The sequence below is a fragment of the Syzygium oleosum genome, unplaced genomic scaffold (assembly GCF_021117445.2).
Source record: "Syzygium oleosum isolate NSW1041296 unplaced genomic scaffold, Sole_v2.1 Sole_v2.09, whole genome shotgun sequence".
NCBI classification, from domain to species: domain Eukaryota; kingdom Viridiplantae; phylum Streptophyta; class Magnoliopsida; order Myrtales; family Myrtaceae; genus Syzygium; species Syzygium oleosum.
In genome coordinates, this window is record NW_026607493.1 from 11,739,186 (window position 1) to 11,800,133 (window position 60,948).

At 39.2% G+C, this 60,948-nt stretch overlaps 5 protein-coding genes and 1 long non-coding RNA gene across 7 annotated transcripts; 3 read left to right on the top strand and 3 right to left on the bottom strand.

The window, feature by feature from the left end:
• Positions 1-11,055: 11,055 nt before the first annotated feature.
• LOC130139015 (uncharacterized) lies at positions 11,056-13,952 on the bottom strand. Its single transcript, XR_008817259.1, has 3 exons — positions 13,812-13,952; positions 12,843-12,911; positions 11,056-11,378 (listed from the first exon to the last, which is right to left on the bottom strand). It is a non-coding gene; the product is annotated as an uncharacterized LOC130139015 (long non-coding RNA).
• A 5,075-nt stretch (positions 13,953-19,027) lies between these two features.
• Positions 19,028-22,960, bottom strand: LOC115662535 (ras-related protein RABC2a-like). Its single transcript, XM_030584678.2, has 6 exons — positions 22,669-22,960; positions 22,485-22,553; positions 21,772-21,837; positions 20,315-20,436; positions 19,539-19,667; positions 19,028-19,345 (listed from the first exon to the last, which is right to left on the bottom strand). Exons 1-6 carry the CDS (start codon positions 22,805-22,807, stop codon positions 19,241-19,243), a joined length of 630 nt encoding a protein of 209 aa, XP_030440538.1. The 5' UTR covers positions 22,808-22,960; the 3' UTR covers positions 19,028-19,240.
• Positions 22,961-29,499: 6,539 nt separating this feature from the next.
• Positions 29,500-33,334, top strand: LOC115691641 (uncharacterized). Its single transcript, XM_030618348.2, has 7 exons — positions 29,500-29,755; positions 29,861-30,030; positions 31,705-31,781; positions 31,906-31,971; positions 32,171-32,245; positions 32,330-32,404; positions 32,841-33,334. The coding sequence occupies exons 1-7, from the start codon at positions 29,604-29,606 to the stop codon at positions 33,201-33,203; spliced, it is 978 nt and encodes a 325-aa protein (XP_030474208.2). The 5' UTR covers positions 29,500-29,603; the 3' UTR covers positions 33,204-33,334.
• Positions 33,335-36,340: 3,006 nt separating this feature from the next.
• Positions 36,341-45,902, top strand: LOC115691632 (uncharacterized). The gene is made up of 12 exons (XM_030618337.2): positions 36,341-36,636; positions 37,320-37,535; positions 37,703-38,803; positions 39,496-39,618; positions 39,906-40,087; positions 40,168-40,399; positions 40,509-40,718; positions 41,979-42,107; positions 43,470-43,538; positions 44,754-44,876; positions 45,330-45,380; positions 45,462-45,902. Exons 1-12 carry the CDS (start codon positions 36,403-36,405, stop codon positions 45,627-45,629), a joined length of 2,838 nt encoding a protein of 945 aa, XP_030474197.2. The 5' UTR covers positions 36,341-36,402; the 3' UTR covers positions 45,630-45,902.
• An 88-nt stretch (positions 45,903-45,990) lies between these two features.
• On the bottom strand, positions 45,991-47,970 carry LOC115691838 (expansin-A4-like). Its single transcript, XM_030618575.2, has 3 exons — positions 47,539-47,970; positions 46,689-47,010; positions 45,991-46,571 (listed from the first exon to the last, which is right to left on the bottom strand). The coding sequence occupies exons 1-3, from the start codon at positions 47,843-47,845 to the stop codon at positions 46,265-46,267; spliced, it is 936 nt and encodes a 311-aa protein (XP_030474435.1). The 5' UTR covers positions 47,846-47,970; the 3' UTR covers positions 45,991-46,264.
• A 7,053-nt stretch (positions 47,971-55,023) lies between these two features.
• Positions 55,024-60,044, top strand: LOC115662065 (uncharacterized). 2 transcript variants are annotated; one of them, XM_056314978.1, is made up of 7 exons: positions 55,024-55,141; positions 55,313-55,508; positions 56,468-56,594; positions 56,884-56,995; positions 58,252-58,345; positions 59,478-59,572; positions 59,664-60,044. In XM_056314978.1, exons 2-7 carry the CDS (start codon positions 55,319-55,321, stop codon positions 59,772-59,774), a joined length of 729 nt encoding a protein of 242 aa, XP_056170953.1. In that variant the 5' UTR covers positions 55,024-55,141; positions 55,313-55,318; the 3' UTR covers positions 59,775-60,044. The 2 variants fall into 2 exon arrangements, with proteins under 2 accessions (XP_056170953.1, XP_030440109.1); XM_030584249.2 differs by lacking the exon at positions 55,024-55,141 and having other exon boundaries at positions 55,162-55,508.
• The last annotated feature ends 904 nt before the right edge of the window (positions 60,045-60,948 follow it).

The following is a 60,948-nucleotide window of genomic DNA, read 5'->3' on the forward strand; positions in this document are numbered from 1 at the left end:
AATTCTGTCACTCATATTGTTGTTATCTCCCTTATATTGGTTTATGGTAACAGAGGATTGCAATGTCAATCACTTCTTTCACTCTTTTACTATAAAAATAATACATTTTCAGTTTTCAACAAATCGTCCTTCGTGGATTTTTTTTTTAATATTTTAGTTTTTTTTTAATTTTCTAATAATTTTTTTCTTTATTTTTTTTCCTAGGCCGGCGAGGTTGCAAAGGCCCTCACCCAAAGGCCATGGTGGCCTCACCGACCGTGGGCAAGGTTGCCTTGCTCGTGGCCGGTGGGGCCGTAAAGGCCCTTGCCTGTAGCCGGGCTAGGGCCTTCGTGGCCCCATTGGCTGCGGGCCACTCCGAACGAGGCCTTTGCGGCTAGGGAAAAATAAAAGTTATAGAATTCAAATGAGCATGATATGAAAATTACGACACTTATGCTATTATTATCCCCCTTATATTGGTTTATGGTATCAGAGGATTGTAATGTCTGGAACTTCTTTCACTCTTTCAACTATAAAAATAATAAATTTTCAGTTTCCCTCAAAATACAAGTAATATTTGACCAATAAAAATTGCAAGAAAATGCGGCGTCTTGTATACTCGTATTCATACGTTTCAAACATTTAAAAATTATTATTGTAAATTTACCGGAGTTTGACGTTAAAAGTAAAATAAAAGTTAGAAACCAAATCAAACATATTGGTTCTCTAGAATGGAAATCTCACTCGATCTAGGCTGTCTCCGAAAATGCTAGATGACCTTATTTTTTAGATTTAGGAACGAACAACCGGAACAACCCATGTGGGGCGCGTGAATACTCCTTTTTGAGCCTCAATTCACGTGAAAGTGGCTGGACTAGTTAGGATATACCTCATCATATTCTTTTAACCTTCGAGAAGCTAGGCTAAAGAGAACAAAAATGCTCAATTTGGAAGCAAAATATTTCACGCTCAAATCACATCTCCCACTTAGAAAAACATTATGTAATAGGTTCACCCTTCGATGTACATGAACGAGGCTCGTAGTAACTAGTCAAGTCTATAGGTTCAAATATCCATACCATTTAAATAAATATAATGAAAGCTACTGTCAATGAAGCAATATTAACATGAGGCAATTGCAACGCAAATCCTAAACCTTGTAATGATAATTCACTTAAATCCTAAAAACTTTTGCGACTTCCATTTATTTTCTCTACTTTTCGCTTACGTGGTGCTGATGTGGTGCCAAATGTGTGCCACACCGGACATAGCATCAAAATCTAGAAAAAGAAAACAGAAATAATTTGAGGAAAAAAAAGTGAAAGAGGTGTGAGTTTGGTAAAAAGGTTGTATTTGGTATTTATATTCAGGCTCTATATGTTTCTTGGAAAATGAACGATTTAGAATATATTTTCCTAAAACTAATTACGTATATCGCTTACAAAGCTAAATAGATGAAAAATATTTTCCCCTTCCATGAAAATATTTAGACATAAATTGCTGTCAATAATGAAAATATTTTTTATTAACTAATTATTTCAAGCGATACAAATAATCATTTTTAAAAAAAATATTTTTAAAATTATTCATTTTTCGCAAAATAAACAAAGCCTCGATCTCGATTTGTTTCTTTTCAAGATTGGCCGACCCAATTGCAAGATACTGCTCCAATATGGAAAGCAACCATTCTTTCCATCTTCTTCGAGTTAGAAGCGTAGTGCGCATCTCTAAGATTGTAGATGATAGGGGAGGGGGGCTTTAGAGGGTGAATCAGAAATGGGGACGGGACGAATGTACCGGAAGGGTACAAGGGCAGGCGAGAGCCTTGCGCATGTTAAAAGGCTGGCGCTCTGACCACTCTTCCCACCCAAATCCACTTTCCACGATCCGCTCAGGGCCCCCGTCACATGCGATGCGACCACTTTCCGTCGGTTCACTTTTGTGTTTTCTTTTCGATTCGAGGGTAGGTTTGTTTGTTTCGTGATACTTTTTGCTTTCCCGTTTAGGAAATAAAACATCATCTAAAATTTTTGAAATATAGTGAAATAATTATAGATTGTGGATAATGTAAGATTTTAAGTATTATGGACCCGAGCAAGTCCTTAAAAATGCTTCATCTTGATCCTTGTCCGGATCTCGAGATCACCGAGATGCACAACTTGCAAAGGATATTCTTTCTTCCTTGAGAAGACAAAGATACGCAGAGAAGTGAAGGGCGAAGACGCTGACGATAATCTAAGGAACGGTTTCATGTGGGACCGCTGAATTGGAACGACGTCAGGAACCTTCCATGATGTGTTACCCTTTTAACAATAAAAAGGGATTTGTTCTACCGACGAAAGTAGAATCATGATAATGAAAATTGTGAAATAATGATAGATTTTGCATAATGTAAAATTTTAAGTGTTAACAAACAAAAAATTAAAAATAAAAACTATTCAGACACGCTCTTATTTAAAATGTTTCTCATCCGTCGATTCTAAAATTTAGTTCCATTCATTGAACATTTCCCTTATACTAAAAGTTTATGGATGACATTGAACAAATTAAATTTTTATGGACCACATTGCACATTGGGTTAAAGTAGTCATGGCCACGGTTCGGAACCGACCGGTTGGTCGAACCGGCAATTCGGTTCGTGGCCAAGTATGAGCCGAACCGCCGGTTCGGGCGGTTCGGTTCGGGTTCGGACGAGTCGGTTCGGAAGCTGGTTCGGGCCGGTTCATAATTTTTCTTTTGTTTTTTCTTTTCCTTTTCTTTTTTTTTTTCTTTTCTTCCTCCGCCGGCCATAGCCGGGCCGTGCGAGGTCGAGGCCTCGGCGGCGAGGCCGCCCTCGTCGGCGTCGGGCGAGGGCCGCTCTCGCTGGGGGGGCGAGGCCGGCCTCGCTAGATCGGGCGAGGGCTCGACCTCGCCGGCGTCGGGCGAGGCCAACCTCGCTCGCAGGCCGGGCGAGGCTCGCCCGCCCGATGCGGCGAGGCTCGACCTTGCCGCAACCGGCGAGGCCGGCCTCCCCCGAGGCCGACGAGGTCGAATCCTCGCCCGATCTGGCGAGGCTCGACCTCGCCGGCTCGGGAGAGGTCGACCTCGCCGCAAGCGGGCGAGGGCCTCGCCCGACGAGCGAGGTCGAACCTCGCCGGATCGGCGAGGCTCGACCTTGCGGCCTCGCCCGCCGAGGCGGCCCTCACCCGACGCCGGTGAGGGCGGCCTCGCCCGAGGCCGGCGACCTCCGCGCCGGCCTCGGCTATGGCCGGCGGAGGAAGAAAAGAAAAAAAGAAAAGGAAATGGAAAAGAAAAAAACAGAAAAGAAAATAATAAAAAATTAAAATTAATTCTTCGGTGACGGAACATTATTCAATATAAATTGTAATTAAAATGTAAATTGTAATCAAATTTGGGGACAAAAAGACAAGAGAGAAAGAGAGGGCTTGAACTTAATAAATTATCATTAAGCATATTACAATTCGTTACAACGATCTATAAAAAAAGGAGCACAATATATATGCCCTAAAATGATCCCAAAACCTAAGCATTCCGTGCGCAAGGGACCAGAGGTCACATGTCGTCGGATTATACTTCGGTTTCCCTAAGCTCACGTGGGCATACCCGATATGAGAAACAAGGGTTCCCGAAATATTTGCCAACTCCAATAGTTCTTTTACCCTCAATCGTCACTACCCGTTCCAGCACCGGTACCGGTAGCGGTAGTATCTCCGTCGTTAAAGAATTCGGATTCATTATTCCGATTTATCTTTTGTTGCCGGTATTGAGCCTTCGTCCAATCAGCAACACAAGCTTGAATCTCTACTGATTCTGGAGCTAATCTTGAACGATGTTCGTCCAAAATATTACCTCCGGCACTAAATGCTTGTTCGACCGCAACGTGGAACAAGGGGTTGAAAAAATCTGTTTTGCAATAAGAGAAAGGATTGGGTATTGGCTTGCGTGCCTCTTCCACCAATCCAAAATTAAAAAATCTGTACCACCTTCGGATTCGGTAAACTTAAATGAAACGGTTAGATAAATCTCTAATTCAGAAATATTTCCTATTACTCCCTTTTGTTTTTTTGTCTATGTAATAAAAGTTGGTACCCTCTACTAATTTTACTGTATTGTCATTTTGTATCTCCGTAGATTGAGAAGATCCAATATCACCTAAATTATATTTAGTATAAAATTCATTATATAATTCTATTACTACGTTTTTAACCTCACGTACTATGGTTGTAACATTTATCGCATCATAATGTAAACATTGATAATACGTACGCAAAAAATCATTTAAGCCATCAAATTTGCAACGCGGATAAAAACACAAGCAACTAAATAAATAATGGGAATTTCGCTATAATAATGTAGCCACTTCATTTTCATTGCAACTATAGTATGTTGTAATTCAACATCATTTTCATATTCATCAAAAATTCCGACAATATTAGTACACTCTACTAAAAATAAATGTGTAGTAGGATAATAAACACCGGACAAAGTATAAGTTGCATCATTAAAAACCTTTAAAACATCTAAATTTTTTTGGCAAATATCCCACTCTTGTGGGTATAAATTAATCTGAGGTATATTATTAGAAATGAATGCACATAATAAATCTTTATATGCTAAAGATTTACTAAGCAAGTGGAAAGTAGAATTCCAACAAGTTGGAACATCTCTTGGAAATCTTTTTGGCTTTTTGCCATTTTCTCTATAAAATCTACCCCATTCTTTCATTTTTTGGGGATGTTTCCATAAAAATTGAATCGCCGTTTTTATTGGTTGAAGAAAATTATCAAGAGTTTTCAAACTATCTTGTACACATAAATTTAAAACATGATAAGCACATCTAACTTGAAAAAATTTTCCGCCAAAAGCGGGTTTACAAATATTTTCTAAATCGGCAATTGAAGCGGTATTTGCTGCGGCATTATCAAAACCAATTGAAAAAATTTTGTTAAGCAAATAATATTCTTCTAAAACTTGCTTAATTATTCTATAAATATTATTTGCCGTATGCTTATCATCGAAAACTCTAAATGCAATAACTCTTTTTTGAATACTCCACTCGTCATCTATCCAATGACATGTTATGCCCATGTAAGAATGATTTTGCCAATGATCACTCCAAATATCACTACCTATATGCACACATCCATTAAATTGCATAAAAAAAGTTTTCTAAATCTTTTTTTCCATTTTTGTAAAGATCTTTAATTACTCGTTTAGTTGAATTTCTAGGAACACGTTTTGCTTGTGGAGCACATGCTTTTTGTACAAATTCATTAAAACCAAATCTTTCTCCAAAATTAAATGCTAAATGCTCAACGGAAATAAATTTTCCTAATTCTTCCTTATAAGTTTTTTCATTAAAACGAAATAAAGGGAAGTGTTAGGATTGACGTACCCGAAATTTGTTGTTGCCCGATATCGATTCCCGTTTCGGTTGGATGTTTGCTCCTAAGATGTCGTTTAAATGTTCCATATCCTTGTCCACCTTGTATATTTATATATTTTCCCACAATATTTACAAATTATATCATACCTTTTTTTATCAATATCAAACCTTTCCATTTTCGTGAAGTGATTCCAAATGTCGATGTAAATTCCCGTTCCGCTTCCTTTGTTGTAGTTATTTCGGCGGAGGATGAAAACTTTCTTGCGTCGGGACGCGCTCCACATCGGGAAAAATGTTGATTTCATCATCTTGAAAATTTGCATATTCACGAGGATCAAAAGAATGATGGGATTCCGTCATGATATTCTTACCTTTGCCAATTGGCACTCGACTTCCACTTGCCATTTTTTGAGTGGATTGAGAGAATTGAGCGGATTAATTGGGAGAATTAAGAAAGAATTGCATGGATTGAGAAAATTGAGAGAATTTAAGAGAATTTGAGAGAATTTCGAGTATTGAGAAAATTTGAGACTTGAGAGAAGAGAATTTCAGAGAATTTGAGAGAATTTATAAGAAAAAATGAGAAGAAAATTTAGGATTAAAAAAAGAAAAGATAACCGTTGCAATTTTGCAACTTATTTTTTTTTTTTTATAAATTTTTGCCCATTTAGGCGTTAGCCTTGGCAACGGCCGCAAGGCGCAAGCCCCGCTGCCAGCAGGCGCGGGCATGCACAACTTGCAGGGTTTTTTTTTAAAAAAATTTGCCGCAAGATAGGGCTGCAGAGCGTGCGAGCCTGTTGCTAGTCATGGCCACGGTTCGGAACCGACCCGTTTGGTTCAGAACCGGACGGTTCGAGCCAGTTCGGGTTCGGAACCGGTTCCGGCCGGTTCATAATTTTTCTTTTTTTTTTTTCTTTTTCTTTTCCTTTTTTTTTTTCTTTTCTCCCTCCGCCGGCCATAGCCGGGCCGGGCGGAGGTCGCCGGCGTCGAGGCGAGCCGCCCTCGCCGGCGTCGGGCAAGGGCTCGACCTCGCGGCGTCGGGCGAGGACGGCCTCGCCACAACGGCGAGGCCGTCCTCGCCCGAACACCAAAGGCTCTCCGGCGAGGCGGCGAGGTCGAACCTCGCGGATCTGCAGCTTCTTCTTCTTCTTTTTTTTTTTTTTTTTTTGAACCGGGCCGGAACCGCCGGTTTTCGGCCATAATGCAAAATTTTAAGTGTTAACAAACAAAAAAGTAAAAATAAAAACTATTCAGACACGCTCTTATTTAAAATGTTTCTCATCCGTCGATTCTAAAATTTACGCCGTTCGTGGCATGCGCACAGCTTTCTTTCTTCTTCTTCTTCTCTCTTTTTTTTTTTTGGAATCGGGCCGGGCCGGCGGTTGGGCCGGTTCGATTCCAAACCGCGGCCCGGTCAACGGGCCGGGCCTGGGTTTGACCGGGCGTTCGGGCCGAAACCGGCCCGTGGCCATGACTGGGTTAAAGTTCATGGATTACATTGAAAAAATTAAAAGTCCAGAGACTATAATGCACATTAAGCCAAAGTTCAGAGATTGTTTGTGTCATTTTCCCTCCGATCAACAATCGTTATGGCAGAGACAAGGCAATGCCAGAAAAAGGTTCCATGATTGTTGTAGGTTTGATAGCCTAGGATGCTGCAGTTTCTTCAAATGAATCGATCCAAAAATACTAGATAAAGTAAAGGACCTTATAGTGGAGCAAATTGACAGGAATCAAGCACTTGGCGTTTGAAACCGGTCACGCAGAAGTGGATGTGAGCTCTCTGAAGCTGAAAAGCGAAGTTTGCAAAAAGCGAAGCTTCTTGGTCTTCCATAATTTGTCTGTGTTTGTGTGTTAATGTAGTCTTGGAACTAGTGTTGGAAGTAGGCTTTTGGCGTCTAAAGTGATATTATTATGTGAACTGTTTCGAGGAAACAAGAGGAATGAAGCTGCTATTTTTCAAGTTGAATTGCAAATTATAGAGAAGCCTAAAGTTAAGTCAGAAAATTTCAATCAGTCCAACCTAACAGAGCTAAGTCCAGAATTTAACCCTGTTTTGTTAAAACAAATAAATGCACCCTCGCATAACTAACAATAGAGGAGCATATTTTGCATCAAAGATAACTCCATTTAGCATCCTTGAAACGAGTTAGAAAGTACATAAAGATGATCCATGTTCAGCACCATAAACTGATCAACAACCGGAGAAGTTGAAACACCTAGTCAAAGCTGACATAAACCCAAAAGCCGACATTACATACCCATATACAGAGACCAAAATAGACTACCAATTCAAAACCAGCCAGCTTCCTACACATCATTTTCAATGGTTAAATACAAAAAACCAAAAAAAAATCCATATGTGGTTTTTCTCTAGGTATGTATTGAGAAAATCCTCATGATATTTTGAAGATAACAAAATAATCAAAACTTCTAATATGTGTACTTGAATGTGTAGAATGAATAATTTATATATACACAAACCATATGCAAATAGTGTCAACAACGAGATGTCTCAAGCATGGATTGCTTGTATAGGCGAAAGCTCAATCAATTCAATCAAAACTTTTTTTTCCAAAGAATTTTGTACGTTGGGTAAGACTCTCAGAGAAAATCTTCCAAACTGGCTAACAAACCTACCTAGTACATGATATTTCTTATTATGATCATTTGTTGAGTGATTAAAAATCCGGTATGGACCCATCATTAAGGACATTTCATCTCTCGTGCCATCTTTGCGTATTAAAATTCCTATGTTCAGTATAAGACCCATCATTAAGGACATTTCATCTCTCATGCCATCTCTGTGTATTAAAATTCCTATGTTCAGTATGAGACCCCGTTTTCAACATGTAGTGGAAGAACAACGTCATTTTGGGAGTGTCTTTGGATTTTGAGGTATATTTAATGGTCACCTAGGAGAGAGAAACTGATAAAAAAATGCCAAAAATTATTTTTGTCACTTTATTTGGATGGACCTAAGAGAAGTATTTCATTGCACTTTTCAGACAAATTTTATCATTCTTAATTGCATTTTTATGACAAATTTCAGGTTTTCATTACACTTATCCCTTATTATAAAGTTCTCTACATAGTAAAGTTGTAATTGCTCTTATAATTTACAGCCCAATACTAATTGTTATAAGCAAATATTATACTATGTAACAAACTTGTAACACACTTATAATTAATATCGTAGCCAAACGCATTGGTAGGTGTCTATTGCAAAATTCCTCATCATCACAGCAATAGATTCTTCTTAAAGCTTGTCAAGTTTTTAAAAATTTGGTCAAGATAGTCAAGCAAAACTGTAAAGAACTTGTTTCAACGTAAATTAAGATTGTTCATAATCTAGCAAACACGCGTAAGGTCCGGGTACGAGTAAAGTGTATCATGGACCTTGGGTTGGGTCAACCGGTCCACCTCGCGGTGTGCACCGATTGGCTTATCCTTTCCACCGACGATATGCTCCTAGCCTTAACTAGCCGAGTCGTGCCTCCGGTGCTGTTACTTTGAAGAAATTAGAGTGCTCAAAACAAGCCTACGCTCTTCATACATTATCATGGGATAACAGTATAGGATTTCGATCTTATTGTGTTAGCCTTCGGGAGCGGAGTAACGATTAATAGGGACAATAAGGGGCATTCGTATTTCATAAGTAGTAGCTCAAAAGGCCAAAATAATATTCAAAAGGCCCATGGACAAGACCATCATCAATCCAAGCACAAAACTCATTTGCTGTGGAATAATAACAACAAAGGAAACCCGCGAAATAAATTCAACACTAAATTTACATGGCTCAATAAATGTAACACACATTCACAAGAAGAGCCGCAGAAAATTCGCTATAAAATCAAGTGGTACAATAGAGATTATATATATCAACGATTCATCAATACTTTGGTGTGTTTCCGAAATCACAATTAAATCACTTATCTTGCAGACTAGCCCTATTCCCACAAAACATTATAATCTAAACCATTAGAAGCACTCTCAATAGCTAAGAATGCTGATGTCTCTATTAGGTATGTTTAGCATAATCAGGAGAGGTAAAACACTCAAATACATATAAAACTTGTTCTAGAAGACCTCCTAGTTACATTCCGGGCACTCGGCTAATCTAGGTCATTGTCGATCACTCTCTAGATATACAAATTTTACATGAAGCCTCTCGGGTACTCAATCATTGGCTTGTGGCACCTAGGCTTTTTAGGTGCGTATCTCTCGTTAAGGGTGAGCGGTTTTAGGTTCCGTATAAGTTCTATATGGAATTTAGAACATACCCATGGGAACAAGTTTCTTATTTTTTGAAACCTGGAAACTACCATATATACCTCGAAACTTGAAACTTACCCTGTCATAGGTTCTAGGATCGGTTTTAAGGTCTACCCAGATTTCACTTGTATAATTAATTGACCAATTACAGTGAATCATCACATTTAATGACCACCACTGGCTGCTATGATCCATTGACCACAATTTATATTTAGACATGTGAAGAATATGAAACATTAACAATTTATAATATGAAAGCTCAGACTAGTGGTTCCAGATTATATACTCATCATCTAACGTCATGGAACACTGCAGGATCTTGTGAAAACATAGACCAAGAAACAAAAACACAAAAAACATGTTTAAAGTTTCAGGTTCCAAAAACCTATTTGTTAAAACAGGTTCCCTAATTTTTGAAACTTGAAACCTACAAATTCCTACTGGGTCAAGTTCTCAGGTTCCAAATTCTATTCTTGAACTATGCTCACCCCTACCTCTTGTCCCAAACTTCGTATTCCAAATTTTGGCCATTGCACAAATTTATTTGAGTCAAATTTTCATTAAAAAAAGCTCAAACTCGAAATATAATACGAATAAATTGGACATTCCATTCTTCAAAGAAAGAAACTCGACAAATTTTGCCAAACAAATAATTTTTAGTTATACAACATATACATTGGCTACCACAAACTTTTGTGGTTAATTTCACCTCTCTCAGCCCACCAAAAGATAATTATTCACATTAAGACTAGGTCATCCTTATAAGAAATTACTTACTATTGATATAATATAATGTTACGCGTCATTTATTTATGGGGTCCATAATCACCTTATGTACATGAAGTCCCAAATCCTAAATACATTTTTTGCAGATAGACTTTCTAAGAAGACATTAGAGTCAGATTCCTCATCCAACGTAAACTAATGATTTTAATATTTGAATTTTATTCGTGATTGGGTACTTCGATCTTGTTCCAAATGGATAAGTTCGTGACGCATCATGACTTCATCCTTTCTAAGTTGTAGAATGAAACCGCCATATAATCACGTCCAATTCGGGGACCACCATCTAAATCACTCAAGACAATTCAAAAGGGGCAACCAGAAAGAATTAATGAATAAGCTTTCATACTTTTCTTAACCACTCCCCATTTCTATTTTTTAATCTATACCTATCGAGAATCTCATACCATGACCTCACGTTGAATTTTCGCAAGAACCCAAATCTCCATGATGAGCAAGGCTCCAAAAGAGGTCGCTTTTGCAGGGTTAAAGGCGTGTGGAATTGGTTAACCGTCGGAATAGGATCTTGATCCTGAATGATTGCATCACGACACACCCTTCAGTCACTTTCTATCTTTTAAAATTGCCAAGCTAAACCAGCTTCTTCAGATCTAAACCGCGAAGAATAACAGTGAAAGCAAATTAAAATAGCTATTTACATGATCAGTGGAGGGAGGGACCCATCCGAGCATCCAGAGTGTTTACACCTTTATGAAAGGGAAACTTGCAGAAAAGGCAGCTCTTCTGGGGTTTTCCTTTCTACCGTGCTGATAAGACAGAATCTGTATACACATAAATATGGAACTTACACTTTGCACCCATGACAACTATTCTATATTGGTGCGCTATGTTCAACCATTATTTCTTCCTAAAATTAGACTAGTTCGGCTTAATAGAGGAGCCATGGTGATCCCCTTAGATCCGCTTGAATCCACAATAGCATAGAAAGTTACAGCTACATTGAATCTCGGGTTAATTCCAAAAAAAAAGCCCAAACTTTAGGTCGAGGGAAAATTTTAGCAAGAACCTTTTTTTGCCTCGTAAAAAAGCAGCAACTTTAGGTCAATGGATAATTTTTGCCTGAACTTTTTTTTGTCCTGTAAAAAAGAATCAACTTTAGGTCAAGTGACAATTCTAGCCCCAACTTTTTTTTTGTCTTGTAAAAAAACACTAACTTTCACTTAAATCCCAAATCTGGCCCCCATTGACTTAAAATCATTGATTATCTACCTTGAATATTCCACCTTAGCAATAAATCCACGTGGTTTACTGACTGGATTTAAAGCAATATTCATTATCTTATTCTCTAAGCCACAATTTGAAGAATAATGGTGAAACTATTTGTCTCATTTACTTTACCGGCAAGGCAAAAATATCTCTAGATTGAATCTCTTTAGCTAGACATAATTTGAAGTTGACCAGCGCCTGTCGACAGACGCCATGGACGAGATTCGCCAAGCTCACCACCATAACTTTCTTTCTCAAACAATGGTGAAAGTCAACGGGGGGCCAGATTTGGGATCATGGTAAAAGTTGGTGATTTTTTATGATACAAAAAAAAATTGGGGCTAGAATTGTCACTCCACCTAAAGTTTGTGCTTTTTTACGGGACAAAAAAAAGTTTATGACAGAATTGTCCCTCGACCTAATGTTGGTGCTTTTTTATGAGACAAAAAAAAGTTCGGGCCAGAATTGTCCCTTAACCTAAAGTTGGTGTTTTTTTTTGGAATTAGGCCATTGAATCTCACTCAAATTAGTCATAGTATATATGTTATGAAATTTCAAACCTTACGATGCAATATTCAAATTACAGAACATCAATATTGTTTTCTGCATATCATATCCAAAGAATCCTTGAATATAGATATCAACACTTTCCTTGCTCCTTTCAATTTCTCGTGCAAAAGGAACTTACATCTTCATTCCAACCAAAATGAAGTTTGAATCTCAAGAGAGGAAGAATTCCTTGGGAAAACCTATCCAATCTTTAATGGAGAAAGTTGTGATACAAGACACATTGTAGATGTGGCGATAAAATGCATGCCAACCTTGAAACGTTGGCCATATAGATCGTACTTATGATCGTACTTATGACTCAAATAACATTCCTTCCGGGTACAAGATTCCCTATGATAATACCTCGAAGTTGCTACTGTGGCTGGACCCTCCCTACCCTTAAATCAATAAAAGAATTGACTTCATTTAAATAAAAAATAATGCGGAGTCTAGCCTCTCATCACGAAGCAAGATACATGCATAATGAAGCTTTCTAGCTACAATCTAGATTGGCCTTTTGCAGGTTAGGTGCATGAATTCGCCTAATTTCTTCACCAACTTGGCTTTATTTTTACCTTTACTTGCAATTCAATAAACATGTAAAAGGAGGGGACAGGATACTTAATTGGTTAGTTTTTTGTACCTTTTTCCTGCACTACAAGTTGAAACCATAGTTGCTGAGGCACATCATTGAGACAGAAGAATGTGTGTCCTGAACATCTCTATCGCAATGAATGAGACAGACATTAGCGCACCCCGATTTGCAAAAAGAAAGAATCACCAAGAACAACACAATCACGAAGAACGTGCCCAAGTTGAGCACTGTACCGCCCTAGTAATTCTATGCCTGTGAACGTTGTCTAAGACTTCTGCAGATGACATGTTTTGGTTTTCTATGATTTGACCCCTATCACAGGTTTGTACATTCGCTTATCTTAAAAGGGAAAGAAATCTCTTTTGATGGGCATTTATAATAATCCCGTATTTACAAAATAGTTACGACTTGAGTACCATAATCGTAACCCTAATCCTACGTGTGGTCTAGACTTTTCTAGATGATGTGTCAGTTTTGTGTGGATATGACCTCTATCAATATATTGTACATAATTGCTTATACAAAAAAAAAAGGAAAGGTAATCGAAACATGTAGCATCTTAGGGATCAAATTCATCTGTACGAAACCCAAGTAGTGGTTTAGGTTCGTCAATTGTTCCCTAAGTGGCCCCGAAAAGCGGTAAATCAATGTCATCACGTTTTGTAGAACAAGTCAGGTTGAGATACAAACACGAAATCCGAGGGAAATATTTTCCCCACACTTTATCTTCTTCAGCCATTGCTGCTTTCAAACCCCAGAAGAAAAAAACATGTATAGGTGCGTGTGGGGGAACGATTCTGCGCGGAGAAGAGATGCATTGAACTTTGTCGGAAGAAAAGAGAGGCACCGACCTCCACTTCCGTCACCATTCATGACGGCAAGAACTTAATCTTCTTCAACCACAACTTAATTTTTGACATTTAAGGAAAAGCTACAGGAATAAGCAACCATCTCAAATGTGGAAAACAATACTGGAAGGGGCATTTCTAAATAATGACCACGTTGTTCTTCACATACCTACATACATATACGGCCTTCATTGTATTTCCTTTTCCTTATCTCTTTGGAATTTCCACTTAGAAGTCGCTTGAACGGTGGAGGGGGCTCTTTCAAGGACGGTGGTCGGTGTGGTCACGCGGTTCCTGGAATAGGATGTTTGCGGTTATGCGAAGGTAGTTGCAGCAGAATGAATGCAACCCAAAGGCATGCCCATGATTTCGTATTCCTCTTTTGTGTGGTCCAACTTGGAGGGGATAGAGATTCATTATTCCTCCCCATTTTTGCTGCGACCTGTGCTTTTTTTTTTTTTTCAATTACATCGAGCAGATGGGCCGATGTAGCTCGAGTTGTTAACCACCGGCGTGGCCACTTTTGGAAATGGGGCGGCCCCTCGAACCCGTCTTGGGAAAGAGAGGTTGATTGACGCCTCAAATTAGCCAAAGAAGAACGAGCAAGTATTTCCATTTCCTCCCATTTTATGATCGAGTGCTTAATTTTTTTTTTCAATCAAGTGCATCTATTGGTTGATGTGAGACTTCCGTTAAAATCGTGAAAGGAAAATGCTACATTGGATACTAACGTGGTAAATAGCTGCTAACTGTCCACATTACCATCTGACTTGGTTTCTCGAAATGATTCACGTCAACATATATGTATATTGAACGGCTAAGATTGTCATCCAAGTCAACACTATCTCTTTCCTCATCACCCAAAACCTAGATAGAGAGATGACGATCAGTGAGCGCGTGAGCGATTAGGGTTAACTTTTGCTAGACTAGCAAGCCACCTTGGTAGAGTCACATGACATGGCAGTTTATTTGACGAATGCCTCAAATTGAGCCAAATTGTAAAAGTTCAGTTACTTGAGTGAACAAAATCAAAATAGGTACTTAGATTGTAAAATAGACAAAAAAAAAAGAGTGCTTATGGGGTTATTATACAAGGGTAAAAGCCACCAAAAACCCTCAAATTATGCCTATTGTGACACATTTACCTTAAACTTTTTTTGTGTTACCAAAAATCCTAAACTTGTATCTGTGTGACACATTACCCTTCGGTAAAATTCCGTCAATGAGCACCATAAAAAATTTGCCTACGTGGACGCCAGAAAGTAAACGGTGTTGACATAGCGCCCACGTGGCTTCAATAAAATAAAAATAACGTTGTTTTGGTTGAAAATAATCCGACAAAACCTTGACAATAGAGAAATATGTCATAGTGAGCATAGTTTAGGGTTTTTGTTTGCTTTTCTTCTTATTCAAAAAAAATTACCATATAGTTGCATTTGTTTTGGTAACTTCACTTTGTATTTCAAGCCTCAATCTGAACCATTCATGTTTTGCTGTGAAGCAATGAATCATACGACGCAATATGCAAAAGAGATGAGGCCACGATAAAAATACTAGGCCCATGGATCACCTTTGCACGGCCCATTATGTACCCCCCATGGCCACATGATCTGAGTGCTTATCCTAGAGCGTGAGATTCAATATTTAGCCCTCAGTAGATGCTGTAAGAATTAAGCATGTCCTGGGAATCAATCACTCGAACTATAGCTGGATTCACCTAACTTTGGGAATTTGAGTCGGATTCGAATAGCTCGTGTTCTTGATCTAATGGAGCGCATACTCAGAAATGCTTGGCTCAAATAGCTCACAAGCCTAGTCAAGTAATTCATGTAACTCGGGCAAAGAACAACCTTCTCTGAATTACGCAAAATAGGCTCGGGCCTTGCATTTACCTTGTTGGGAACTGAACCACTTACCCACCCATGATGGGTTTGCGGGTGAGAGAGACCTCGGCTTTGTCGGCGACGCGACGGTGGTCACCGTTGAACCATTGATGTCGGATCCACCAAGGGCAACTCATCAACGGTGGCTAAGGGCGCGAATGGTAACCATTTTGTTCCAAAAATCAAATTCTTACCAGAAATTGATTTCTGGAATTCTTGCCAAAAATTGATTTCTGGAGGAGCAATCTGTTTGATAAAATATGACTAATTCTACTCTAAAAATTGATTTCTGGAAAAAATTTAAATTTCACTCAAAGTGGGTGGCCACAGGTATTCTAAGCCATTCTGTGAAGTTTTAAAATTTTTTATTTTTTGATTTTTTTGGCACCTCAAAAAAATTAAATTTCACTCAAAGTGGGTAACCAAAGGTATTCTAACCCATTTTGTGAAGTTTTGAAATTTTTTGATTTTTTTTTGCCACCTCAAAAAAATTAAATTTCACTCAAAATGGGTGGCCATATGTATTCTTAAGCCATTCTATGAAGTTTTGAAATTTTTGATTTTTTTTGGGCACTTCAAAAAATTTAAATTTCACTCAAAGTTGGTGGCCACAAGTATTCTAAGTCATTCTGTGAAGTTTTGAAATTTTTGATTTTTTGATATTTTTGGACACCTAAAAAAATTTAAATTTCACTCAAGAGTAGCTACATGTGTTTTAAGCCATTCTATGAAGTTTTGAAATTTTTTATTTTTTATTTTATATTTTTTGAAAATAATTCACCAAATTTTTTATTTTCCCGAAATCTGACTTTTTTTTATTTTCTGGAAATTTTTGTGAATTTTTCTGGAATTTTTCAATTTTTATGCATTTTCTGGAAAAAAAAATTAGTGAGATCTCAAAATGTGTTGTAAAGGCCACGAAAAAGAGAGAAAAGAGGGAGAATGCATTCTGGAAGAGAGAAGCTACAAAAAGTAGCTTCTCTTTTTCTTGCCCAAAACTCATTCTGGAATAAAAACTGCATTCTAGAATTAAGAATGCATTCTGAAATCAAGTATTTTTAACAAACGCATTTTTATTCCAGAATGCAAAAATTACTCCATAATGCATTCCGGAAATTTTTTAACAAGCGCATTTCTGTTCCGGAATGCATTTTGGAGCAGAATTTCTGCTCCATAATGGATTTCATGCGCGCCTTAAGGGAACTGTGAAGAAGAATAAGAAAGGGAGGAAGAAAAAAGAAACAGAGATTTTAGAAAATTAGATAAATATACCATATTAGAAGATATGGCACGAGAAAGTTTGTCACGCAACTAGCCGTTCATTGCGCAAGTGGTTGTTCTTTACATGAGTGGTTATTTGCCGCGGTTGGCCCTTTTTTTGTGTTGCGTAATGAACGATTTGACTCCAAAATAATATCACCTAGTCGAGTCTTAGTAAATGTGGTTATTTACTTGAATTTTGATATCGCTTTTCGTTTAATTAATAGGATTTCTACTTCGTCGGCTCAAGTAACCTTTATTATTTGGTTTTGGGCATTTTTAGGTAAATGGTGCTTATCTCTTTTTTGAATTTGTGAACTCATGTTTTGAAAATAACAAAAATATTATGAGTTATGAAAAACATAGCATATCATGATATTCATATAAAAGGAAAAGGATGTTTAGAGCATATATGTTGCGTAAATTCGGATCAAGCATTTACTACCCTTTTAATTATTCTGAAATGGTATGCTAACGCATTTCTAGAAAATAGTGTATGAGTCGATTAATTGTGAAATATTTCGAGAAATGCTTTATAAAACGAATAGCAAAAGGCTATATGTATTGATTTGTGAAGCTGGTTTATGAAATGTATTTATGTGTTTTGGTTTGTGAAACCAATTTGTAATGTGGATTATTTGAAGATGACGGTTTGATGCTCATTATCGATATGAACCTAGTGAGGGGTTTATGGGTATGCATATTATTCGGATATCCTTCTAAGCAAAGCCATCACCTAATAATAAGTGTAGACCTTGCCAAGGGATGAATCTTGGTCACTCTCTTACCAGGCATTATGTTGTGACCATGATTAGATATTAAGCATGAGAATGATCAATGAAATGGAATATTGATGTGTGATTCATTGTTGTTGATTTAAATGAGTATTTCTTATACGTATAAAGTTTGGTTGAAAAGACATAAGGGTGCATTTGGTAATTGGCCAAATAGTAACTAATTCTATTCTTTTGTTCTCAGAATCAGTTTTAGAATAAAAATCCGTTTGGTAAATGTTTTGTTCCCAGGCACAAATTTGGATCCCAGAATCAGTTTTGGAACAGAATTAAGAAACAAAAAAAAGTTGCTTCTTGATTTCGGGAATAAGAATGAGAAATAGAAAAGATTTTCTTTTTATTTTTCTTCTTTCCTATTCTTCTTCTTGGCCATGGCCGGGTCACCGGTGACCGGCGGCCGGCCACAGGCCAGGGCACGCGACTAGCGGCCGGCCACAGGCCAAGGTCGGCGAGGGCATTGCGGCCCTTGCCCAAGCTGCGAGGGTCTAGGCCGCGAGCCTTGAGGGCAGGTAATGGCCGGCGAGGGCCACCCTAGCCGCTCGCGGCCTGGGCGAGGGCCGCCCTGGCCCGATTCGGCGAGGGCCGTGATGCCCTCGCCGGCTGGTCGCCGGCCATGGCTAAGAAGGAGAAGAAGAAAAAAAGAAAATAGAAAGAAATAAATATTAAAATATTTTTAAAATATTATTAATAAAAAGAAATTTTGTCCGGTTATCAAACGCATTTCTGTTCTTTTTCTAATTTAGGAAAGTAAATTTTGGGAACGCCTTCAAATGCTTAGAAATTATTTTCGGGAACAAAATAAAAAAAATCATTTCTGAGCAAAAATTATTTTCGGGAACAGAATGATTACCAAACGCACCCTAACTCTTTTTTGTTATTGTATGCATATTTTGTACTGAGTTTGAGAATAATGGGTTTCAGATATTGCTTTGTAAATATGCATGGTGAGTGCTCGATCTATTTAGAAGAGATATATAGTACTTATTGAATTGTGATTGCTCATGGTTTTCATCTTAAATGTTTTTCCAATTCTTCCGCTAGCGATAGGTACGGCAAGGGCACTATCAACAGGGAATTTTTAATAATTGGATTTTTAGGTGTGAGCTTAGCTAGTTGTATGTGTTTAAAAAGATAATTGTCGAGTTAGCTGAGTTCTGATGTGTATATATACTTTTTATGGATTATAAAAACTCTGATATTGTAACCAACTTATTGATTTATCACACACACACACATATATATAAGGAGATATATATTTTAACAATAGGTTGACGTTGGTTTTTGTTTGAGGCCGCATCCTTCGGGTAGGGGGATGGCCGTGTCATTGTCCAATACTTGTAGGAATCGGGGTGTGACACAATCAATAGAGGCAGTTTTGATATATGATATGCCTGCACTAAAGGCCATCTTTTCTTTTCTTTTTTCTCCCGGGACATAGAATCAAATAATTAGAACTTAAATGCATGCAGGGCCAGCATCAAATACATAAACTTTGTGCAAGCTGTGTATACTATTAATATCTTGCACGATTTGGTCATGCTAGAAGCTGACTTATTCGGTTGTTCTGTTTGTCGGACAGTTTGCCTGTCTCTTTTGGAGATACAGACATGGTTTTCCATCTTGTTCCGAGGAGCGGAACCGAGGCAGAGAGAGCGAGCAAGTTAGCAGCAGCAACCCTGACTAGGTGCGTTGGGTTTGGGCTTGGGCTCGACTATCAGGTCGGGTTCGGCCTTGGGCTTGTCTTTCAGACTCGGAACCTCCAGTATCTGTGCAAGAAACCAAACACCTCAAGTCACAATAGGTAACGCAACTCTGGGGAAATGCTGTGATCAACAACTACCGTCATTTGTCATACTCCCAAAAGGTGAGCAAATGTAATCAAGAGCTCGGAACATTGGACGACTACGATACATGAGTCCGCTGCAACGCATTCTTAACCATAAGATATGCCTTTAATACCTTTAAGGCAAGCTGTTCAAAGCATTTTTCGACATTTTCTCTAGTTTTAGCACTGCATTCGTTGAACAGACATCCGAGCTCTCCAGCAAGAGCAACTGCCTCCTCCTTTGTTACCGCTCTCTCTGAATCCTGGAATCATGACACGATCAACACATCAGTACTAGTAGATCCTTTTCCATATGCAGTGAACTCTGTTCAGCTGATGAGAATAAAACTATGCACTGTCATCATATTCAAGGAGCATTGGCATGTTGCACCAACAGAAAACTTAGTTGTCATAGACATGTCGTGGTGATCTCTCTACTGCAAGGAGGATAAGAAAGATGAAATCTCTTTAGGATTTTTTTTTGACAGAAATGGAGTGGACAAAAAACTCTTCAAGCGTAAGTCGAAGTATATTGCGATAATATTTCAGAGAAAGTTGACATAGCATGCTGCATAGACAAAGCGTCACATTAGTTTCCATCATGAGCCGTGTGCTTTCCACTTGTCTTTAGCAGAGCAGCAGAGCAACTGCCATTGAAATCCTTTCAAAAGTTGAGCTGCTCAACTAAAAGTTTTCCAAGGGAAGCACCTTGGATGAAAGAAAATTAAAAGTTGAATGATTATCAGGAAGAAATGCTGCAGAAAAGAAAGAAGATAGCATATTTGGAGCTAGCACAGGGCTGACATTTGGCTGAACCATATAATATTCGCTTCGAGGAAAGGTTAAACTTAGCTTTGTCAAGGAGCTATGGTCCAAGGCATAAAAAACTAGCACGGGTAAAAATTCTTACACGATCAAGTTTGTTTCCCACAAGCATCTTAACGCAGTCTTGAGTAGTGGAGTAGAGCTCAACTTCTTTTGCCCACAGATCAGACAAGTTTGTAAGTGTTTCTCTTCTCGTCACGTCATACACTAATACATGTGAAACCAGGGAACGAACTTGAGTTAGACATTGAAATAAGGTAAGGTGATAAAAATTGATTAGATCAACTTTCACAAGGGTGTTACAGGTACAGATCAATTCAAGAAACCCACTCAGAAGGTTGATCAATAGTTTATACGATGAAGAGAAAAACACTGGAATATGCAACTGTCTGCTGGTGACCACGATTGAAGGAGGATTGGACTTCAATGAAAGACTCGTATGGTCAGTCATAACCTCCTCTTGCTTTGGCCTATGATGTCTGACACTGTCTCCCTCTTCTGTTACTGTTTTTTTTTTAGATAATGACACAAACAGTCCTGAACTTTGGCCCAATGTGCAATTTGGTCCCTGAACTTTTAATTTGTTCAATGTAATCCCTGAACTTTAAGCTAATGTTCAATGTGGTCCCTGAACTTTTAATTTGTTCAATGTTATCCCTGAACTTTTGGTAAATGTTCAATTTAGTCCCTGAACTATATGAAAATATTCAATGTAGTCCCTCAACTTGAATTAATGGAAAGGATTGCATTAAACATTTTCATATAGTTCAGGGACTGAATTGAACATGTACCAAAAGTTCAGGGATGACATTGAACAAATTAAAAGTTTAGGGATCACATTGCACATTAGATTAAAGTTTATGGACTGCATTGAACAAATTAAAAGTTCATGGACTATTTGTGTCATTTTCCCTTTTTTTTTTTCTAAATGAAACTTCTGTGCTGACCCAGTCATCTCAACAAACTTGCTGCATCTTAATTGGGAACGCTTAAAGCTCTTCTTAATTAGTACCACTGACCCCTTAAGTATTCCTTACTGTCATCGAATCAATTGTCGGATTGCGACTTTGTGAGGTAATTTCTAATCTGAATGACCAGTGGAACTTATTTTCCAAGAACTAGCCAAGTGAATAACCAACAGAAGCTGTTTATGCTACTATCTTGAACTGGCTACAGAAAAAGTTGCACGCATGAACTAGGATGAAGCCTCGCAAGCATATAGACTAACTAGCCAACTGAACCAAAAGATGCTTCCAAGAATATAAACAGGATCCGGCGCAAAGAGAAGTGCAACAATATGCATCTACACTTAAATGTACTCATATGTGCGTTGCATTTGAGAGCTAATTGACTCATGAATTAAGATGTGACAGTTCTTCAGTGAGGAATGTGAGGAATGTGAAGAAGTCTCGGTAACAATTAGCATATGACAGTGACCTACCAAAGGAGCAAATTATGTCCTATGAGTGCTTCTAAATATTCAGTTGGACATTGATGGCCAAAAAGGAAAAAAATCAGTTGACGATTGACATAGTTGCATACCAAGCATGATGCCATGGGCGTCTCGGTAGAAGGAGCTTGTCAACGTTCTAAACCTCTCCTGTCCAGCTGCATAAGTAGTTTCTAGTAAATGCACCAAAAAAGTACCAGATAGCACTGTGGATATATCACTAAGCTGATTAATATTAGAGAAGACAACAAAAAGAAAGTCGGGCCAATCTCAAAAGTGGAATCTCGTCTAGCATGTGAGCATCTTCTAACTCCGCAGAGCACAAGTCTTAGGTGTTGTATATGGAGAATGACCAAGAATCCTACAAACTTAAGCATGGCTCGACTCACTAAATAGTAAACACAAGCTCAAAGTGACTCCTGATAGGATGATGGAGGCCTAGGAAACGTACGATGGGATCTTAGGTTAGAGATTTTAGTGCCTGTGCTTGTTTAAAGCAATATTCAGCAGTTGATAAGAAAGAAATCTGATCAAGATACATACCAAATGAGAAACCGATAGAGTTAAAAGATACATGCATGCAATAAAACAAAAATTTCATTTGAACAACTCAAGGTAACAGGCACTTGCCCCTCTCTTGTATTGGGAATTTCTCTCTGCTTGATCATGACATTCACTGTTTGATCACCCGTGAATTCTTGTTATTGCCAGAACCAAATTTCTAACAAAAAATTTTCTCATTCTCCACTTCACTCAGACTCGAGAGGAGAAAACATAATTATCCTTACAACAGAGAAAATATTACCAGTGTCCCATATTGTGAGCTTTAGTCTCTTCCCACCAACTGTTAGATGCTTGATCTTAATATCCACTCCTGCAGATGTTTCATTGAAATCAACAAACGGACAATATACTAAAATGCTAGCCATCAATGTTCAAGTGATGCTTTCTCATCATTATAACCATAATAAAGGCACGAATTAGAGTACCAATTGTTGGGGCAATGGTCTCTGGAGAAGCAGAGATGAAACTGAGAATAAGACTGCTTTTGCCAACCCCAGAATCTCCGATCAGCAATATTTTGAATGACAAATCGTAATTGCTGCCCTGGCCCGAAGAAGAACCCATTTGATCAGAACCCGACGGTGATGTTACGCCCTGTAAATTCCTCTATCAATTTATAGTATGACTGTATATGTTTCTCATGCAAACCTCTGCTTCTTTGCTATATATAATATCTTTGTTTCTTTAGGGAAAGTACAGAGACAAAGTACTGAAATGAGGAAGAGGAGAATAAGGCAGGGACGTGTAAAGGAAGATAAAAAGGAAAGCAAAGTGGGCATCGAATGTGTTAAAGAGAGAGAGAGAGGAACCAAACAAAGGTAAATGGCCAATTGAGACGACCACCCGACCTCGTTAACGCGTTATTCTTTCCTTTGGCTCTTTCCTTTTCATACTATGGCTAAATGGTGGATAGATACCAACCTTCCAAGACTCATGTACGTTTTTGCAGGATTCGCATAGCCTTTCGGTACATGATTTCTTATAATGCAATTGTATTTACTCAGCGCGTAGGTACCGCACTATACTGAGGTCATGCGGAGCTCTATCCATGAAATGGCAAACGGAGAGTTATCAGTTCGGAGGAGAGCCAGAGGACAGTTTTAAGGGAGGGGATTTTGTTTGTGCCTTAGACGCAACAACCCAATTGCAAGAGCTGAAATCTACCAACTAAGCTATATCTCTCGAGCCAAGTGGAGCATGCGGGATTGAGTCAAATGCTTCTTCTATTCTTTTCTTTTCCTTAGTGCAGCTGGGGCATCCTAAACTTGAACTAGAGACCTAACCCCTAAAGTAAATCATCGCACCTATGGTCCAACCAATTGGGAGAGAATCAATAGATTCCTTTTCGGGAACAATTCCTCCTTTTCAAATGCAGCATACAACTCTCCATTGTACTACGCACTCCAAGTACTACTAAGCTATCGATCAAGGAAATTTTAAGTATCCAATGTGACCGCCATTATCGTATTTTAAAGATTGAACTATCTATGTGAAGCTCGCGTCAGGTTGAGTCATGTGGTGCGCTCACGTGCAAGCCTTACCTAGCTATTTAGTTTTAATGGTCACTTTAGCAAATCTCTAGTTCTATGCATATTTTGGAATAAATTTCTAATCAACATATATTCATATATTCTTATGCATATTCTCAAGCATAAGTATGCATATTTTGCTAATAAAATGTTTAAAATAATTGTTAATGTGTATATAGATTCTATTGTGAAATACCCACTATTTTATATGTTAAAATTTTTTTTTGTATGACAAGGTTTGGAAAGGGTTTACAATGTAGGAGTATCCATCTCATATTTGACTCATATTTAATAAATAAAATATTAAAATATCAATCTCGTATTGAGCTCATACTTGATCGACAAATGAGCTTTACCCAGTTATTTATTTATTATAGTCCCTTTAGCATATCTTTAATTCGTATGCATATTTTGGTAATAAGTTTCTAATCAATATATTTTGGTAATCAATGATTAAAAATAGTTGTTAATGTGTGTGTGCGTGTATTCTATCGTGAAATACATTCATTTTATATTTTTATAAATAAGGTTTTGAAAGATTTTGTCAATGTAGGGATACCTATCTCATATTTGACTCATACTTAATATATAATACATTAAAACACCAATCTCACATCGCGCTCATATTTGACAAATAAATAATGTTGAAATCACATTTGAGAAATAATAGTATTAGATAGTCAATCTCATATTGGACACGTATTTGACAAATAGATATAAATAGATCAATAAGAGAACCCATCATCACCAAAAATTATATAAAATGCTATACAATTAAATAAATATAATCAAATTACTCGCCATAGAAGGAAAAGAAAAGTACATGATTAGAGGGTTCTAATATATGACTACGTATATTTCAGCAATGAGTATAATGAAATGTATACTAAGTGATGACTGTTACAATTGAAAAGTTGTATGAATACCTATTATGAAGAACTATTTTTCATATTTCAAAAGTAAATGATATTAATTATTCAGATTTTGGTTGAAAGATTGAAATAGATTTCAAGTAATTAACTGTCATTTAATGGATGAAAATGGGAGAATTTTGAATCCCAAGTCATACAGTAACATTGGTTTCAATTCATTCATTTTGAATTGGTATTTTCTCCATCATAATTATTTTGAAAAAAATATTCCCCAAGAAAAATAATATGACATGATAACCCATATTTAACCAATAATCATATAATATGTAATAAACCTATGCTAAAGAAGATGCTCACTACGAGTTGAACAATGTAAGAAAATCTTCTATAACATGATAGTCTATGTTTGCCCAATAGAATTTATCAGTGGACTAATACAAAATTTAGCCATCATAAAAAACTACATTACATGCTTTACAAATAAATGAAATTAGAAAATAAATAATCAACTATTAGCAAAATAATAGGAAAAAATTATTCATTATTTTGAAAAGTATGTACAAAAAAAAGGTATATGTTTAAAGGGTAAAATTACATCGTTGTGAAAATATCAATTACAAATATAAGGACGTGCATAAATATTGATAACTCTTGTGGGTAAAACATTACATCTGGTAAAACAAAGTCCTAAATTTGGTAAAGTTCCTATCACTTCACAGTGGATAAGAACAAAGTAAGTTGAATTAATATGATAAGTCCCCCTAGGATTCGAGAAGAAGGAAAAGAAAAACGGAACGAAACGAAATGAGGCCTTTCTAGCTCTAGTTTGAGATGAGCTTCACCCAATTATGTCTGTATGGATATCCATTTGATAGAGCATTTTCGCTCTAATTAAAATATAAATGATATCGAAATTATTTGAAATTATTTGAAATTACCTAAATAAGATGATAATACATATTGTACGTGTAAAGGAAAATTAGCTAACCAACAATAAATCACTCTTCAGCACAAATAGTTTACTGAAGAAGTCAATTAATTTACAAGGTTACGAAAAACTCTAAACTGGTACACATATGATAAATTTACCCAAAATTAATTTTTTGACCATAAAAAACCCTGAACTAATACACATGTGACAAATTTACCCTCTGTTAATTTTTGTTAAATTTTACCGTCAAATTGTTGAGTTGGATGATACGTGGCAATTGATAAATGTACCAGTTTGGGGTTATACTTCTCTGTCTATCACGGGTTTACCAATTTGTGATTTTTGTGATATTAATCCAATCTTTTTTTTCGAAATATTAATCCAATTTAACGAAGGGTAAATTTGATATAAGTGTACCGATTTAGGGTTTTTGGTGGTCAAAAAATTAGTTCAAGGTAAATTTGTCATAAGTGTACATTTTCTTCACGTGGTTAAGCTGGTCTTTAATTGAAGAGTTAATATCAAGAAAAACCCTAGACTGTCTACACCCGTGACAAATTTACTGCAAATTAATTTTTTGACCATAAAAAATCCCAAACTGGTACACTTGTGATAGATTTACCCTAAACTAATTTTTAATCACCAAAAACCTTAAACTAGTACATTTGTGACAAATTTACCCTCCGTTAAATTGGATCAATATCACGAAAAATCACAAAATGATACACATATGACAGACGGAGGGTAAAACCTAAAACCGGTACACCCGTCAACTGTCACGTGTCATCCAACTCATAAATTTGACAGTAAAATTTAATGAAAACTAACAGATGGTAAAATTATCATAGGTGTACAAGTTTGAGGTTTTTCGTCATCAAAAAATTAGTTTTGAGTAAATTTGTCATAAGTGTACCAATTTTGGGGTTTTTCGTTATATTAACCATTTATTGAATTAATATGTTAAGTTAGATAAATGGAAGTGCTAGAAAGATAGAGGGGGGCATTTTGCGTATTTTTCTTAAATTTGATTTTACGGACACACACACACACATATATATATAATCAAGTAGAGTTGCCTTGCGTTACAGTTTCATTAACAAATATATAGAAACGTAAACGAGCATTCGAACTTGTTAAATGGCCTTCTTAAAGGTCGAAGATCCGTGCACAACGTTCGCCTTAAGTACGGAAAACTTCTCGTCCGTACCGTAACTTGAAGGCATGCCTCGGTTAGCAATTTCCAATAATCAATTAATTAATTATCAGTTAGGTTTTATTTTCTTTTCTTTTTGTGAGGGCCGTAGCATGACGGCATCACTCGGTTAACAATTTCCTATAATCAATTAATTATTTACTTATCAGTTCGGTTTTATTTTCTTTTCTTTTGGGTAAGGGAATTGGGTGAGATAGGGTGGAGATATTTAGTTTTAGATGTGGAGTTTAACTCTCACGCTATGTAAAAAGGAAGAGTGGCTCCGTTTATTTTGCCAAAAAATGAATGATTTGAAAAATATTTTCTAAAAAGTAATCGTTTGTATTGCCAATGAAAAATGTTTTAATTATTGACATTGAAAATATAAGCGATTCAAGCGATCTTTTTTGAAAAATATTTTTCAAATTATTCGTTTTTTTCGCGAAAAAAAACGCATCCTCGAGAGAGAGTAGAGAGTTAGGCTGCGAATAATAACTATTCTATTTTTTTGTTTTTCTATTTTTCTGTTTCCGGGAAAAGGTTTGGAACAGAAATCCAATTTCTAATGCAAATTTATTTTTCTATTTCTAGAACAAATTTTGATTTCAGAAATAGGTTTGGAACAAAAATGAGAAGTACAAATTTTCTACTTTTATATTTTTGGAACAAAAATGAGAAATAAAAATTTTTCTCATCGCTCGCCCTCGCTACTATCCGATTGCTAGAGGTGTCAAAATGGGTATTAAACCCATATATGACCCATTTAAAAATAAATGGATCATATATGAATCACTTTAATTTTAAAATGTCAACCTTAAATGGGTTTTAAACTTTAAAGCTTGAAGATAAATGGATCTAAATGGGTTGAGTTTGGAACCTATTTCCAATCCACCCACTAGACCCATCCACACACTATCTCCCTCTTTATAAAAATGTTTAAAAAAAATCGAAATTTAATTATTTTTATTTTTTTCTCTTTTTCTTTTATTTTTTTCTTTTTTCTTTTCTTTTCTTTCTTTTTCTTTCTTTTTTTTATTTCGGCCGATGGTCGGCCACCGGGGCGGGACGACCTCGCCGGAGGTCGGCGAAGCTCGAGCTGGCCGGCCTCGCCGATTTGGCGAGCCTCGAGCTCGCCCGATTCCGGCGAGCTCGAGGCTCGCCCAATTTCGGCGAGCTCGAGGCCTCGCCGGCCTGTGGTAAGGCTCCAGCCTCGCCGATCTGGTGAGACTCGAGCTCACTGGATCTGGCGAGGTGGAGCCTCGCCGATCTGGCGAGCCTCGAGCTCGCCCGATTCCGGCGAGCTCGAGGCTCGCCCGATTCTGGCAAGGTCGAGGCCTCGCCGACCTGTGGCGAGGCTCCTGCCTTGCCGATCTGGCGAGACTCGAGCTCGCTGGCCTCAGGCGAGCTTGACCTCACCGGATCTGGCGAGGTGGAGCCTCGCCCGAGGCTAACAAGGCTCGGCTCTCCGGAATCGGGCGAGCTGGAGCCTCACCAGATCGGCGAGAATGAGCTTCGCAGGCCTCCGGAGAGCTTGTCCTTGCCTGTGGTCAATCGCCGGCCATGGCGGCTGGTGATCGGCCAAAAATAAAGGAAAAAGAAAAAAAGAAAAAATAATTAAAAATTCGATTTAAAAAATAAAAAAATATTAATATTATTAAAATGAATGCACAAAGTAAAATCAAATCAGATTTTATATATCGAAAAATATTTTCTACTTTATTTTCAGGTTTCAGCCAAACATCAGAAATTTTTTTATTTTCTTGGATAATGATTTGATGGAAAATATTTTCTAGAAATGTTGTATTTTTCGTAAAACAAACGGAACTCAATTTTAAAAAAAATTATAAAAAATTTTCACTAGCTTTGTATTGCATAAAATATTTTAGCAGTATAATTTTAAAAAAAATCATAAGAAACAAATATTCCTAGATTAGGTTAAATATAAAAGTGTTTTAGCAATATGGGTCGGGTCGGGATATTTACACTACGAATAAAATGGGTCATAAACGGATTAATGGGTCAATTTGGATCGGACCATTTATGACCCGATCCAAACCCGACCTGACCCGCTCGTTTAACAGGTCTACCGATCGCCCACCCGCCGCCCGCCTTTTGTTTGCCGCCTCTGGCCATCCGCCGGTTGTCATCCCTAGCCGCCGACCGCCATGGGCCGCCACCCGCCTGCCTCGCGCTGCCGGCCACCACCTCCCGCCATCGCCCTCCTCCTACGGCCATCCGCCTCTTGCCACCGGCTGTCGCCTGTCTCCCGCCGTTGCCTAACGCCGGCCACCTCTTGCCACCGTCCTCCGCATTAGCCGTGCTGCCGTCCGCTGCCGCCTCCTATCGTTCGCCACTCACCCGTCGATCGCCCGAGAGAGAAATTTTATGCCGTTATTAAACGGATTTTTGTTTCGGGAACAGAAATTTTGTGTCGTTATCAAACGCGTATTTTTTATCAGAAACTTATCAATTAAATGGAAATAGAGAAATTAGAAATTGATTTTTGAAACAGAAAAGTTGTCATTCGTGCCCTTAGAGTAGGACAGAAAAAAAGAAAAAAAGAAGAAGACAAAATCGAAACTAAAAACCCAGCGGATCCGAACATAAATCAAGCGGATAACCCGAAACAATTCGGACCTCCTAGGTCCTGACAGGCCCAGCCCATCCGGCAACGCCAATCAGTAAACTCGATTAGCTTTCGGCCGACCAGATAGATAGAGAGAGAGAGAGAGAGAGAGAGGAGGGAAGAAGAAGAAGAAGAAGAAGAAGAGGAGGAGGAGGAGGAGGAGGAAGAAGAAGCCCTCGGGAAGAGAGTGCGAGAGGCTCGACCGCGAAGATGGATCGGGAATGGGGTTCGAAGCCCGGAAGCGGAGGCGCCGCCTCCGCCCAGAACGAAGCCATCGACCGCCGCGAGCGTCTCCGCCGCCTTGCCCTCGAGACCATCGATCTCGCCAAGGACCCCTATTTCATGCGCAACCACCTCGGCAGGTGAGCTCCTTCGATTCGGACGCAATAATCATCCATCTCCAGAACTGGGGTTTTGGGTCAATTTGATGTTTGACGGGGGGCGGTGGTTTGTTTGGGTTTCTGCAGCTACGAGTGTAAGCTGTGCTTGACCCTGCACAACAACGAGGGGAACTACCTGGCGCACACGCAAGGGAAGAGGCATCAGACCAACTTGGCTAAGAGAGCGGCTCGTGAGGCTAAGGATGCTCCTGCTCAGCCTCAGCCCAACAAGCGAAAGGTTAACGTTCGCAAGACAGGTGAGAGTTATGCTCTTCCGCTTCTCCTTGCGAAGATTTGGCATTTATGTGGAATCCGCTCTAGGATCTAGGTTGGTTATTTTGTGTGGAGCTTCATATTATTCGTACTGCTTAGTGAGAGTTATGGTTGAAATTTTGTGGAGTGTTGTGGGGCGTTGGCGAATTGTTGGGCGCCTTCTCTCTATCGTAGCTGATGTTGGAGCAGCTGAGAGAATCTCTTTTGCTGATATTTGGTAGACATTTGAATGAGGATTCGACTGTACTGCGCGGGATAGTCTAATTTCTTCATGCTTTTTTATATTGATCACATTGGCAGCTATCTATCGACTCAAGGTGAAAATTTTCTTCGTTTTTTTGTCGGCTCTGCTTGTTTCATTGAAAATGATTATTAGAAAAAAAAAATTGTTCATCTTATTATGGCGTTTGATCCTGGAAAATTAGTTGGTCTAAGTAAAATACTCTTCATCAAGAGGAAAAGCCACACCCGGAACTGAGGAAAAGGACTTCAGATCTTAAAATTCGGAAATCATTTTTCACTTTCACCATCACAGACGAGTTCATCATCTCTCTTCTCTTCTCTGCAAACATGCACCATCATCATCCTCCCTTTACATAACATAGATCCGCCGCATTACCACCACTTTCATCGTCATCGACCGCCACCATCGATTATGAAACAGAACCAAATCGCCGCTACCACCGGCCACTCCTGCTTCACAGCCATCCCCAGCCAAAGTAATCAACACCACCACAGACTCCATGACCAACACCATTCATGACTGGAAAACATTTAAAAAAGGATGACGAGAAAGTTCACCTATGAAAGCGTCGAGTATTAAAAAAATGGAGGAAAGAGGGGCTACTGGAGCTTTTCTGCCCCTCTTGCCCCCATCTGACCGGTGTCCCTTTTCTCATCATGGCGGTGAATGAGATGTAGGTGTTGTGTTTCATTGTGTCTGATGGAGAAGAATGGGAAGAGGATAGAATCAAATAGAATAGGAGGAGGAGTAAGCTACTAAGCTGAACCACAAAAGTGGAAGAATTAGTTGGCCCAAACATATTCGAAGCCTATGATTAGAAAATGATTTCTAATTTTCAATTCCAAATGGCAGAGAATTATTTCCAGCTCATTTTCAAGTTTCAACCCAATGCCAGAAAATGCTATCACTTTCCTTGATATTATTTTCAGAATACACTATGTTTTCTGCGAAATAAAGGAAGCTTGGGACCTCTTCAATTAACATCGAAGTGGACTTTTCTTAGTTGTTTAGGGGATGAATTTAAATTTTTAAAATAGGGCATTGGAGAGAGTTGTCTTTGAGGACAAAAGTTGATAGTGATGAGAAAAGATGAATGCTGGTCTACCTAATTGCTGGTTCATGATAGGTGTTTGTTCAGTGATAAGTAGATCTCCCAGATTTTTTGGCAAAGGCATTGAAGATTTTCTATTATATTATCGGTGAGTTGTTATGGAATTGTTGGTGGTAGAACATGTTAATAGGATCAGGTGCTGAGTAGCAATTTCACTTGATCTGAGAAAAGTTGGTTGCTTGTATCTGATTTTCGCTTTAGTTTGCTAGTTTTCTTTGCCTACTCTTGGGACTTAAAATCACTGAGTAGTGGGGCTGTCAAGATTATAATTGATGACTAATTAAATGTCTCTCTGGCCTGCAGTTAAGATTGGTAGACCTGGGTACAGGGTGACAAAACAATTTGATCCAGAAACAAAGCAAAGATCCCTTCTCTTCCAGGTGATTCTTTCTTTTCAAACGTCAAGACTTTTAATTATGTTTTATCATCAGTTAGGGTAGCTATTTTTGGGTTAGGTTGATTGGTGGTAGCTGATACTCATAGTAGCATTTTGCTGATATACAGATTGAATATCCTGAGATAGAGGATCTTTCAAAGCCAAGACATCGTTTCATGTCATCTTATGAGCAGGTATGCTATACATTGCTGATTTCGGTGCTTCCCATGTTCCCTATGCACTGAAACAAAATAAGAAAAAGGAGAGGAAAAAGACAGTGTAGTAGAAATTAAAAGAACCAGTCATGTGCTATAAGATTAAGAAATTATTGCAGTAAAACTTGAGTAGCTTTCTTTGTCCAAAGAGGTGATTAGTTTTTCTTCTTTTATGCAGAGAATCCAACCTTTTGATAAGAGATATCAATATCTTCTCTTTGCGGCAGAACCTTATGAGATTATTGCTTTCAAGGTATATTAGCAGCGCCAAGGTGTCCATTTTCTTGCTTCCTTTGATTTCCATGCACATTCACCAGTAAATTCCATCTGAATGTAGGTTCCTAGCACAGAGATTGACAAATCAACTCCGAAGTTCTTCTCACATTGGGATCCGGATTCAAAGATGTTCACGGTTTGCCCTTCCTATCTTCCTCTATACATGTTTAAACAACTTTTGATAGTATAGTTGTAAATATTGTGTTGCTCGACAGATTTGTCTTCCTTGCCATCAGCCTTTCCTTCATGTGATAATTGAATATACATTCCTTTTTGTTGTCTACCTATCCTCAATTGACATCTTGTTGGGCTTTTGTTGATCTTCAGATAAATTCTTTGCAACCTAGACACCTCCATTCAGAGCGGCAAATCTTGTTCTTGACTTTATTTATTCATTTTTTGCGAGACTCTGACTGATAGACTGTTAATTGATGGTAGAAGTTAATTACCAAGTAACTTGAGTATGGTTCGAGTGACTAGTCTGTTCTCACACCTGATTTTTCACGTGCATGACTATTATCTTTTGGTTCTTCGAGAGCTGATTGTTTTTTTCTCCTGATATGAATGAGCAGTTGCAGTTGTATTTCAAATCGAAGCCGCTGGAAACAAACAAACCTCAACCTCCCCCTGCAGCCAACGGCACTGCTGCACCTGGTGCCCCGCCGAGGCCACCACCTCAAGCTCCTCCTCCACCCCAAGGATTACCACCAGGAGCCCCTCCGAGAAATGCACCACCTCCAATGCCAGGATCAGCTCCACCACCACCCCCGCCAATGGCAAATGGGCCCAGGCCCATGCCTCCTGGCGGAGCTCCACCTGTGGCACCCCCACCACCCCCTGTTGGTCCTGGAGCAAGTTATACTCCCGGCGCACAATTGAACCGGCCTCCAATGCCACCTCCACATGGTTTTCCGGGTCAACAGATGCAGGGTTAATTTGCTACTTTGGTTTTGACAATCACAGGTCAAAAGTAGCTTAATTTTGTACTGAGCACTTCTGGGATTATTCTTGCCCTTATAACATTTTAGCCTATAGTAACGTGATTGTGGCTACCCTTTGATTTTCCCTTTTGTGATGTCCTGCGCTCTTCGGTTCCACGTGTTCTTTACTAACTTAGACCCCCCCCATTGGAGTTTCATGAAGATGCTTTAGACATACTCTTTTATGTCGTGAAGGTTTTTTCACCAATGAAACGATATTAAGGATCATCCCATTCTAAATCAATTTCTTTATCGAATTGCTAGGTTTCTAAAATCCAATGCCCCTAGAATTATTTCCCTGCCAGTCGTGGTTCAGCTAAATATGAGATCCCTCTTCAATAGATATGTACCAAGCTGAGTACAAATCTCTTCCTTTTTATCTAGGCAACTCGTTTACAGGCTCTCATAGATACCATTGTAATGTGTGCCTCAGAGAAGTGTGGTCCTTGCTAGCGACTCTGGAATGGACAACGTTCCTTTTCTTTATGCAGACCGCAAGATTGCAATTTTCGATTTTATGAAGTGATCCTAGTTTGGTCAACGTAGTGTCAGTTATTGCTTTCGAGGTTTGACCGAGCTATCACGAATTGACAGATGACGCACCTAGATGTTTGCTTGTTTGAGAGTGAAATATTTGCATAAATGAAACGATTTGGCCTATGGGGTACCGAATTAGAAGAAAACGGCTTTCGTGAGGGAAGGGATGTGCCCTTGCTTATGCAACCATCTTGGACTTCTAATTAACGCGGGCTTTATCCCTAAACGGTCCCATCTAATATTTAACTATCTCCGGTTACTGTCCAATTTGGCCTATGGACCTCAGGATTATATCCCAAAAAGGATCTTCACGAAGGAAGGGGTGACTGGTGAGGCCTTGCAACTATCCAAGACTCGATAATTGTAAGGTTTGTTTGGTCATTAGCACTTTTCTATCGATTGAATTGGATAAAAATATGATTGAATTTCCAATATCATATACTGTGTTATATAAATATTCGGATATAGCATGTATATTCGCAAGAACAATACTCGCTGCTCGGGCCATGCACTGCGCAACTTCCTTACAGCGCAGCCAACGCAAGGTTGCAAGCAAAGAGCACGGCGTGAGCACCTTACCAGGCATGGGCAACTGACATGCAGGTGTTGCGCGCCTCAATGGAGGTCGAGAGATTAGATCTGCACCAAGAGAGCGAAACAGAGATGAGAGCAAGTGGTGCGATGTTGCTCGAGGATCACCACATCGGCGACCTCCTACAGACCATGGTGACGATAGCCATGACCACCATGCCGAGCTGCGGCATGGCCTGGTAGCATTCCCCCAAGATCTAGAATTGGCGACCACCATCGAAGTAATCGCACTCCTTGCTATGGTGGTTGTGCTCCCTAAAGATAACTGCCTTGGTCCAGTTGAGCCGCCACCTGTACCCCCCACATTGCCAATGTCGCTTGAACCTCGCAGCCGTCGCCTCACCACGATTGTCGCTCACGCCCGGTGCTTGTCACCATTGTAAGCCTCATTCTTTGGCCCTTCTGTCCTCGATGGCAAATGCCCGGATCAAGTCGAGCTGCCATCCCTACCCCGCGGCTGATGCCAAGGTTGAGGCCCAGCCTCAAGCAACGCTAGATCTAGGTTCCGTGAGGCCAACAACCTCGAATCTGAGGTCGCGAGCCTCAATTTCAAGGTGTGGAATGTCCGACCGCATCAATTGATGAGTCTAGAGAGAGAGAGTCAGTGAGATAGAGGGGTGTGATTGCGAAGGGATGGGAATGCCGATGAAGGTGCGGCACGCCAGCAGCTTGTGCTTTGCGCACTAATCTTCGACGGTGGAGCTCCCACGTTACTTTTCTCCCCTTGAATTCTTTCCCCTCTATCTTCACGGTTTGGCTCATATTTTTGAATTAACGAAATGATAATATTAAACATTTTCATACAGTTAATGGACTAAATTGAATATGTACCAAAAGTCCAAGGACTACATTAAACAAATTAAAAGTTTTGGGACCACATTAAATAAAATTAAAGTTCATAGATCACATTGTAAATTGAGCCAGTTTATGAATCATTTGTGTCGTTATTTCTTGAATAGTGGAAGAGAGTAAGCGCAAAAATGAGGTGGAGGAGCTTCACCATCCTAGGTAAGGCCGCCACCTCACACGCGACCTCAAGGACAAGCGCTGAGACGTGCTCATCATCGGCGCAGCCACAACGACGTCACCTCCGCCAACTACCTCGCCCGCAGCGGCCTCTCCGTTGCTGTCCTTGAGCATCACCTCGTCATCAGTGATGCCGCTGCGTTGGAGGAGCTTGTTCTTGGCTACAAGTTCTCCCACTGGAGCTACCTCCACAGCCTTTCTTTAAACTTCCACCATCATGTAGATCCTCACGTTCACTTCGAATTTCCCGATTAAATACGCAAAGTTTCAGAATCGAATGAAATTTAAGTGACCCAAAGCGCTAGATTTTGATTCCAGCCGTGTGTGATTTTGGACTGTCGAAGGGAATTGGAGTCGAAAAGACATGGATTGAAGCTTCTAAAGAGGAATTCATCGACGTTTACGCTTTTGAGGATTGACACATGTATGTACATGAATCGCGTGCAATTAGGGTCAAAATCCTCCCGTTTGAGATTTGATCCGAATCCGCAATTAGCATGTTCAAATGTTTAAAGGAAATGAGCTAGCGCCTAAATTGGTTGACCGCAAATTGAATTAACACTAAGTCAGAATCCTAAATCGAAAGTCTTCAATCGAACTAATCAGATGTCATTTGGAATGCGCGCGAAATGCACATTGAAACTTGCATGTGTTCGTATCTCGATCCACAATTGGGCTCCCAACGTGCCTAGGATTTCACTGTGGAGCAAAATCACTCGCGGGAAGTTATTTGAAACGAGGTCCAATCCGATACGTTTCGAGAATCTGGCTGGTTTTAAGGGAATTATGGAATTTTTTCCCTTTAAGTTTTTATATTTCAATTTTCATTACTCCCCCTTCCTTGTCCCTGCGCCTGCTGTTCACTTGCTGACCTGTCATCTCCTCTCTTCCCCGGTCGTTAAACCCCGGACTCCACATCATGTAGGGTTTTATATAAATTTCACCAAGCACGGTCTCTCTCTCTCTCTCTCTCTCTCTGTGCACGCAACTGCCAAATGCGATGGTGAAGGCTTACCTGAGATACGAGCCGGCGGCGACCTTCGGAGTGATCGCCTCGGTGGAGTCCAACGTCGCGTACGACAGCTCCGGCAAGCACCTCCTCGCTCCGGCGCTCGAGAAGGTCGGAGTTTGGCACGTGCGACAGGGCGTCTGCGCCAAGACCCTAGCCCCTTCCGCCTCCTCCGCCGGACCCTCCCTCGCCGTCACCGCCATCGCCTCTTCTCCTTCCTCTCTGGTAACTCGATGGAACCACTTCTCGCAGCGCCTTCTTCTTTTCGTGCTTTCCTCGGAGCTACTTCTCGGTTGGTGGGATATGGGAAACGAATGATTTTCGAAAAGTTCAACTCGGCTTGGCGATGTTAATGTAGGAGGTCGGGAGTGTTTGTAGCTTGAGATAGCTTTGTAGCTTCTTTGTTCGAAGAGATTCCGGTTGTGGCTCAGTCCTGTTTACTTCGGAGGCTCTCCTCTACGTCGGAAACATGGATGATTAAATTTTGCCAATTTGTTTTTATGAGATTGTTAGTAAGGGCAGGAAGAAAGGTAGGAAACCAATGGTTAATAGTGGTTATTAGATAAGAATGTCTAATTGAAGCCACCTATACGAATATGACGAAGTTCAATGTGAGTTTTTTTTCATTGTCTTGCCGTATTGTTCCAATTTTGTTGGATGTCTCCGAGAGAGAATGTTCTTGCTCCACCTATGCATTGGGACTAACTTGCCAACTCCAAGCTTTCTCTGAGAGCTAAGCATGCCGATTGCCGCTCTGGTGCAGGAACTGCAGAGATGCAGCCATAGCATCTACCTCGACTACTTATCCCCATCACCCATGTATTTCCATTTGCTAGGTGTCATCGTAATAGTGTAAATTTTTGTTTTCTGACTTTGTCAGAGAATGTTAAATGTATATATGATTGCAGATTGCAAGTGGATATGCTGATGGTAGCATACGGATATGGGATTTTGAGAAAGGTTCTTGCGAGACGACACTGAATGGCCATAAAGGAGCTGTCTCTGTACTCAGATATGGCAAGCTTGGATCTTTACTCGCATCTGGAAGCAAAGACAATGACATTATATTGTGGGATGTGCTAGGAGAGACTGGCCTTTACCGCTTACGAGGGCATCGTGATCAGGTTAGCCCTTGTGTTGAATTTGTTAGCAGTGGGCTCCATTTGCCTATTCTTTTTCATTGTGCTTTCTATTTTGATAAAACAATCCATTTCTTCTAATTTTAGTTTTTTTTTTAATTTTTCATGATCTAAACGCTTGGTGATTTATTTTTAATGGCTTGATGCTGTAGGTTACCGACCTTGTCTTCTTAGATTCTGACAAGAAACTTGTTAGTTCCTCCAAAGACAAGTATCTCAGAGTGTGGGATCTTGAAACACAGCACTGTATGCAGATTGTCGGTGGTCATCACAGTGAAATCTGGTCCCTGGACACTGATCCAGAAGAGAGATATCTCGTCACAGGGTCTGCAGATCCAGAAGTTCGATTTTACACTGTTAAGAATGATTCATCTGATGAAAGATCTGAAACAGATGCAAGTGGGGTTGTGGGCAATGGTGATTTAGCTTCTCACAACAAATGGGATGTCTTGAAACAATTTGGCGAAATTCAGCGACAAAGCAAGGATAGAGTTGCAACAGTGAGATTCAACAAGAATGGGAATTTGCTGGCTTGTCAAGTGGCAGGTAAACTTGTAGAGGTGTTCCGTGTACTAGATGAAGCTGAAGCAAAGCGCAAAGCAAAACGCAGGCTTCATAGGAAGAGGGAGAAGAAAGGGGCAGATGTGAATGAAAATGGAGATTCCAGTCATGGTATTGGAGAAGGACACAACCCCATGGTGACAGTTTCTGATGTTTTTAAGCTCCTTCAGACTATTCGAGCGAGCAAAAAGATTTGTTCTATTTCTTTCTGTCCTGTAACTCCTAAGAATTCGTTGGCCACACTGGCATTGTCATTAAACAATAATCTATTGGAATTTCACTCCATTGATGCCAATGGAACTAGTAAAATGGTAACTATTGAGCTTCAAGGACACCGCTCTGATGTCAGAAGCGTCACCCTTAGTTCTGATAATACCCTTCTTATGTCTACTAGTCACAACTCAGTAAAGATTTGGAACCCAAGTACAGGTTCCTGCTTGCGAACAATTGACTCCGGGTATGGGCTTTGTGGTTTAATTGTTCCTCAGAATAAGTACGCACTTGTTGGAACAAAAGGTGGAGCCATAGAAATATTTGATGTTGGGAGCGGCACTTGTATGGAAGTGGTAGAAGCTCATGGAGGCTCTATCCGGTCGATTATGGCTATACCAAACCAAAATGGTTTTGTTACTGGCAGTGCTGATCACGACATTAAATTCTGGGAGTATGGTATGAAGCAGAAACCTGGTGAAGTATGTAACTTTCCTGACTTCTGACCCTTCTTTAAAGACCTTGACATCACAATGAGCATCTGTAAAGCCAACTATTACTATTTGCTGCCTTTGAAATTTCACATGCACTAATTTCAGAGTAGTGGGTGCATTCGGGCAACACAAAAAGAAATTTTTTTAGTTGCAAAAATGTGCTTGGAAAGAAGTTCATATGCAATATTTTTCTGCTATGACAGTGATGTTTCTCTAGCAATGTTACTGATATTCATAGTAGCGATTCTAATATCTGTGTAAAATGATGACCCATATGCAAAAGCTACAATTTTGTATTTATTTCGATTTACTGTATAGAGATACTTCACAATCTAGATGGTATTTCGTCAATGGATTCTTTCTACAGTCTTGAGTTTGGCAGTGGTTGGAATTTGAGATTCACATGACTTCTTTGACAAAGGCTCTTGTGAGAGCCAAGTTCCACAGATTGGGAGTGAGGTTCATTGCCATCACATAACTTCCAGAATGATCAGCTTTGCATACTCTTTTTGAAGCATATAGTTGCATGGAATATTTCTATCGAACATTGTTGGTTTCATGACATGATCATCAATTTTTTTGGGATTTTACATGACCATTGATGAAACTTACATTTTTGTTAGAGGTTCAGAGATTGAGAATCTGTGATGTTATGCTTACTGGTTCTGTTTGATTAACAGAATTCGAAGCGCCTAACTGTGTCAAATGTCAGAACTCTGAAGATGAATGATGATGTTCTTGTGGTTGCTGTGAGCCCAGATGCTCAAAAAATTGCTGTTGCACTGTTAGATTGCACAGTGAAGGTGATTTCTAACTTCATGTGGTTGTGTTTTCGTTGTTATATCTGATGTGTCTTGTTATCAGCTGTTTGGTATGATTGAAATTATTTCGCTTGTTTATATCAATTCTTCCTCTCTGTCTGAACTGTCTTCTAGTACTTCGTGTATTTTCATAGAACTCCTTGTTACATGAAATCAAATCTTTCTGCAATTGGTTGTTTCCATCTTCATGCTGTTGGACTTCCAAAACTGGAAGATCTTTGCTACTTTGCAATGATAACCATTTGACACTATATGTCAACCACTTCCAGGTTTTCTTCATGGATTCTCTGAAGCTTATACATTCCTTATATGGGCACAGGCTTCCTGTGCTATGCTTGGATATCTCATCAGATGGAGATCTAATTGTAACTGGCTCTGCAGATAAAAATCTGATGATATGGGGATTGGATTTTGGTGACCGCCATAAGTCCATTTTTGCACACGGAGATAGGTTCTGTTCTGTGTATTTGCTAAATGACTTTCATACTGATGTTCGAAAAGGACCTACTAATACTGATATTTCAATGGCAGTATCATGGCAGTGCAGTTTGTGGGCAACACACATTATGTGTTTAGTGTAGGTAAAGATCGGCTTGTAAAATACTGGGATGCTGACAAATTCGAGCTTCTTTTAACACTTGAGGGACATCATGCTGATATTTGGTGCCTTGCAATTAGTAACCGTGGTGATTTTTTGGTCACTGGATCTCATGATCGTTCAATACGCCGTTGGGATCGTACGGAAGAACAATTCTTCATTGAGGTGCTTTTCATTACTTTTAGCTGCTTCTAAAGCACAGAATCTTCTTTTAATGCAAAAATTACATTATTTCTTGCCATGCTTTTACGAATGTGCAAATAAATTCTTGCAGGAAGAAAAAGAGAAGAGGTTGGAGGAGATGTTCGAGTCTGACCTTGATAATGCATTTGGGAACAAGTATGAACCCAAGGAAGAAATTCCAGAAGAGGGTGCTGTGGCCTTAGCGGGAAAGAAGACTCAAGAGACACTCTCAGCAACTGATTCGATTATTGAGGCATTGGATATAGCTGAAGTGGAGTTGAAACGAATTGCCGAACATGAGGTATCTCCTCTGTACCCTTACGCTTTTTCATATTAGACTTCTTTTGTTGTACTCTTGCATTTGAATTATCTGCTTGCTAGTTTTCTCAAATGTCTCTTATGCTACATGTTTGTGTAAAATATAAATCGCTACCAGGATGCTTTTGCTGAATAATTTATGCGTTGAAAGAAGAAATGAAATGCTGCGATTCATTTGATTGTGAGAACAGGGGTGACTCTAACGTGTTTGGGTACCTCCAGTAGTTTGATATTTATTTGTGATTTGATATGCTTCTTACAACCTCAACTAGAGAATATTGATGATTATTAGATCAATGACCTGATTACTTTGGGTGTTACTTGGTAGTACATGTAGGCTTTAAGGTGTCTAGGGTACGTTTGGTTTGGCTTTAAAAATGGGTTTTGGGTCTTTAAAGATCCTTGGGTAAATGCTCAAGTGTTTGGCAGCTATTTGGCAGCTTTTCTTGGGAGCCAAAGTCCTCCAAAGTCCCTAAGCCCAATGCAAGTCCTTCCCAGCTTTAGCTTTGAGGACTTTCGTAATGCTACTTCAGAAATTAATGATTTTTTTTCCTTCCAAATTTGCCCTCGCTAAACTTTTGAAATTCCACTTTTACCGTCAATGTGCAACGTTGCCGGCGAGCCAGATCTGGCACCGGTGGCCCCCACCTAAGGTTGCCTAAGGTCATGCGACCTCAAGCAAGGGTCGCAGGTGCCAAATCTGGCTCGCTGGCCTTCGGCCATCACCCGAGCCCTTTGCTTGAGCGCTGCTAGAGCTTCAGCTTCTTTTTCTTTTTATTTATATAAATAACATAACTAAAGTTCTTTATAAGTGTAGTTTTTTCAAAACAGCATTTAAACCAAAGTTGATTCCCAATGCACTTATCAATTGCACTTTAGCAAACAGTATTTGCATTTCGAAAAAAAAAAATGCAAAGGCTTTCCCCAAAAGCCGAACCAAATGCAGCCATAATGTTTGACTGGGATTGTTATGTGTCGAAAGTTTCAGAATTAATCTTGAACTTGTTTCTTAGTCAAAAGAAGTTTTGATGATGCTGCGAATGGTTCAAGCATTGGAGGATATCGGATGGTGATTCTGTGATATCAAGTGTAAACATAATTGTCATCCAAAGGAAAATGATCTGGTCAGAAGTTGAAGATCTGCAAGTTGATCTTGCATATGTTTGAATCTATATGTGTTGACATAAATTTGATCTTACATATATTTAAATTTGTATGTGTTAACATAAATTTGTGCCGACAGGAGGAGAAAATCAAAGGAAAGGCTGCAGAATTCCAGCCAAATTACGTGATGCTTGGGCTTTCTCCCTCTGACTTTATTCTTCGTGCTCTTTCAAACGTTCAAACTAATGACCTTGAGCAGACATTACTGGTATGCAGCATCATGTGCTTGAACTTACAAGGAGTCTTTTCTATGGAGCTGTTCATAACTGTTATATACTGCTAAATATCTATTACTTTATGTACTGGGGATTTGTGAGGCTTTAACAGGAAACTTTTATAAATTTTTGTAAAGATATAATACCATCAATTTCCTCCTGTTACCTGATTGCTGACGCCTGCCCCAATCCATCAAAAGTGAAAAGAAAAAATACATGCATGACGTAAGGAGGCCTGTGTGTCAAAAGAAGTCTACATTGTATGTCATGTTTAATGAATGTTGGAAGTTATGCATGTATACATATGCTCTGTGATCCATTGAATTTACCTGTTCTGTATTTGTTGTTTGACATATCTTTGTAAGCATAATGTGATTTATGGTTGTTGAAATAAATTATTGGTATACCTACTAGTATGACTTGCTTGGGATGGACTTTTCATAGTCGGCTCTATTGAACTGGGTTATTTGAAGATAAATCTTCGCAGTCTTGAGAACTTGGTTGTCCCCTTATAAATGGCCAGTGTCAAATTGGCTCAATCTAGGTTGACCAAGTTCAACCACTGAAGAGATCAACAGATTTCGATGATTTCCTTAGTTGCCATGCTTAAAAAAGTCCAACAGCTGACAATGGGAATTGATCCCATGACTCCTGGATGTGAGGTCCCTGCCACTCAGGCAGAGATAGCCATCTTTGATGCAATGGCAAGATATATATTCAGATGCTAAAATTGAACTGAAATCTTTACAATGAGAACATTGAGGGCTTGGGGAAGTAAACCCAGACCTCTTAATCTCAAATTGTCGTGCGCACCCTGTTATTGTTATGCAGTACCATTTGTCACAAGAAATTTTATATCATTTAAATATCTGACTGTCATATCTTGATTGGGCAAAAAGGAAAAAGGTTTAAACCGCCAACCTCTTTAACCTGATTTTACACTGGTTAGGCTTTAAAAACATTCTTTTCAGCTTTCCTGTGACAAACAAGAACATACGGGCCCATTTGTTTGGACTTAAATAAAAGCAAAAACTTGCTTTTCCGCAAATTTTTAAACATTATTCTATTTTCAGAAGTTTATGAAAATATTATATGTGAATCTATGTTCAATACTTGAGTGTTGTGAAAGTTTGAAGAAGTTAAGGTAAAAAAGAAAAAAAAGAAAGTGCATGATGAGATTTAGATTAAGCAAAAAGGAAAAAGTAAAAGTCAATCCAAACAGGTGCTAAACCTATAGGATTGCTGGACTCCAATTTGAGCTTTATCTGATCAAGCTCTGTTATGTGGCTAAGTTTCTCTTTTCCATTTTGAATATTAACCAGAAAGCATGATTAGATTTTTTGCTTCCATCACAGGCTTTACCTTTCTCAGATGCTTTGAAGCTCCTATCTTACCTGAAGGATTGGACAACATACCCTGATAAGGTTGGTATATGCTTGCCAACTTGTATGCAAACTTTATTATCCGTGGTATATGTTCAGAATGCAAGATTGTTTCTATTCTGTTCTTTTTCACTACAGAGTAAGGGAAGGAGGAACAAATTGGATACGAGGACTTTTTTGTTTGTAGTATATGTTAAAGCATTTGGTAGAGGGAGGGGTAACTTAATCATCCCTCCTTTTCTTCTTCTTTTAGAGAAGAGAGAGAGAGAAGAGGGCGGGGTGACTTAATCATTCTGCACGGGGTGTGCTGATTATGGCGAGATGGTTTGCCTTAATGATGTTACCTATCGATTTTCTTTATTTGTTGCTGGTTGGTGAGATGCAAGTGCTCTTAAAGCAACATGAATGGTCACCATGCTAAAGACCTGCCTTTGCTACTATGTTTCCATGTGGGCCTCCTCCGATAACACACTTGTTTTCTGTTTGGTGATCTCTAATATGAATAAATTCATGTTCCTCTGGGGACGTAGATCAATGTGTAATAGGTTGATATCTGCGTTGTCATCTAATCCTTCTGGTCCTATAGAATTTATAATGGGTAATCCCTCAACTGACAAGAATACAGAACATGATGTATCCTAAACATAGACAACTCAACAATAGAAGCAAAAGGTAATTCGGCTATAATCATAATTGACAGTACAAAAATATTAAATGACAGTCAAAGTAATGTCAGGTTACTGTTGATGTTCCGATAGAATAAAAGAGAGCTCCTTCTGTAATTTTATTGTATTTCTGGGAAATGGAAATGGTTTAGTTCGTTGACGTAGAGTCCTCGACCTGACATCAGTTGCGGCACTGACTAGCATTTCATGGTGCCAAATACTGAACTAAAAAGAAAGTTTTACGACTCCATGCCCATCGCACACCCAAAAAGATTAAGCCAAAATGACAGCTAAAGTTGAAAGCGAGAGACACAGTTAAGACCAAAAAACCCCACAAAAGGCTGATCCCAGTAGGTTTTTATTGACATCTTATGACACGTGATTAATTTTCAACAGCTGCTAGAGTAATTTGAAATGTTTTCCTGCTTAGTTCTATTGAATTTTCTCCATCTTTACTATACTGCGTTAATGGTTAATCGATCTGGATTATGCCTCATATTCTGATATGTTTGCTAGGAAACACGTCACTGATTTATGCTCATGATGTGGAATGCATACCCGGTTTCCCATAGTTTTTCCTTCTGCTTGTCAGGTTGAGCTTGTTTCAAGGGTTGCTACAGTGCTTCTACAGACACATTACAATCAGTTGGTTTCAACCCCAGCTGCCAGGCCTTTGTTGACTACACTAAAGGACATTCTTCACAAGAAAGTCAAGGTAATCCTACCATGCAGCTCTGTTGGTGTTATTCTACAATGCCATGCCTGAATTATGAGTCGATATAGATATTTGTGCTGAGAAGGGAGAACACTGCATCCACTCTAGTTGATGCTGCTATCATGAACTGTCATGAACTTTCAGGAACTTGAAAAATTTCCCAGGTTAAATGCTGGATTACTTTTTTGTTGCGAGGATCCTGGTTATTGGCCTTCATTCAGTGCAGGGCTTAGCTTTATCATTGAACTTTTGGGTCCATTTATTACTAGATCAAGTCAGCATTTTAATGTGGATTACCTTTACCAACAAAGTGAAGATTATAATCCCAGTTGGCTTTGACAAACAGGAGATTGGACTGCTTAGCAGAAAAGAAAATTGATGTCTTATTGTGTTAAAACAGTTTACTTGAGCAATTTGATTTGCTGACAGAAGATGTAATTGGAATTTTATCAGGAATGTAAAGACACGATTGGATTTAATCTTGCAGCAATGGACCATCTTAAGGTAAAAAAATTATTCATTTCCTTAGAAAAGCCTTAAAATTGAGCTGAATCTGTAGTTCACATCATTTATGTGATGTTTCAGCAACTGATGGCCTTAAGGTCGGATGCACTCTTTCAAGATGCCAAAGCGAAGTTGCTGGAAATTCGCTCGCAACTTTCCGAACGACTGGAAGAAAGGACAGACCCAAGAGAAGTGAAGCGCAGGAAGAAGAAACAGAAGAAATCCAATAGCATGCATGCCTGGCCATAAGGCATGCCATGAGGTCTCAGTAACGAGGATTTGCCAGTTGACGAATCCGGGAATTTTTTGCCACAATGTAACCATCGTAGCACTCGTCATCTAATTATGGTAAAAGGGAGTTATAGATATCAGTTTTGGCGGATGTTGAGTGTATAGAATGTTGTGAAATAGCAAATGATAATCTCTCTTCCTGCTTTTTGGCAATTGAACTTTACATTCCCATGCTTAATTGTTTGGACATTTTGGTAACCTATAGTTTAATTACGATCATGTATTGGTGAAGTGGATGTGATTAGAATTCCACTCAATGTGGATGTAAGATGTGCGTTGAGATTTCGCTATTTTCCATACTTAAGCAATTTATCCCCTATTTTGCAATCAATATGATCAATCGCATATATCTTCCTTAGTATCAAATATTGTTGGGTAATCAATGAATCTAGTGTATTGTCATAGACACATTAGATCTACATGTGCTGAAACTTGCACTACAATGCTGTGAGTCGTGTCTTCGTTGCAAACCTCTCCAGGCCAGCAAATTCGAAGAGACAAACGATCTTCACTTATTGACGAACATTGAGCGTATTATGAAGCTATGAGAAGGTTAAAAGGAGGCGACGATGTTGTATGTAATATATCCGTCTTCACCTGTAGTTCTTGCCCTCAAAGGTCTGACCGAATTGCCAGTTGCTTGGGGCGACGTGCCAGGCAGTTGTGAATCGCCCGTCGCTTGCTCTAACCCGGAAGGTGAGGGACTGCCCGACCAACATGGCATTGGTCTCCCATTTCTGGCCCCATATGCGCTGCATCGTAGTCCACGGCAGCTTGTTGCTCTTCACCTGTACGCTCACGACGTCGCCAGCTCCGCCCACATTCCAGACCAAAACTTGGTTGAAATACGGGTTCCCAGTTATGGTGAATCGGACCCCTCCTTGCTTCTGGCACGGAACCCTGCAACACATTTAACTCGTGAGACCCTATTGATTCCGTCATGCGTCCACCCTTCTGTAGTCAAATTTGATGAGTGGATGCGCTTAAGATGAAAAAGGGTGGAGTTCAGAGCGAGACCTGCGGTACTGAACCGGGACAATGCCAGCAGCGTAGTCCTTGGCCAGCTTAGTGAAAACGGGCTTGGCGATGTCAAAGTGCTCACGGGGCGGGTTGCACCATCCACCGTTGTCACCGGACTGGTAGTAATTGGGAGGGCAGAGGTTGGTGGCCGTGATGATGAGAGAAGGCTGGCCAAGCTGGCACCACTGAGGGTCGTCGACGCACTTTATCTCGTAGCACGCCCCACATGTCTGCCCATTATTGAACAGTGCCGTGCTCAGCGCCGCCGTCTGATAGCCGTAGCCTTGCTGCACCACGTCTTGATAACCGCAGGCTCCCCCTACAAATTGCAGAACAGTTCGTTGCAATTGTCAATAGCAATCAAACACTGAATATGCGATAACAACTCGGTTCCGTAACTAGTCGTGTAAAGTCGCCTCTCCTCTGAATTGTCGTGATAGTTACACAACGTAAGGGCCCAAACATGCAAGTTCTTTCCGGATCAGCTAACAAAATTTGCTAGAATCAACGCCCGCTTATTTGCAAATGGTTTTCGTTGTGTTGGAATGTATCTACTTAGTATCTGATCCGGTCGTGGTGCACACAAATCCTAAAACTACCCATTGCTCTCTTAGCTGAGCCAACATCGATCATGGTTATGCATGTCATCCTACGCAACAAGTCGAATCTTGGTTAATCTATCTGATTGTTGTGTGTATTTCCTAGTTCCTTTAAAAACCAAGCAACATGCTTATGAAACAATCAAACCGATGCTTGTCATAAAACACATCACTGACTTTTTGTGATTACGCTCTATCTTTGCTGATTTACAACCAAAATAAAACAAAGGGAAAAAGAAAAGACGTACCGAATGTACCGGAGCCACCCTCATAAAAGGTGGCATGAGCCTGCTTCCAAGGGCCTGGCGCGAACCTCGGCCGGTGATGCTTAGCGAGAGACAACCGCTTGCGGTGGTTTACGGGATGGACATGAGCCGGCCAGCGATGGTGGTTAGGTCCTCTGTTTCCGACCACATGGTGCGCGGCATGTCGCCACGAGGAGGAACGATGAGGATGATGACCATGAGCGACTGCGGCATTCGCAACGTGAAGATTGGGCAACGCCGAGGCAATGGCAAGCAATGAGGCAAAGAGGGCTTTCAAAGGCAATGCCATGTTGATGTTGGAGCTAAGCAACAATGAGTAGAGGAATTTGGCACGACCTTTGCAAGTTTTGTCTCTCCTTTTGGGAAAAAATAAACAAGTTAAAAAGAGAAATCTAACTTCATTTTGCTTTGAGGCTTGACGAGTTTCGAGTGATTTATTTATGGTGCTAAATCGGTTATGTGCTTGTTATTGGTTGGAGAGAATTTCGCTGCGAGAGGGGCCTAGGTTTGCCCTTGACCTCTCCTTTAACCAAAATTCGTTAACATCTTTTGCTCTATCCTAAATTTTCAGGCCATCCGCAAAATCAATCGTCGCCATTGTCAAAATCAATGGCCGTTGTCACTTCAACTATTTTTGAAGCTTTGCCGAAACATGGTGTCTGAAATCAATCACCGCCATGGTCATTTGCGACCGGGATAGTCGATTTAATGTGATCGTGCTACGTATCTATTAGAGAGATCAAGAGAAAAGATTGGCCAAATCATGACTTGATTTTCATGCCATGATTCCGCGACGATTAACATTAATCGGTCAGGAATAATGACATGCGACCCCAAGTTTCATGTCTACGATCCAATCCGATTATATGAGATGAGCAATAGCGTCATATTTTTTGTGCACAATGGGAAAAATGAGGAAAATGTCATTTAGGCTCCGTTTATTTCACCAAAAAAATTCTGAAAAAACATTTTTTTTCAGATTTTCTGGTATTCGTTTGCCGGAAAATAAACTAGTCATGAAAAATATTTTCTAACAATAGAAAAAACACCTTCAAAAGTGGGGAAAATGTTTTCCCCTTTTTAGAAAGCGGAAAACATTTTCCGGATCTTCTTTTATCACACTTTCTAATAACACATTTTCCTTTTATATTTTCTTTTCTTTTTATTAAAAATTCGAGTTTTTAAAATTTTTTCATTATTTCATTTTCTTTTCTTTTCTTTTTATTCTTCCTCGGCCAGTTGCCAACCACGGCAGCCGCCGGCGACCGGCCACAGGCAAGCTCGAGCTCCCCAAATTTCGGCTACGAGCCTCACCGGCCTGTGGCGAAGCTTCACCTTGCCTAATATGGTGAGCTGGGTGAGGCTCGAGCCTAGCTCAAGGTCACTAGAGCCTTGCCAACATCTAGCGACCTCGGGCAAGGCTCTTGCTTGCTGGCCATTGTCGTGGCCAACGACCAAGGAAGAAGAAAAAAAATAAAGAAAAGGAAAAAAAAGAAAAAGAATAAAAGAAGTAATTTAAAAGTTAAAATAACTATAAAAAATTAAAAAATTCGAATTTTTTGGTAATTTTCCCTAAAAAATCAAATCGAATACCGAACGACGGAAAATATTTTCTAGTTCATTCTCAGTTTCAACCGAACACCAGAAAATATTCATTTCCCTGAAAAATGGCTTCTTAAAAATTATTTTCTAAAAACGTCACATTTTTCGTGAAGCGAACGGAGCCTTAATCTTCAAAGACTACGATGTTTGATGGTTGATAATCTTGAGCGAATTCAAGAATTTGGACGGCACTCTCTTTCGAATGTCATATATAATTTCTCCCTCCTCACTTACATCGACTTCTTCTCTAGCCATATGACTTCTCACTTCCACAAAGTTGTTTAAGTGGTCAGTTCTGATATTTCTTTGTTCGAATGGTGAGAGAAAATTGTCCAAAAAATCCTAAATCTATTATACGATAACTAATTCAGTCATAAATTTTTTAATTATATCAGTTTAGTCCTAAACTTTTTGACAATTTAGTCCTAAGCATTTTATTTGTGTCAATTTAGTCCTAACCTTTTGAGAATTTACTAATTTAGTCATCAAACCTTTTAACGAATTACTGATGTAGTTCTTCAATTACTATTGGTCGGATATTACTAACGTGACAGTTCAATCAGCGTCAACTGTCCTACGTGGCACGGTGGGTGATAACATGTAAAAAAAAAAATATGTTTTGTTCGATTTTTTTAATTAAATTTTATTGATTTTGTATTTTATTATATTTCTTCATTTTTTTTTTGTTCAAAGGGCCGGCGGCCAAGGGTCGGCAACCCCCACCAGCCCCTAGGCAATGTACCCATAGCCCTCGTCGACCGCATGCAAGGGTCGCAGCCCTCGCTAGATCTGGCAAGGGCTCACTTGCCCTCATTGCGGCCAACAAAGGCATCACGAGCCCTCATGGCAGGCCCTCGCTTGCCCTTAATGTGGCCTATGAGGCCACGATTCCCTTGCCAGCCACAGTAGGCCAGACCTAGCGAGGCCGCCCACAACTGACGTGGGCTTCGCGACCACCTAGGGGCTAGCAGGTGTTGCAAGCCCTTGGCCAGTGGGCGCCGGCCTTATGAACCAAAAAGATGAAAAAATAAAAAATCAATAAAACAATTATATTATTGTCTACGTCACGGCCGACACTAACTGGATCGCCACGTTAGTGTTTTCCTGCTAAAATTAACAAAAGAACTATATTAGTAATTCTTTAAAATATTTAAGATTAAATTGACAAATTCTCAAAAGGTTTAACAAATGATAATTTAGGATTGAATTAGCATATTGTCAAAAGATTTAAGATTAAATTGATTTAATTAAAAGGTTAGAATTGAATTAGCCGCTATACATTAAGTATAAGATTTTTTGGATAATTTTCCGATGATGGCTCTGGTTAACTCTAAGTGTTAAGGTTGCCAGCTGTGGAATTTTGGAAGACAGAAAATATCTTTCAGGCTTAGTCAGATCATTCCATCATATTGACAATTTCAAAGAACTATTCGTACCACCCCGTGAGCATAATATAATATAATATAATATAATATATTGGCGATCAGACATATATGCCCCCGTCGTCTAGTAGTTCAAGACATCTCTCTTTCGAGGATGCATCGGGGCGATTTGACTTCCTGTGGAGCCTTGTAAACAGGACCATTTATACATATTTGTGGGAATTAGTCCAATCATAGGTTTGGATACCTCTTATTATCCAAAAGAAAGAGATATGTTACTTGTCACACAACATAGTAGTAAGGGGCTGCTTAAAAAATCGAGAAGTACAATTTTCCTGCTCTTCCACATGAATGGTATTAGGTGCATAGCTAGTTGGATTAGGTGGGCGTTGCGACTTCCCGAAAGTGAACCTAACTCTTCAGAACCCCACCAATCACAATTTATTTTCTCATTTTTTATGAATTGAGCATACTGAAAGAAACTTCTTCACACGATCGAGAATCTGATTGTGGATAAGTTAAAACAAATTTAAATTGAGCAAGGTCATCAGAATCGTGAGGCTAATTATGAGGCTAATTATGTCAAAGAAGTTGTAAATAGAGTGCATTTTGTTGAGAATTATAACATGAACAGATACAAAGAAAGCACCGAAACTAAGGCACGAGAAAATTTGATTCGGTAATATGATCACATTGATTTAAGCATAACAATGTTTTTTTTTTTTTATAATCGAGGTGTCCGCGCGGCCGGCGAGCTAGGGCTCAAACCAGCGGTGATGCCCGACTAGTCCTCGAGGGGGCTAGCGCAGTATCCCACCGCCACGACCCCCCACTTAAATCACCGATGGGCGAGTTTGAACCCAGGACCTCTCGTGAAAGGAACTGAGCGCAAACCAACGCGGCCACCGATGGGTGGGTAGCATAACAATGTTGATAAGTGCATTTACTCAAAATTTATCAAATAGTATGGAGTTATAATCTACTCATATGTAGATGATATGTTGATTGTTGGTAAAATATGTATGGCATAGATGAACTTAAAAAGTTTCTATCTTCTCAGTTAAAATAAAAGATTTGGGAGAAGTTGATACAATTTTAGCTATTAAAGTGATTAAAAATAGTGAGAGTTATTCTTTAAGCTAAGGGCAGTATGTGAAGAAAAATATTCAAAAATATTAGCATTTGAGAATTAAAGAGTCAAACATACCATATGATGTGTCAATTAAATTGATGGATGATATTGGACAACCTTAAGCACAATTAGAATATGCTAGTGCAATTGAAAGTTTGGTATTTGCTATGCATTGCGCTAGACTAGATATAGCCTTTATTGTGTGTGAATTTTCCAAATTTGCTGGTAAACTTGGTACTGTCCATTGGAAGGCCATGAGTAGAATTCTTGGTTACTTAAAGAAAATAATACATTATGGTTTTTTTTTATGGAAGACAATCAACAGTATTAGAAGGATATTCATATGCTAGTTGGATAACTAGCACAATTGATAACAAGTTGATATATGGATTGGTTTCTAAGCTTGCAAATGGTGCAGTCTGTTGGGCATCAAAGAAGCAAACATTTATAGCTCATTCAACGATGGAATCTGAATTTATATCACCGTTGGTGGTTCGTAAAGAGGCTGAATGGCTGGAAAATTTGCTATTGGATACAGAGTTATGGCCACGACTGATATCAACTATATCTTTACGTTGTGATAGTGAGGCAACTATGTTGAGAACATACAATAAAATATACAATGAAAAATCTAGAAATATTAGTTTACAACATGAGTATGTTTGACAATTAATTACTGATGAAATTATTTCAATAATTTATGCTCAGACAAATAATAACTTGGCTAATCCATTCACTAGGGGACTCTTGAGAGGTTTAACAATTACTGCCACAGGAATGGGTTAAAGACCAATTGATAATAGTCAAGCATAGTGGAAACCCAACTTTATAATTCCAACGAAATTGTTAAAGTTCAATGGGTAACAACAAACTATTATATCTTAACGGTGATCGAGTACCGGGGCACAAGGTTAGCATTCATAAAAAGTTAAGAGGATGAGTGTAAGAAATCACTCATAATGAAGTTCAAGGTTTTAGCAAGGCAATGCTAAGGTAATTAATTAGGAACTTCACCTATATGAATATAAGAAGTGGTGCGTTATCTAACCAAAGTCGAATGAACTTTTGTAAAAATTCACGAATGCAGGAGGGAGCACAAGATTATAAAAGTGTTAAGGCATGGGAAATTTCTAATTGAATGTGTGCAAATTCACATGTGTGATAATTCGATTAACAAATGGAATCATGGTTCAAAGTTTTATTTACCATTGATTTCGTTAATGGAATTGTTTACACTAATTAAAAGTTCAAATCTTAATAGATACCTTCTTGGATGTATGAATTTATGTAAATTAGTACATAGAATAAACTAAGAAGGGGGATTATATCATGAAAAGAGGTGACTTTGGTGATGAAAAGAGGTGACTCTTCGTGATGAAAAGTGGTGATGGTTCATCATAAAAAATAGTGATTGTGGGGATGAAGTACCTATTATCAAGAGATGTGTTGATTGGTGCATTCAAAAACAATTTTTTCTTCGTAACTCTCTCTTCTTCTTTTATATACACACAATGTGAAATTCCAAGAGAGAAATTGAGTGATTGTTTTTTTTTTTTTGGTAAGGGTAAGGTAAAAATTGAGTGATTGTTGAGCTAGTTTCTCTACGACTTTTGAGTATATTTCTTGAGGTATATTTGGTCAAACCCCAAAAGCAAGAATAGTTGGGGTAAATAATACCTTAAGGACAATTATCGTCTTCGGGCATCAAAGCATCCAAGATCTATAACTATTGCTCTATCTTCACCAACAATCAAATTCCCCCAACAAGTTGTCACGTAGAAGTGATTCGTATGTCTCGCTCAAGCTGAGTTAACGGGGATGTGGTTTGTTTGGTTTAGAGAATGCAATTCATTATACTGTCCTTAGGAACCATGTATTAAGGGAAGGCCTGGTGTTTCGGTTCATCAAGTGCTACACGGGCTCTTCCTGAGCCATGAAGCTTTTGGCCTGCAATAAATGGTGCTAGAGCAGGTTCCCTAAAGCTTAGGGATGGGTGCCAAGGAGAGATTTTTTGCCACATTTCCAACAAGTGAAGAAACTTCCATTGGTTTGCCAAAATCAAGAGAAGTCTAGTAGGTGAAAAAAAGATGCTACCGTAGGTGCACAGTCAGCTTAGGGCGCCGCATTTGCCAGGGAGAGCACAAGTAATTAGAGATTCACGAACAACTCTGATCGGGGGAAGCAACCATTGGAGTGTAAGAGCTTGTTCTATTGGGCGGGCGATTGTTATTCACGTAAGTCCCGGGAAAGCGGAGTGGCGGTAATGTCTGAAGAAAGCAAGGAAGCAAGATCTTGTAGAAATTGGGTGGGAGAGAATGTCACGGTTTAATTTCTCCCATACAACAGACCAAAAAAAAAAAATTTCTCCCATACCCATATGGATTGAAAGGTTGGGCTTTGTGGCGTTGAGGTGAAGAGTGGGAGATTTAGGAGAGTTGATACAACTGGTCGTGGGAATGGCCTCGGGTTGTTTGTGTTAGGAATCTAGGGGTGAATGATTATCATCTTAGATTAATCCTCCCGTGCACAAACTAGTCGAGAGCTAATACTGCTTTTCTAATGATTGGCAATATCGGACCAAAATTAATTATTGTGCGGAATTGATCTATATGTCTTGTTTGAGAGAATGACCGAGCTAACGCTTGATCAGGACGACACAATTCGACATATGATCCCTGAAAATAAGGTTGACCTCGTGTTCCGGCTCATCAGGTGTTGTATGGGCTCACAAGAACGTTATCACTTTGAAGTTATATGAACGAAAGTCTAATGAAAAGTACTTTTGGGTCAATGGTACGGTTGAGGATACTAGTGGCCTATATTAAAAAAATTAAAATTTTGGTGGTATTATTTTTTTGGATTAATACCTCGAAAAGCCTTAAACTAGTACTTCCGTAATAAATTTATCCAAAACCAATTTTTTGGTCACCAAAAATTCTAAATTACTATACACGTAACAAATTTACTCCAAAACAATTTTTTGGTTATCAAAAAACCCAAATCGATACACCCGTGATAAATTTGTCCAAAACTGATACGGATTTCTACGTGGACTTGCCATTTGTGTCATTTTATTCGGTAATTTCACGATAAAACCTGAGAGAAGTTAACTGGGGGTAAACATATCACGAGTGTACTGATTTGGAGTTATTGATGACCCAAAAAATAAGTGTTCGGCATATATGCTAATTCGTGATTTTTCGTGGTATCAGATATATATTTTTGCATTCAATGTTTATTCCATCGGTCCGACTTTCGATCCTCGCTCTTTTTTGCCGAATCCATCGGACCAGTAGTCATCCTGGCTAGAGCAAGCACGAGCAGTGGCGTCGAAGTGTGCGAATATTTGGAGCAGCCGAGAAGAGAGAGACAGAGAGAGAATCAAAGACGATGATGGCCCATCGCTCTTCGCCTTCGTATTCTTCGCATCGTACGTGCCCGATCCTGTCGCCTCTTCTTCGGAGGAGCAGCAGGAGGTACCCGAACTTCCGCTTCTTCTCGTCGTTCCACTTCGAATCTTCGATCCCCTTCCCTTCGCTTCTTAGGTCTCTCTCGTGCTCGTTCGGTCGCTCCGTGCGTCCGTGCGTGCGTTCCCCCGACCGAAAGCAAAATCGAATGATTCGTGCTTCGCGTGGAATTCGCAGCGATGGCGAAGAAGAAGGAGGAGCCGGAGACGTCGAGGCCGATTGACAACATCGCCAAGTACTCCCAGCAGCAGCGGCGAGGCCCGCCGCCCAAGCGCCGCTCCGATTTCTCTTTCTTCTCTACCTCCTCCTCCTCCTCCTCCTCCGCCGCCGCCGCCGCTTCCTCTCCTCCTTCTTCCATGTCCACTTCAGGTCTCGCTCTCTCTCTCTCTCTCTCTCTCTCTCTCTCTCTCTCTCTCTCTCTCTCTCTCTCGCTGCATGTGTATGGATGATTTGCGTATTGCCAAGTAGATGTGAGATTTGGAATGCGGCCTTCTCTTCCCTTTGGGCGTGCGATGTGCCATTGTGGCGCGATTGGTATGTGTGATTCGGCTGTTCGAGTGTGTGCTCTTTGATTTGGTCGATGGCTCGCAAGTTTTGATTTTGATTGTGACTGCAGTTTTGGTGAGCGTATTTGGTGTTTCCCTTGCATATTTGGATGTTGATTTGTACTTTTGTTGTTCTGTTCATTCAGTCTGTTGTTCCTTGCCGCTTTTCAATTGGGATTCGGCTGATTTCCCGATTTCATTTGGACTTATATCTGCTAACTCTTTCCAGTTTTGGTGAGGTTGATCTTTTGGTTTCCTCTATGACATGCTATAGTTTTCTCTGGCAGTGGATAATTGGTTTTCATTCCACATTTATTGTGGTTCCATGCTAAATGTACTCTTTTTAAGTTAATCTAATTTTTGAACGCGGAATGAGTCACCTACAATCTGGAATTGGAGAAGGATTTTGCAGTGCAAGTACTGTGTATTCGTTAAAAACAGAAAACCAAAGAGATAAGTGTGCATCTTTCTATGGTATTCTTTAAGGCTCATAATGTGAAATGTGTACTTAATGGAGTTTTGGTGGTTATTTAAGCCTTGCACCTGTATAACATCTATGCAATGCCTAGGAGTTCTCTTTCGTCGACTTTTCTGTGCATTTAAACATTGTACAAGACATTATTTGCTTAAGCTTACCAAGCAATTTCGTAGATAAGTTGAGTTATGTCTCTTAACTCTCAAGGTGGACATCGGACAAATTATTATTTGTTTAACTAGTAGGCATTTTGGTAGATAACTTCAATTATTTCACTTAACTCTCAAGGTAAAACCTTTTATGCTCAGATTACTCGCCAACATTCTCTAATTGTAAAGATGGACTGTCAAAAGTTGCTGCAGTCAGTTCAGATGAAGCAAAGGATGGAGGAAGACAATCTCTAGCATTCACTCCGGTCAAATGCCGCAAGTCATGGTGTGTAAGATCTGGATTTTTGGATGTTCCATTAAGATATATTAAAACAAAAACAAAAACATGCATGGCAGTGCACAGGAAGGAGAGAACATCTATAACAGTTTATGTATTAGATCCTTATTTAGCATCGCTTTAGGTATTTAAACCTTATATTATTTCTGAGTTATCTTATGCCAAAAAAATCCTACTGCTGGGACATGTATAGGGTCCTTCTGTTGGGTTTTATTTTTTTATTTTTTATTTGGAGATGCATGTGGAAATATGTGATTTGGAAAGACATTTATTTCAGGATGCTGGTCACGCCAAACCAAATTCAGGGTACAGAAAGCAGTGATGTTTGCATGACTCCAGTGAGTGTTGTATTGGAGAGAACAGACTATGAAGTGTTGTCTACTGCTGAAGTAAGTAATCTTTGCATTAATTGTTTTCTAATGCTTTATTTGAGCACGTGGAGCGGATGAAGGAGTGGAGAAAATTTTAAACTTTCCCTCATTTTTCTCTTCATAGAAGTTTTAAAATATTCCTTCACTTGTTGCACCCACTCTTCATTCCCCCTCCTCCTCTTTCCAAACAAAGAATAAGAGTTGAGATTGATATAGACCTGTTGTAGAGCTTAAAAGTCTCATTAATGTTTTAAGTGAGTCGCTACCAATTGTGGTCTTTGGTTACAAAGTTGTGTTGGTCTTTGACTGTGTTATAAATCCACTGATATTTCTCCTTTATTATATCCCTGTCCTCTCTAAATTATTATAATCTCATATCCATTCCCATCATCTTTGACAAATTGCAGTGGGCATAACTCTGTCTTGCAGTTTTATCTCCTTTAACAGGAAGTCTTATTCACCATGGACTATGCATATGCTGCATTCTCCCGTTTCCTATGTCTCTCTATCTTGATGATTCCAAGTATCAATCTTATTCCCCACAAAGTGCCACATTAGGGAAGAAAAAGAACCATTCTTGCCATTCTCAACATCCTTACAAACTCCATTATAATTTATTGGTTCAGAATGCTTGCAACTGTAGAAATGCCAAAAATGGGCGAGTCACGTCCTAGCTCCTATGTTTAGTCGAGGAAAAGAAAAGTTCTATGGCTTTGCTACTTTGCAGTACGATTGCTGAGAATCAATGTTTAAGTAGTGATAGAAACATTTTAGTTCCCTTAAGGTTAGCTTTCAATAAGTATTAATAAAAAGGAGAATCATAGGATCTCTCTCTGTATAGAGATACATATGTACTTTTAGATCCGGCTCGTGGTTGTTTGCTTTTAATTGAAACATCTGCCAAAGCAAAGCATTTCTAGAGTGTAGCATGCTCACTGATATCTCAGGAGTGAAATTTCCTTTCAAATGTTATAGCCTGTAGATTCTTCAATGTTGACTCGAGCCTTGAATGGTTATCCTCGAGTTCCTAGTTCGTCATTGTTCATGCAATGCGTAATTGGTGGTAGACTATGGACATAAGTTTCTCAAGCTAGTTTGCATTGCACAAGTAGCTACTCCCATGAGCATATCTTTTAATGCTCTTCTCGTGATTTTCAGCTTACAATGATGGGATAAAAAATTTCTGAACCAATGGGAGTTTTAAAAATTGATAGTTCTTGGAAGTTTCCATTATTTGTCTAACTTAGCATCTAATTTCCTTGATTTTTATGAAGCTGCAAGCCTCAAATGAGGACCATGCGAGCCCATTCCAACAGTTATCTTCTCCTGATGAGGCAAATAACTTAGATCGTGGGGACCCTTACTCTGGTATGTTTCTTACAAATAGCGTATGTTTTTGTCTGGCCATGCAATGAGTGGCATACTGCTGGTACATTGCACACTCAAGTGATATTTTTCTAGTGATTTCCATGATTAACCAAAGAGGCTACATATATTCAATGCTCCTTAGGCGAATTTGGAAAGTTTCTACACTTCACATTTTTGGTTGTGCCCTGGAAGGTAGGTGCTTGAGATGGTCCCACTGGTAACAGAGCATAACTGCATCCATGTTCTTGAATGTGATTAAAGCATCTACTGCCCAAATTCTGAAATTTCTTAGAAAGAAGCTAGATAAGTAGTTTATCATGTTTATGTTTAGCTGAACAGATTATTTCTTCACATTCAGCTGTTTCAGGATCATTTGCGGATCTTTTGATTTCTCATGAGCCAACTGCACTTGACATCTACCACATCCGTGGTCTCTTCATTCCCCCCAGCCTCTCGTGTGGTTGGGGGATATGTTTTTAAGAAGAGCTTATGCTTTTAAGCAAGAAGCTATGGCCATTTAAACATTTGTTGAGACAATGATAAAGACAAGGCCTTTACTTGCAAGAAGACCTTTTGTCTCAAAGGCTTGAACTTCCAAGGAAGAGTCCACAATGTATATAAAGAACTTTTTTGAATACTCTCACTCACTTATAAGCTAGGCTTTACATGTGGAGCAAATATTTGATAGGAGGCAAGGACGAAATTAATAAGGAAAGAATAACTAGAAAAATTACTAGAAGCTCAGACTCTGTATTTTCATATCATATTCAATGAGCGTTTGTCCTAAAGTTTAAAAGCTTCGAGGAAACAGGGCCACAATTTTCTTTCAACATTCCCCCTTTTGCAATGATGATATGAATGCTTTAGATTAGTGAGACTTGGATGTCAGACATGCTTACCCTTCTAAACTGGGCTTGGAATGCTAAATGCTTGGAGCTGATTTTGAACACAATAGACAGTTTTCTAGTTGTGCAGATTCATAAATATTTTGGTCAAAGTAGATTCATAGATTCAGTAGACATGAAAGCCACACTATGCACTTTACCAAAAAAAATTTCTTTACCAAAAAAAAAAAGCCACACTATGCATGTAATCCGGAAGCCCACATTTTCTTATCTCTTTGTTTGACCAGGTGGATGCATCATATCAAATCCGAGAAGCATAGAAGATGACTCCTCCGAAAAAGGGAGAGGCAAGAGAAAAAGAAAGCCTAGATCTTTCTTCAGTGTGAGTAGTCATTGTCCTTTGCTGATTAACTGATACAAAATAATGTCTGGTTGCCATATATTACCTGAAACTTCTTTTTTTCTTCCTATAGGATGACCTATACTCACCATCGAGATCTCCGAGAAAGGTCCGTCGGTATAGGATAATGCGATACCTCGGCCTTATGGCTCCCGTAGGCTCTCCTTATTCAGTCAATAATTAGCATTGCCTCTGGAATTATGGGGGGGTTTTGGTATTTAATTTCCTCGTTTAGCACAATCTTACCTTGTTCATGTACAGCAACAGATCACACAGTTAGAGATTTGCTGCATTTTCTAATAATTGTCCCGTTGTTTAGGAGATATATTTCGTGAGGATACGAACTACATGGTCTGTGCTCTATTTTGGCCATAACATGATTACTCCTTTCCCTGCACATGTTTGTGCTTGGACAGGCTTTCTGCTCTCTTCAGCCACAAGTTGTGGCCATCAACTGCCCTCTGTCTTCTGCTTGTCATATCTGATTATTTTCGAATCTGTCGGCAGTAAAGTTCGAACATTCTATCTAGCGAGCCAAATGTCTACGGTAAAAGTTTAGAATCCATCGAGAAATAACACACGTGAACGTACATATTAACGGTTAATTTTGGGAAGATGAATGGGAGATTAGACTGAAATTCAGTCTTTCCTAACAAAGCTAGGGCACTCTTGACAAGGACTATGTAAAATATAAGCTTAGGGTCCGTTTGTTTGAAGGAGAACTATTTTTAGGAAATTGTTGACAAAAAACTAATCGATCGAAGAAAAATGTTTTCTCAAGATTGAAAGTGAAAATAATAAGCTTAGATTGAGTGAAAACTTCTCATTTTGACATGAAGGAAATTACTTTCCCTAAATCGCTAAATAATTGAGAATTATCTATTTTTCTTAAAAATAATTTTTACAAAAAATATTTTTCTTTTATCTCGAAATTTTTAGTGAAACAAATACATCCATAAATATGATTTTCCTTGGTAGCCAGTTAGAAATACACTAAAAAGGTAATCTAAAGGTAGACTTCGACCTGGTCGTCAGGCCTTGTTGGCCCATGTGGGTCCGGGAACGTTAGGGCCCCTTTCTTTTTATTCAAATTTTACTTTTTTATTTCCATTAGCCATCGGTAAAAGGTTTGAAATATAATAAGGTCAGTGTGTTTGAAAAAAAATATTATTTTCCTACTTTCTTGTGTTTGATTAACGAAAAAATAATTGATTTACGAAAAAAAAATTCCATGGATTGAAAACAATAACTTTAGATCAAGGGAAAACGACTTTTTCTTCTAGTAAGAAGGAAATCACATTCCTTAAATCACAAAACAAATGGAAACTCGCCATTTTCCTTGAAAACAATTTCATGGA

Coding starts and splice junctions, on each gene's coding strand:
- LOC115662535 (XM_030584678.2), bottom strand. CDS start 22,807: ATGGGTTCTTCTTCGGGCCAGGGCAGCAATTACGATTTGTCATTCAAA. Junction 21,838..22,484: donor GCTCACAATATGGGACACTG/GTAATATTTTCT, acceptor CTACTTATGCAG/CTGGACAGGAGAGGTTTAGA. Junction 20,437..21,771: donor CGCCCATGGCATCATGCTTG/GTATGCAACTAT, acceptor CACATGTATTAG/TGTATGACGTGACGAGAAGA.
- LOC115691641 (XM_030618348.2), top strand. CDS start 29,604: ATGGATCGGGAATGGGGTTCGAAGCCCGGAAGCGGAGGCGCCGCCTCC. Junction 29,756..29,860: donor ATGCGCAACCACCTCGGCAG/GTGAGCTCCTTC, acceptor GGGTTTCTGCAG/CTACGAGTGTAAGCTGTGCT. Junction 30,031..31,704: donor GGTTAACGTTCGCAAGACAG/GTGAGAGTTATG, acceptor TCTGGCCTGCAG/TTAAGATTGGTAGACCTGGG.
- LOC115691632 (XM_030618337.2), top strand. CDS start 36,403: ATGGTGAAGGCTTACCTGAGATACGAGCCGGCGGCGACCTTCGGAGTG. Junction 36,637..37,319: donor CCTCTTCTCCTTCCTCTCTG/GTAACTCGATGG, acceptor ATATGATTGCAG/ATTGCAAGTGGATATGCTGA. Junction 40,088..40,167: donor ATTTTTGCACACGGAGATAG/GTTCTGTTCTGT, acceptor TTTCAATGGCAG/TATCATGGCAGTGCAGTTTG.
- LOC115691838 (XM_030618575.2), bottom strand. CDS start 47,845: ATGGCATTGCCTTTGAAAGCCCTCTTTGCCTCATTGCTTGCCATTGCC. Junction 47,011..47,538: donor GGGTGGCTCCGGTACATTCG/GTACGTCTTTTC, acceptor TGCAATTTGTAG/GGGGAGCCTGCGGTTATCAA. Junction 46,572..46,688: donor GTCCCGGTTCAGTACCGCAG/GTCTCGCTCTGA, acceptor AATGTGTTGCAG/GGTTCCGTGCCAGAAGCAAG.
- LOC115662065 (XM_056314978.1), top strand. CDS start 55,319: ATGGCGAAGAAGAAGGAGGAGCCGGAGACGTCGAGGCCGATTGACAAC. Junction 55,509..56,467: donor TTCTTCCATGTCCACTTCAG/GTCTCGCTCTCT, acceptor TTTTATGCTCAG/ATTACTCGCCAACATTCTCT. Junction 56,996..58,251: donor AAGTGTTGTCTACTGCTGAA/GTAAGTAATCTT, acceptor ATTTTTATGAAG/CTGCAAGCCTCAAATGAGGA.